The sequence below is a fragment of the Peromyscus eremicus genome, chromosome 3 (assembly GCF_949786415.1).
Source record: "Peromyscus eremicus chromosome 3, PerEre_H2_v1, whole genome shotgun sequence".
NCBI classification, from domain to species: Eukaryota; Metazoa; Chordata; class Mammalia; order Rodentia; family Cricetidae; genus Peromyscus; species Peromyscus eremicus.
Genome location: NC_081418.1, coordinates 18,298,214 through 18,370,302, shown reverse-complemented (window position 1 = coordinate 18,370,302; position 72,089 = coordinate 18,298,214). Strand labels below are relative to the sequence as shown.

The 72,089-nt window shown below is 38.3% G+C and overlaps 1 protein-coding gene across 1 annotated transcript; it reads left to right on the top strand.

The window, feature by feature from the left end:
* The first annotated feature begins 45,605 nt into the window (after window positions 1-45,605).
* On the top strand, window positions 45,606-56,017 carry Bet1 (Bet1 golgi vesicular membrane trafficking protein). The gene is made up of 4 exons (XM_059257342.1): window positions 45,606-45,812; window positions 50,215-50,339; window positions 54,150-54,206; window positions 55,857-56,017. The coding sequence occupies exons 1-4, from the start codon at window positions 45,794-45,796 to the stop codon at window positions 56,010-56,012; spliced, it is 357 nt and encodes a 118-aa protein (XP_059113325.1). The 5' UTR covers window positions 45,606-45,793; the 3' UTR covers window positions 56,013-56,017.
* The last annotated feature ends 16,072 nt before the right edge of the window (window positions 56,018-72,089 follow it).

Here is a 72,089-nt window from a genome sequence, read left to right as displayed (position 1 = left end):
CAGGCCCCAGACCAGCTTGACGGACCTATCATGAGTGGGAACTACTAAAACCATTCTTCTTTTTATGTTAATGTGCTCAGTTACGTTTATGTGCTTCTTAACGCTGCTACCCTTTAATATAGTTCCTCATGTTGTGGTCACCCCCAACAATAAAATTGTTTTTGTTGCTATTTCATAACTATAATTTTGCTATCATAATGTAAATATCTGATATGCAGGATATCTGATATGTGACCCCTGTGGGGTCAAGACCCACAATTGAGAACCAATGTTGTAACATAAAGCTACTACCTTCTATTTTACCCTCTGCAATAATAAGCTTGATGTCGCCTTTCTACTGAATTACTGTGAAGACAAAATGAGCTGACATATGTCAAAAGTTCAGTTGGGGACCTGGCGTCAAACAGGCCCTCAATACATGCTATCTTTTATTACTTCTTCCCTTTTACGAATGGGAAGACTGTGACACCAAAGACATAGCTCAAGATGGCCTGGTGGTTGAGAGTCAGATTTGCTTCCATGATTCTCGGGGAGTGATGCTGGCAGGCACAGCCATGTCCAGCCTCTTGTGCTTTCTTCTAGAACTGAGGGGCTAAGGCTCCTGTACCTTTAATCTCCCTACCCTACTCAGCAAAAGCGCCCTTGCTCCTTTAGACCTCTTGCTTTTACCTACACAAAAATTAAGAATGAACATTATGAGGAGAAGGTAGAAAGTTTCTCCTCAAGAGTTGGATGGAATGGAGATAAACTCTTGTCTGAAAGCCATTGACACTTTCATTAAGTGCTGACCTGCCCACTGAAAAGTTCTGCTTTGATATATGTCTTCCTGCGTTCCTACAGAAGTCACCCAACTGCCTGCACTATAATGTAATCAGGTAACCTTTGTCTGTGACAAGCCCCAGGCTGGTGAATGTTAAAACACAAACAAAAGGAAATGACTTTTTGATTGACATGACTGTTCTGTGGATTGGCCCCACAGATAAAATCAGTCAAAACAAATCAGTTTATGCACCAACACATACTTAGAAAGATTGTATTTGGAAATTTCACAGCAGATGTGATCTTTTCCTGTTTTTGCTTTTAAAGTCCTTGGTGTCATCTATCTTACGATAAGGGAGAATAAAAAAGAGGCAGTCAGCTATAGTTCGCATCTTTTAATTACATAAGATCACACTGGGAGTCTTCTAAAACAGTGTTTTTCTAAGCCTCTAGAGAACAATAATCTGAGTCTATGAGTTTAGAATGAAGACAAAGAATATATATATACAAAATAAATTTTTACTTTATAGAAATAGAGCCAAAGGTGTCCTTGGGCTTTTGGGAAATCAGGAGAATGAAAAATGAAAATGACATATGCTTATACTTTGATAAAATGAATACTGAAACTGTAACTTTCATATATAGTCTTTCTAAGTGAGTGAACATCACTGAAAGTCTTAAGGAGATTATTCCTGGGCATAGGCGCTCAGCTTTTCAATCTATCGTCCTGGTGCTTGGTATACATTGAGGAATGTTGAATGAATGAGAAGGAGATAAATGATTATCTTAAGATCTTGCCTTGTTTTGATGTCTTGGGTTTTCTTTGCCCTCAATCTATAATAGAATTTCATATTGTCACAAATAGTGTTCATTCAGGTAGCACTCAACAAATTGTTCCTTAAGTCCTCATCAAATTACAACCTTCAACCTTGCAAAAAGCCATTGTGTATGAAACACGTGGGTGGAAAAATGATCCTAGATCACCTCTCGTGGCTCCTGTGTTAAATTTCTCTTTCTTCTACCACCACCCTCAGATACCAAGCAACTCCAAACATCAAAATAGCAGTGAAGCTTGTGACCTTAACTCTCTCCCTCCATCCCAGAGCCTCTCTTTCAGCCTTCCCACTTGTCCTCTAAAGTTTTAGTGCACCAGAACTCATGGCAGTTCCTGAATGGGCCCTTGTTGCCTTCCGTTTTGGCTATAGTTAGCTAATTAAACCTTGCATTTACTTAGTTCCACATAATTGAGAAACTAGAAGCAACCTGAGACTCTTTTTGGAGTTAAAATGCCTAACAGGGATCATGTGGACAAACTGATCTCAGGACAGACTTCCCCATACCTTTGTGACAGTATTGGCATGGTCACAGTAGCAGAACACTTTATTTCTGACCAGGAAGGTCGAGCACACTTCGTGGCGAGCACCAGAGCCTCTTTCTTTGAAGCCTAAGTGATTGACCAAATGTGAGGAGAAGGCAGAATCGGTAATAGACGTAGCCAAGTTTTCACCATCACACTTTCTGCCCTTGGTGCCATAAATTGGGGGAAACATCAGTGCCCATCTTTTAAATGTGAGTAAGTCTAAGAAAGCCCAGGCAGCTTTCTGAAAGCTGCACTGGTAATAAGGGGCTGAGGAGAGTATGAACATGGCCTGGTGGGACATTGCAGATTCCTCGGAGTAGTGGTGTAGAAAAAACAGCGTTCCCCTGGAGAGGTTACTAGTGAGGCTCTCTTTCCAAAGTCTCCTTTCTCATCCTTAAATTCTTCCTATTTTGCATTTTCACAGTATATTGTGTGAGGTTCAAGGTAAAAGGCAGGATTACTTTCTCAAATGGTCAATCAAGATAACACTTTAGAAGATGAACCATGTACCCCTTGGTTTTGAAAACCTCCAGCAGATTAGGTGTGTGAGAAAGTCTCCACCTTTTGATGCTTAGTTGGCTCTGCTACCCCTACCTAGAAGTAATCTCAAGTTTGAACTTAAATTTGGGGCTAATAAATAAGGAGACTGCCCCCCTCAATTCTGTGGCAATAGTAGTGGCAGACATGCTTCCATTTGGTAGACACACTTAGCATTCAGTTCTTCCCCTGTCTTCTGCTGTGCTGTCTCTTCATCACAGTCAACTGTTATTGCTTCAGCAGCCTTTGATTCAAATGCAATAAATTGTTTCCAGGGACTGGAACAAAGGGAAAGTTTTGAATTTACTAGATAATAGAAGATATGCATTAGGACGGTTATCCCCGACAGTTAGTTCTAGAATGATTAACATCATAGGTAAAACAGAGAAAACAATTTAGTTTATGAAATGTTTCGCAAGGTAGATCCACTGCTCCAGAGGATGCTAATGTTTTGGTTTGCTCGTACATTTCTAATTAACAATATTTTAATGAAGAGCCTATCTCTTTGTAAAGTATGTGTTAGTTTTATACTGCTACAATGAAGTATCTGACATAATTAACAAATAAAGAGAAAGGCTTTATTTGGCTCCCAATTGGGAGAGTCTAGCCCATGACTGATTGACTCCAATGCTTAGGGCCCATGGTGAGTTAATACATCATGGCAGAGGCATTTGCTGAAGTAAAGCTACTCGCTCCATCAACCAGTGAATAAGAGGAAAGAAGAAAGAGACTGTTATGCCCTAAGGGCATTCTCCTACAATTTAGGGGCCTCTTACTAGACCCTACCTCCTAAGAATCCCATACTGTGGACTGAGGTCTAGCACATGAACCCTTAAGGATACTTATCCGAATTATAGAATCTTGTTTTAAAACTGTGAAAATTACTTATTAGTAATTTTGTACACCATTCTGCCTTGAGCTCCAGTTCCCAACACCACAGGACAATAACAGTCACCAGGAAAAAAACCACTTAGTGAATATTGAGTTTCCCTTGTGTCCCTCTCCCAGGAACTGTAGCTCCATTTTGGCTCTGTTTTCATTGCCACAGACAGCTAGTTTGTGTTTTTAAATAATTTATAATTATTAAAGATGAGAGCTATAATTATCGAAGGTGAGAGTTAAGTCCAATGCCAGGTATTTTTCATGGCTGACAACACAAATTTGTTCCTGTGGTCTTTGAATAACGTTAAGTACAATTTTAAAAGTTATTTTTAACAAGCCATTTGTTGCCAGACTTTTGAGAAAGAAAACTTACCTTCTGAACATTTTATAGGAATTTTTCCTGAGGATTTATCAATTTAATTAAAATTTTATTGGAGAAGAGCTGACTGGCTTCAGTTGTCACAGTGAATAATTATTGTAAAATAAAAACTAACAGACCAAAATAAGCCAAGGTGATCACTGTTATTAAAAGCTCCCATGTAACTGAGTTCATTTTTCAGTCTATAATCCAGTTATATCAAGAATGTTGACTTTGCTAAGCTTATTTTATCAAAAGTTAATGCAGATTTAATAGATCATTTTAGCATATGTCAACACAGTTTCTTTGGGACAATGATATTCAATGCACCAACTAGAAATTAAGACTTTTCATCAACGTTTCTGATCATTATTCCCCAACCCAATTAAAACCCCTTGAGATATTCCTCACATCTGATGCCTGTCTTATGCACCCTCCACCCATTTAAACCAGAGGAATTATTCCTTTCACTTTAGTGACTCATAGAGAGATACTTCTATATCTAGAGATTCCATATCTAGAGATTCTAATATCTAGAATACTTCCCAAAGCAATATCATTCAACTCAGAGTAAAGGTTTAGGTGCAGGACTTTTAGACATCCTTTAGGAAAGAATACAAGATGAAGATCTGTTTAGGAACATCACTGGTAGACTGCATTTGTAAAAGAAGGCAAAGCTCATCTTTGAAACAGACTCTGGCTCATACCATTGAAGAGAAATATGATAACAAGGGATATGTAGATAATGTAATGTATATATGTATATTTCAATACATACATAATTTAGTTCTTATTAACTTTCAAGCTTCCCTGGTTTTGCATGTATGTTTGCATGAGAATTGGTCTAAAAGAATCCTACTTTCCCATTGCTTACAGGAAATACTTTGCGCCGGATTCTATGTAAATATTACAAATGATGGGCAGACTGTCACCTGGAATGTGGGGAAGATTCTCATGTGCATTTCCCTTTTGAAGCTTTGGCCTAGACTAAGTAGCCTGGGGGTAGAAGCAAGTGCAGCCACCTGTTACTTCAGCGTGTCTAGAGCATAACTGACAATTAGGTTTCTGATCTTACTGAGAACTAGTCTAAAAAATTGTTTTAATCTAAATTCAAAACAGCCATTCTGAATATTGTGCCAAAATGCCCTTTAGGCTATTTAAATCATAGAGGCAGAACGATCTTGGTTTTTGAACTGTTTTTTCCCTGGTATGCCTCTCATAGCATGCATTTTTTTTTTAAAGAAAGCATCAATTAAGTCCATGTAAGTCAATGGTTCTCAACCTGTAGGTCATGACCCCTTTGGCAGTCCTCTATCTCCAAAAATATTTATGTTGGAGTTCATAACAGTAGCAAAATTACAGTTATGAAATAGCAATGAAAATAATTTTATGGTTGGGGTCCTCACACATGAGGAACTGTATTAAAAGGTCATAGCACTAGGAAGGTTGAGAACCCCTGATATAAGTGGTAAGAGTGATGACTTGCTGGGTGACAGGGTGCTTTTGAGACACATTCTTATTACAGAATATGATTTCTTCTTCAGCAATGGTGCCAAAATGGTAAAATTCACTCTCCTGTAGAAAGATCATTTTTAGTAGGACATTTGGATTGCATGAATTGTGAAGAGTAACTATGTGAGGAGAGGGAGGGCCTTGGGTGGCCTTCAGAATATTGTGTTGCCATGGGCTACTCGTTCAAACACAGGAGCTGGTCTGCAGGTGTGAAATGAACTCTCTTGGGTAGCTTGCTGCTGTAACTTTTCACATCCCAAACCAGAATCTGTATACTCAACACACAAATCACAAAGGAAATCCATCCATCAGCTATTATAGCAAAAACTGAGAACAAAGACCCAGTATTTGGGGTTTTTACTTGACATAAATATCTGAACTTATTTCAAACACTTACATTTTATATGTCAAACTATGTTGATAAACTGAGGGGTGTGGCTACTGGAGGTATGACCAAAGCTGAAAAGATTTACATAAAATCCCTATTATATGTCATATTGCAAAACCCTTGCCATATTTTTCACCAGTAAATTCTCTTTATAAATTATAAAACATATATGTGAAATAGCATAGTTTTAGTTTCTTTGTTTTAACAATTTTTCTTTATTCCTGAGAAATGTGTGCATATAAACAATAAAACCTCATCATCCCCAGTCCCCTTCATCTCCTTTTCCTACTCTCCCCAATCCATCCCAATTCCCCTTCCAAATTTAATTTTTTTAAAAAAATATAATTGCTTAATTTTCTCCATTTCCCTTCCTCTTTCCAATCATACTTTACTTAATCTCTCTTGAATTCATGCTCTCTCTCCTCTCTCCTCTCTCTCTCTCTCTCTCTCTCTCTCTCTCTCTCTCTCTCTCTTTCTCTCTCTCTCTCACTCTCTTCCTATATGTATAGAGAGATATAAGAGAACAATCTGCTCAGTCCCTTTAGTGCTACTTGTATGTACATGATTTCAAGGCTGACCACTTGATCTTAGCTAACTAATTTGATAAAAAACTAAGTCAAATTAGTGGTACACACACACACACACACACACACACACACACACACATCCACTGGGGTATGGAAAATGGCTGTATGTTCTGACTAAAACTAATATTTGAAAGCACTTTGGGATAAGTCCTTGGCAAATCAGTCTTTCATTTTGGGGAATCTTCCTGTCTTTTAAAGGAGGCCAAGAGAGAGAAAAACCTATATATAATGTTCTAGGCACTGCATCTGACCTCTGAAGGACATTCTACCAGGCATAATGAACCCCTATGAAATTGGAGGCTCTCACCAGAAAGTGAAGATATGCACCCCTAATTCTGAGCAAGTCTGTAAGGCTATAAAAATTATGTTCTCATAATTATGTTCTATTTTAAAAAGAGAACCTGAGATGCATTCAGTATAGGTCAAGTATCTTTAGTACTCAGGCTCCTTTGGCAACTGAGGTCTTGACTAATTTGATATATGAAGTTATCTCCCTGGTTTCCAGTGGTAGCATTTTGCTCAGGTGTATAAAGGAACACTTCTTTCCATCCTCATATCTGTAGAGCAATAGTGCTTTGGATTGTGGTGTGAATGCAGGAAACTATCACAAGATAATTCATCAACAAAACTAGACAGAGTGATTATCAGCAGCAATTTATCATATCTCATGTTTCACCTGGGCAACAAGACAGAGGGACAGCATGCTCCATGTCCTGATATTGGGTGACCGCCAGCCTAGATCAGAAGCTTCTGCTCAGCTGGTATAATCGCTGAAGAGATGTTCTTTAAGATCTGTGCCATTTTAGGGGTGTGTGTGTGTGTGTGTGTGTGTGTGTGTGTGTGTGTGTGTGTGGTGTATACACGAAGTACAGCACTAATAGCTTAGGTTTTTGTAATTAGAGTGAATTTTCATAATGTGGAAACTAGACTTTTATTATGCTTCCCTGAACATGAAGAGGCGTAGGTATTTATTATCATGCACAATAAACAAATGAGAAACCTGGGGATAACAGGAATTAAGTGACTCATCCAAATGTCAAAAAACAAACAAGAAATGAGCAAAAGGAAGTAATTGAGGGGAAGATGAATTTGGATGGAACTAAGGTCCACACATGGTAGAGAAACTTTAATGCATGGTAAAAACATTAACAGTTTATTTTTAAAGCCATGAGAATCCAGATGCAATTTGACAAAGGAAGAAACACAGAGCAGCTTAGTGGAGGCTGGCCTGAGAGCAGAGAGAAAACACGGAAGAAAGAGATGGCATTCAACATGGGCAGACGCTACACAAAAAACTGACAGGTATCAGGTTAGGAGACTTCTATGGACTTTACATACACTTTCTCATGTAACTCAGAAAGTATTATATACTCTACCATAAGAATTTAAAAAAAATGTGGTATAGAGAGACATTGCAAAGCAACCTATAACTAGGTTACAGGTTTCAGCAATGGACTTGACTGAAAGACATATCTGTGGATTTGGAGTGATCAAATGTGATCTAATGCCCACAGGAAGAAGAAGTGAGGTCAAGCTGTCATTTTCTACTTGGACTAATGTCAGACCCTCTCTTCCAACAGCAGAAATGTATTGCTGTATACTCCAACATCTACCCTTTAAATAACAGATTCTTATGAGTTAATTGTTTATAAGACTCAGGAGGCCAGGGGTCACTAAGCTGGCTGGTTCTGACTTGCATTTGAGGGACTATTGGCTGAACTATGGATGGAGGACTAGTCCCCCATTGGTTTCCTTGACAGGCTGTTGGCAGGGCTTCCTAGTTTTTTGGCAAAAAGTCTTAGTTTGTCATGGCCGAGTAGCTGCCTTCCTTCAGCTGCTTAAAGAGCTAGTGGGAGAGGCTTCTTTGTTACGATACAGTTTCTGAAGGTACACACTGTCGCTTGATCCACACACTATTTATTGGGAACAAGTTACTGAGTATAGCCCACACTAGGAAGAACTGTGCTACATCCGTGGGAGCAAACTTGAATATCACTCTCCTTTTACTATATTTCTCCCTTTACTATAGTCACATTCATCTTTTGTAAAAGTCTTCCAAATTTTTCCAAACCATTGGTTTGAAGATTAAAAATAAAATAAAATAAACCAAAAAAAAAACAAAACATAACTTTGTTCTTATCAGATGTGGCCACTGCCAGCCATCCCTGCCAATGTCACTTCTCTTTCTTCTTGGGCTCTCTTGCTTACAATTCCTCCAGTCTGAAAAATTCCTTTTGTTTCAGGGCCTTTGCACAGGACCATCCCCCTGCTTTTCACTTATCTACCACTGGGGTCTTGGGCCTCCTCGGGATACTCTTCTGACTCCTTGGCTTTTACCAGCTCCCAGCCACAAGTTCTCACTGGAGCCTGTCTTTCTCATTTCTGATGCTCAATAGAGATCACAGTGACTCATTCCTCTGACTTTCTTGTTATGGTGGTGAGGGTCTGTATCCGGCCTGCTCACCACAGAGTATAGCTGGTGGGGTTCACGCTCAGAAAGCATGTCTGAACTAAATAGACTATTAGCTAGGGAAGATGGGATGATGGGACAGATAGCTCTGTTTCCAGAACCATGTTGAAAGAGGTCAGCAAGTACATTTGTTATCTCTATTTTTTTTTTTGTAAAAGAGAAACAAACCAAATGGATCTGCCCATAATAGGGACACCAGCAGGGAGAGAATAATGAAAGGCAAGAAAGGGATCCTGTAGTCAGAACACTACTGCTGTGTTGAATCTGGCTGGACCAGGGAAGGCAGAGACTCCAATCTTGCTTAATGCAGTAAATGGGAACTGCTGGGGTTCTGAAACTTGAGAGTACATTCGCTCATCAGGGCGGCTCTGCAGGCAGGACACTCATTATATGGAGAAGTTTTATTCTGATGTTTTGCTCCATCAGCTGCTTGCAAATCCGTCATCCACAAACTGACCTTAAAAGTGCACACAGCTCCTAGGCAAAGGCAGTATCTGAAAAGTGTGACTTTCTGAGTCTTCTCTATGTTAAAACTTCAAGGGGAAGAGGATGCTAGACCAGGTAGGGCGTGAAGCATCTTTCCCAACAGCAGTAGGCATTTGGGTGAAGGTTAAGAATTGTCCAGTGTTGCTCAGACCCCTGTACTCACAGGACCAAGGATTCTCGCATTTAAACTCACATTCCAAGCACACTGCAAATGAGGAACATAAATAGTTTGTTAGGAAATAAGTATAACCCTGGCCCTAGAGAGAACACAGATAAAGCTGCTGCTGGAAAGAAAGCAACTTCACTGTTACGGTTCCTCCTTCCTGAGCCCCTTAAAAATCTCTTCTATTATATCGAGGCCTGAAAACTTCCAGTGATCTCATTGAGCCCCTTTAATTGAGGGCTTGTGGTTCATCTTAATTTGCATCAAGAAATCAACTCATCAGTGCCACAGCCTCAGGGGTCTGCATGGAGTGTGTTTACAGACAAGAAGTTTTTATATCTTAACGGCATCATACACATCCCATGACACAAGAGTCTCAGCAACTGCCCATGCTGCTGTAAACTATGGTTCAAATGTGAGCATGTGCTGTCACGAGCTGTAAAGCACAGCTAATGAGAGGCCCATGGGGATCTAAGAAAGCTGTGCCTTCACTCGGACAAGTTATGGTAGGTAAGAGCCCTTAAAAGAGGCTAGAGTTATAGCTGTAGTTCAGTGGGTAGAGTGGTTTGCCTACTATGTGTAAGGCCCTGGGTTTGATCCTGGTGCAAGTCCCTGGTTGATGGACATACAGGGAGACAGACAGACAGACACATGCACACATGCATGCACACATGAGAGAGAGAGAAATAGAGACAGAAAGAGAGAACATATCCTTTCAAAGATTAAATTTATGAAATGTGTACTAACTACATGTAACACACTAGAGGTGATTTATATATATATATATATATATGTTTGTATGTGTATGTATGTATATATATACATATGCATGTATCTTATCTGTGTGAACACAGTCTTTCTATGCACACAGATAATTCTATGTAAAAATAATCAATATTTTGCAGTGACTGTTTCTTGTTTTGCAGGTGAAGTCAGTGAGGTAAAGATGAAGTGACTTGTCCCAGTGCTGTGGAGGTTTTAGAAGAGTTAAAGCCTTGTCTCTGTCCCTCTTAGCAAGGTAGTCTGGGCCATTTGTCCCCAGTATACCAATGAAAGGGATCAGTAAGAGTGGAAAGCAGAGAAAGATTTATTTTCCCCAATGTGGCCACATTGTTGGGAAGAAGAACAAAAAAAAAAGATGTCCAGTGATTCCAAGTCCATCTTCAAGACACTGCCATGAGGTTTAAGCTTAAAGAGAGGATGGTATAATTGTTAAGCAGTGCTGTGAAGATGTGGTCCTGTGCACATCATCCATCCCTCGTTGCCTCTGCTTCACTGTGTCCTGCAAGGTTTGATAAGTTATCAGAACCATGTGAAGTATCCTCTCCAGAGCCAAGTTCATCTTCCAGTTCATACCTGGTTTACAGCCTTTCCTCCTCCCAGCGTAAGATTCCCAGGGAAAATTTTAATTTTTTAAAATCTGTTATATCCATACTCTGATCGTCAAAGGATGGGCACTGTCTTTAGTCTCTCTCTCTCTCTCTCTCTCTCTCTCTCTCTCTCTCTCTCTCTCTCTCTCTCTCTCTCTCTCTTTTAACTGGAGCTGAGGACCGAAGCCAGGGCTTTGCACTTGCTAGTCAAGCGCTCTACCACTGAGCTAAATCCCCAACCCTTGGACTATCTCTTCTATCGGAGCAGCCACACCAGGTCACGCAGCCACACCAGATCACACAAGTAAAAGGCACAATCAGAATGGAAGCTGGATCTCTGAATTCCCACCTCTCCTTTCACACAACTTCTTACTATAAGATGCAGTTTGCATAGGAGCTTCTCAAAACAGAAGAGTGGGAAGAGGATGAAGGCATAACCTACCTGCTTCAGCTTTTTGGCTTATGTCCTTTTGTTGGGAGTTAGCTTTACTGCCCAGATAGACAACTCCAGACATGTTAGGCATCATTTGTCGAGAACTAAGAAAGACTAATATTCCACAAGAGTAAGTGATCCGGAAAAATTAATATCTGTTGCTGCTAGAGGGAAAATAAAAAACTTTCCAGTAGTTGATACCAAATGCCTGCTATCGAGAGACAATGCAAAATAGTGACTTCACATTCAAGCTGACTGGGCTGGTGAATGGAAGCTGTCCAGTAATCACCCACTCAGAGAAGCTTCTTGAAAAGCATTGGAACATGTGTAAGGGAACATCACTTCTGCCCAGCACAAGTATTTCGCAGCACCCAAGGGCAGGCTCTGTGACCATATTCAATGTTTGGTTACCATACTTAAAGGCAGCTCACTGACACACTCTCCTTGGTCTCTTTTCTGTTCTTTCTCACACGATGTTGAAGTGACAGAGGTGTGAGAAGACACAACGGGTGCCCTTGGCTGTGCTTCTGGGGACAGCTAAGACTCATGCCACCTAGCAGAGGCTTTCAACAGTAAAAAGTGTTGGATAAACAGCATATCCACCTCAAATTTTGTAAGGTGGAAACTATTCCTCAAATATGTATAGCTAAATTGAAGTCTGACCTTTCATCTTGTTTCTGTTTGAACCTGATATAATGATTGTCCAAGTTAATCATGACCATCAATCATTTGTCTGTAATTGTGATCATTACAGAGTTGCTTATGCTTATACTCTTAGCCAAAACAATGCCTTTCATACCTAGTATTACGGTTGCATAGGAAGAAGCCAACTATGGATATCCAACTAGCCCCTCATTCTAAGACACCGATCTTGGATATGGATCTTAGATAGAGTTAACACAGAGAAACTTTGTGAGGTCTAATGAGATGGATGTAATTTTTAAGAGTTCAAATCTGCATCAGCAGGTTCTAAATGTGTATTTGTCTTAGGAAGACACAGACAAATGTATCATTTAAAGTTGATTCCTTGTGGGTGCAAAGACCAAATAGAACTCCTCCTGACTTTGGTCACTTGTCTGACGGGAGCACAGAGAGACTGGGTTGTTACGTTGTGTCAAGATCTGTTTACAAGTTACAAAGCAGAACCTAGTAGTTCTGACAGAGACTCAGAAGGCAGTATTCACTCCCAAGCCCTTTGCAAAGAAAGCCTCTTTACTCTTGTTCTAAATTATGCCCCACATCCTGTTCCATAAGCACAGTGAAATCAATAATGTTTATTAAAGTGTGGTTGTGGTGAGCTTGCTATCCTGCCTCTTTCTAAATAATCCCAATCAAAACTCCCTGGGAGAGACACCAGCAGTCAGCCGATAGTGGCACTGGCTGTGCTCACAGCCGAAACTGTGGAATCAAGGTCAACTCTTCAATCTTTTAAGGAACAGATATACATTCTCCACTCCTGCCCCATGGTTCTTTCTCAGTGTTTTGTCAAATGTAGAACATACAAACCTGTTCCAGTCCATTTTTTTAAGCCACTGCCGCAGAATACCTGAGACTGGATGATTTATAAAAAGGAGGCTATTCTATCATAGGTTTGGGTGTTGTTTTTAATTGTTTATAAATGTGTGTTTTCTATAAATATACTTTTAAATGTTAATTTTAAAATATTTTAACTGTACATGTATAATTAAAGTATGATAATTTGATACATATATAATACAGAATGTATAATGATCATATCAGAGTAATTAATTAGTAGTTACAACTTCTTGAACACTTACAGTTTCTTTGTGTTGAAACATTTAAAATCCACTTTTCTGGTTCTTTGTAAAATATAATAAATAATTGTAAGCTACTGTCATATGCTATTACAGAACACCAAAATTCCTTCGTCCTAGTTGTATTTGGTATCGGCTTTTCGGCATCCCTCTGTCCCTCCCCCTCCACTCTTTCCTGCCCCCAGTGGCCATTAATGTACCTTTTACGTCTATGAAATTAACTTTTCTATGTTGTAAATCTAAGGGAGAACATGCAGTCTTTGTCTGTATCTGCCTTACTTCACTTACTTCCTGCAGTACTGTCTACATTGCCGCTGATGACAGGATTTCATTCTTTTTATGGCAGATTTTTTTTTTCTTGCTGCATATACTTTTGCTACTGGGTGTTTAAATTTTTCTTCTGTATGATATGTTTTAATCTCTCATCAGATGGATAGCTTGAGAATATTGCCTAGTACTCTACGTTGTCTCTTCTGTCTGTGCAGAGCCTCTTCATTGGATATGATCCCATTTATCTGCATTTGCTTTTGTTTCCTGTACTTTGTGAGTCTTATGAAAAATAACTATTTTTTATTGTCTATACTGGTGTCTCAAAGTGGTTTTCCCACCTTAGATTCAGCTTGAAGTCTTACTTTTAAGTCATTGATCCAGTTTAGTCTGCGAGTAAGAGAGCTTAGGTGATTACCCATCCATGCCCCAGCCACAAACCATGACAAATAAAGTATTCCAGGTCAATAGGAAGCATCCATATGCAGAAGAGTGAAGCCAGCAAGTGCTTATATATGCCATTAGTCCACACATGACGGTGTAGTTTTCCTCAGTAAAGGACAGCTTACTTCTCAATATGGAATCTGTGTTTTTCTTTTTCTTTCTCTCTTTTTTTTTCAGTATCTAAGCGCTGTGATTTTTTTCTGTCTCAATAGTGTTTTTTAAACAAAATAAAATATAAGATAAAAGACAAAAAGCATCACATTGAAGTTAGATAAGACAAACCAACAGAAGAAAAAGAGCCCCGAGAAAAGGCACAAAAATCAGAGACCTACTTGTTTACACATTCAGGAATCCCATAAAAGTACTAAACTGAAAGCCATAATACATACACAGAGGACCTGGTGCAGGCCCAAGTAGGCCCTGTACTTGCTGCTTCAGGCTCCATGAGTTCATATGAGCTTTGCTCAGTTGATTTAGAGGGCTTTTTTCTTCTGGTAGCCTCCATATGCTCTGGCTCCCACACTCCTTACTCCTCCTTTTCCAAGGGGTTCCCTGAGCTCTTAGGGAAGGGATTTTATGGAGACATCTTGTTGTAAAATATTACTTAAAGGTGTGTTACATTTGTTTATGCTGCAGAACATGTGTTTAATGATGCAAAGATGTGTTACATTCTTTTATGTTGCATTTGTTTAACTCTGTGAAGCTGTGTTACTTTGCCTGTCTGAAACACCTGATGGTCTAACAAAGAGCCGAACAGCCAATAGCAAGGCAGGAGAAAAGTATAGGCAGGGCTGGCAGGCACAGAGGATAAATAGAAGGAGAAATCTGGGAGGAAAGAAGGAAGACCAAGAGAACAAGGAGAGAAGGATATTGGGACAGCCACCCAGCTACACAGCCAGCCATGGAGTAAGAGTGAAAGTAAGATATGCACAAGTAAGAAAAGGAAAACGCCAAAGACAAAAGATAGTTATAATTTTCCTTAGTTATGATAAAAGATAAGTTAGATATGAAACCTTAGGCTCACAAATATAGGATAAATAGAATAGTTTCTTTGAATTTGCCAAATATAAAGACTAGATATTGTAACTGTAATTCTTGCTTGATAACTGTGTTGTTATAAATAATTTTATTATGTTAAATTTAAACCTTTCCTTTTTAATTAAACAGAAAAGAGCAAATGCTGTGGAAAAAATGCTTTTGTACACTGGTTTAATAAAACACTGATTGGCCAGTAGGCAGGCAGGAAGTTTAGGCAGGATAAGCAGACAAGGAGAATTCTGGGAAGAGGAAGGATAAGTCAGGAGACACAGTACAGGAAGCAGCATGTAAGGGCACACAGGTTAAGCCACAGAACACGTGGCAACACATAGATTAACAGAAAGTGTAAGAGCTCGTCAGTAGAATTTGAGCTAATGGCCAAGCAGTTTTTAATTGATGTAAGCCTCTGTGTGTTTACTTGTGTATGAGCAACTGCAGACCAGGCGAGACACAAAAAACTTTCAGCTACAGTAGATCAAAGAGTTTGTGGCTAGGTTGGTGTTTATGTTTCTCTTTTGATAGCCTGAAGAGTAACTTCCCTAACCAAAGTCACTAGAACATGGAGGCAAAGGTACTATATAGGCACCAACTCAACCTCTCCATGTTCAATGAGTTGTGTGGGTATTGTATTCAGCAATGGGGTTTTACTGTCAGTTTGTGAAAAGCAACCTATTGCCTCTGCAACAGTCAGGGTTGTTTAGGGATTTCCATGGGACTCCTCTGGTAAACAATTCAACTAGATGTAATCCAGTCCCAGCACTGGAAGTTTCATTTGGTGTCAGTGGGGGAATTGGTTTCCCTCATTATTTGAAGACTTCATTATGATCACCTTCATATATTTTAGGAAGCCTCCACTGCCCTAGGTTTCCATACCACTGCTCAATTCTAGCTGTCTCTCCCCACATTCCCTCCCTCAACCCCATCTCCCCTCCACCTCCCTACCTGAGCCATCTGTCCCCATCCCCCACCTCATCCCTAGCCCACCCATAAAAATCTATTTCCAGCTCTCAGGTAGATCTATATATCCCCGCTAGTCTCTTCCTCTATGCCTAACCTCTCTGGGTTAGATTGTACATTGGCTATTATTTATTTAATAGCTAATAAGCACATATAAGTGAATACATACCATATTTAGTTTCTGGGTCTGGGTTACCTCACTCAGGATGTTTTTTTTTTTCTAGTTCCATCCATTTGCTACAAAGTCAATGATGTCATTAAAAAAAAGAGCTGTGTAAATATTCCATTGTATAAATACCACATTTTCTCTATCCATTCTTCAGTTGAGGAACATATAGGTTATTTCCAGTTTCTGGCTATTATGAATAGAGCAGCAAGAACATAGTTAAGCAAGTGTCCTTATGGTAGGATGAAGCATAGGTATACCAAGAGTGGTATACCTAGATCTTGAGGTGATTGATTTCTGTCTTTCTGGAGAACTGCCATATTGATTTCCATAGTGGCTGTGCAAGTTTGCACTCCCATCAGCATTGGAGTATTGCCCTTGATGAAGGTGGAGCTCTTAAGATCTAAACATTCCCCCACCCCACCCCCAAAAAAACTGCCCCCTCACTTGTGGGGTGAGAATTAAGTTTTTAGTACATGAAACTGGGAGAGATGTGTTTAGAGCACACCAGAAGTCTAGATCACACCAGAGAAGCTGAAATTCTATCTGGGTAAAATAGAATTATGAAAAACACACACCCACAGATTTTGTTAGAATTAGCCTTTAAAATTCTTGAGTAACTTAGGCTTAAAAATGAAAGAGAATAAAACATTAATAAAATAAACAATGCATAAACAATGACAGCTATCCCTTGATATCCATTGGAGACAGACTTCAGGGCCCCCTATTCTTCAGATATTGAAATCTGCTCATGCCTCATATAAAATAATGCAATGTTAGCATATGGCCTACACATATCCTCTTATGTACTTTAAATCATCTCAATAGACAATATAAATGCCATATAAATAGTTGTACTGTCTGGTTTAGGGAATAATAAAAAGAGAAAACATCTGTATGTGTTCAGCCCAGATGCTACTTTGCTTGAATATTTTCAGTCTTTCCTTGGTTTAATTGATGACCGAAGATCTTGTGGATACTGCGTATAATGTTAAGAGGGTATAGTGAAGTGTGTTTGGACTTATCTATCAGTGAGGATCCCAGAACCCAGGCAGAAAAACGATGAACTCGGGATTTGGAGAGTGAAATTTGACCTTTAAAAATGATTTCTTTTCCTTTAGTTTGTGTGTGTGTGTGTGTGTGTGTGTGTGTGTGTGTGTGTGTGTGCATGTGAGTTCAGGTCCACAGAGTTCAGATAAAGGCCCCTGGAGCTGGAGTCACATGTGGTTGTGAACCATCCAATGTGTGTTCTGGGAACCAGACTCATGCCCTCTGAAAAGGCACTACACATTCATAACCACTGAGCAATCTCTCCAACCCCTAAAATATTACTTTTGACATGATACTAGCAACTGATAAAAACAGTAGGATGATCACTAGATACAGTTCTGCCATAGCCTGCTTCATATGTCAGTATTCAGAGCCCTGGAACAATTTTTGTCTGAATGATACCTAAGTACTAGGAAATTGATTATACCCAGCCAGCACATTCAGTACACCTTTGATGGCTGTCATTGGACTGTGGATGCATTTCTCTAATGACGACTGTACATTAATAAGAAGCGAAAGGTTTTGTAAGTTCTTACAGAAAACAGCATTAGATACTTAAAACCTGGCAAGTTTTCTGGTGATGTTCTTTACAGGTTCATGACATTTCCATGAAGCTGTCTATATTCCACATCACTTATCAACCTCTTTGACACTACCTACACAGAAGCATCCCAAAGGTAGTCAGAGGGGAAAACTCTGGAGTCTAATTAACCCGAAAGTGTCAAGTTTTCAAACTCACTCTAGCCTGAAGATTCTATGTAATTTCGTATGTTCATTAATTTTACAAATATTTATCAAGTCTTAGGCAATGTGCAGGAAAAAGGAAAACTAAGAGCAAGTTCTTGCCTCCAAGCATCTCAGAATTTATCTACTTTAAGAGAGTGCTAGTTTAACTATAAGTGGGTTGGAAATTCCTAACAGAAACTGTTCAATGCTTTGCTGTAATAAATCAAATATAGTGCATCACAAAATCATTTCCTAGGTGGAAGGATTTTGCTTGAAGGAAAGAAATTACATGTTGCCCTGAATTGGCTGTGGTGTTCCTGTTATGCTCAAGTTTGAATTTTCTTATTTACTTCAGGAGCCAGGAAATTTAATATAAGAGTGTAACACTATTTTAAAAGTATGTAGTTATTACTAGCCTCTGATAATCATGAAGGATGAAAACTCTTCAATATAGTACTATTTTATTCATTGCATTATTTGATGTTAAAGAGTGAAAGGAAAAAAATGTAACCCCTACATCCAACTAGATTCTAAACCTAAGAAGGCTATCCATGACGTGACTTGGGGGATTTGAATTAAGTCTGAGTTTAACAAATTCAATTGTAGCCATGTTAATTTCTTATTTTGATGAACATACCATGGTTATATAAAATGCTAGCATTAGGGGAAAATAAATGAAGAGTGTGTGAGAAATCTAACTCTATTTTGAAGATTCTTGTGAAAATCTAAAGCAAATATACTGCAGAGTGATACATGCCCCATATTATAAAGCTATTTAGATTTCCTATGTCTTTGTATTGGAAGGGCTCTTGGCATATCTGCTTTCAGGACTCATTCTGCTAAGTGAGCACTGCAAATGCAGCTTCCCAGGGCTTCCTTCAAGCTTGAGGAGGTTCAGTTCTGGGAAGTTTAAAAACCAATATTTATTTCTCTGGAAAATCAGACTTTGAGAGATCCCTAAGTGTTTTCCCCAGTGCTTACCAATTTATCCATTCATATATTCATTATGGTGCAATCAAGACTTCTGTCAGTTTATTGAGGTTTCCAAAGATTGATACTTTTAGTTATTCTTTGAAAAAAATATTAAATGATTTCACTCTGTTGACATGGGTACTGTTTATTCTTTCAGATAGCACTGTGAGATTGGGAGAAAGGAAAAGAGAGGCAGACAGTTTTGAGAAGGACTAGATGGATACAAACATCTCAGCGTCTCTGTCAACTGAATACAGGCCAGTCAATGGTACAGGGCTTACACAATGCCATTTTCACTCTCTCAACCTCTGGATCCTTTGGTCAAAGAAGTTCTTCCAGGCAATCCTGAAGGAACTTTCCCTGTTCTGTTTTTGTTTTAATTTAACTTGCCTCCATGTGCGATTAGATAGAATATTTTACAATACACCAAATTCAGTCTGCTTAGCAGTCCAAGGGGCCGGCACACATTTCAAATTGGCTTTTCTTTCAGCTGTCATGAAGTGTGTTCACAGAAAAGGTTGTTATCATGGAGTTGGAAATGTGGGCTGAGAATGTCTCTCCTCCAGAGGCCTCACTGTACCAAGTTTGGGAAGCATGGCAGGGGTGGGGGTGGGGGTGGGGGGTGAGCTCCGTCATGAGGTTAGATAAGCTCCACCGTGAGATACTCCATCCTCAGAAAGATTTAGAAAAGTCCCCAGTTGGGGGATTTCCTCGCTTAATCTCCTGACTTGGCATTTATTACTCATATATTATTTTCATTATAATTCAGGAAGTTTAATATTTATCTGGTTTTTTTTTACTTAATTCTAATTTATGACCAAAGTTTTCATGATAAAAAAAATAAAAACCCAGTATTCTATGCAGTAGTCTGTCAACTAAATAGAACTGCAAATAGCATATCCTAACACATATTAAATTAGTCTTTGAAACTAAAATTCACAAATATTTCATTGCACATTCCAGTCTTAAATTGGAGAAAAAAATCTAACACCCTTACACTCAGGGTAGAGGGTTCGTTTCATTACAAGAGCTCCAAAATGTGTACTTCTGTGATGACAACGAGGATAGTCACCAATCCGATTACTAGAGTAGGCCAGGTGGCACCTTGCTCAGCCTTGATGCAGGGGAGCGGCTGGGTCCTGCTTCAACTGAATGTACCAGGCTTAGCTGGCCCCCCATGGAGGAGAGGATGTGGGGTGGGTCGGCGGGAAGGTGGGGGGAGTGGGAGGAAGGATGGGGAGGGATCTGTAGTTGGTATGTAAAATGAATTTAATTTTTTTTTTAATTTTTACTTCTTCCCCCAAAAGGAAAGAAATTTAAAAAAAGAAAATGAAGTCAGCCTCTCTGAAAAATGAAACAAAACTTTCAGAGACACATCTGGTTTCCCCCAGACCCTAAGCATCCAGGAATCTTCACACAATGCATCCTGTAGAACCTTAACAAACGCCCCAAAGAGACTTTCTGATGTGGTGCTGTGACAGGACAATTGTCATTTATCTCATATTTTGTCACTGGTATGAGTGTCCCTCTGCTTTAATAGTGATGTCTTTTGAATTCATTTATAAACATGTTTTTTTTTTCTAAATTGGAAAATGGAGTTCACCAAGTTTATAATCTATTAGTTTTCATGGGTTGTAAATATAAGTCAGGATTGTCTTTCTTATTCTATTCCTAGCATATAGTTCAAAGGAAATTGCTAGATTTACCTACCTATCCCCAGTACTCATGAAATATTAATGCATTGGATTTTCTCCTGAGTTCTTCAGGAAGAAATGTGAATTTTAATCAGATCACATCATATAGGAGTGTGGACAATTTTTCAACATTTTATCTTATTTGATGGAGTTTAATCTTTTTTCCTAGTATAATATCTCAAATTGTATTTATAAGGTACAAACCCACAATCCCAAAATCTCTTACTTTGATTTTTTAATAGTGAACTCACAAAGGTGGAAAAAGAAATACCAACAGAAAATTGAAGCTAAAACATAAGGCATCAACCTATGTTTTATGGTCTATAAATCTTTTCCTCCTCTGCTACAGAAATATCCCTACCTAGTCAGGATAGGATGTTGGTTATCAAGTAACTTATAAAAGATCTAAGTTTTTGCTTTGGCCACATTAGTGCTGCCGTAATAAAATGCCTCAGACTAATTAGTTCATAGATAACAGAACTTTATTTCTCACAGTTTGGAAGCTGGAAAGCCCAGCACTAATGTGTCAACAGATTTCCTTACCACTATAACATCACATGGCAAAAGGGTCTCATTTATAATAATAATTAAAAAAAAAGCTAATCGCATCCATACAGGTTCTTTCCAAAGGCCTTGCCTCCTAGCACCCTCATATTGGCAATTAGGATCCAATATGTGGATTTCAGGGTGCTACAGATGTTTGGATTCATGTATTAGCTTTCTGTCACTGTGACAAAATACCCAAGAAAAACAACTTAAAAGAGTATTAAACCTCATAGAGGTCTCCTCTACTTCATGGTTTCAGGTGTCTCGTTGCTTGGCTTCATTGTTTTGGAACTATGGCCAGAAGAACATCATGGTAAAGAATGAACAGTAGGGCAAAACTGCTTACCACACTTTTGAAAAGAAAAAAGAGAACTAGAAGGAAGGTCCAGGGTCCCAATATCCTCTCAAGATCATCCCTGATGACCTAACTTCTTCCCACTAAGTCCTACTCGCTAAGGGTTCTACCACTGCCCAGCCATCAGCCAGGAATAGAGTTTTCAGTCATGACCTTTGTGCAGAAATTAAGGCTCCAATCATAACTGACTATAGCAGTAGTCAATCTCAGAAGACCTAGTGATCCAATACATTGTCTGTGTGAAACTCTATCAACTGTAATTTCTTTGTGTGCTGTATTTTCTCTCCTATCCTGTGATATTTTAGAAAATATTTCCTGCATTCTCTAGGCTTTTGTTCAGGTTGCTATAACAGTGCTGAGAGATTGCCTTAGCCCTGGCCAATCACAATACTCCATTCTCACAAACACTCTGAGTAGGACAGAGATACACACAGGAAACAAACAGAAAGAAGAAGTCTTGCTTGGATTTAATATACAGCTATAGAGATGCATGCTGCTTTATTTCTTCTGGTTATCAGGCCAAGATGGTAGGAAACTGCATTTGTATGTGGTTATCTTATTTGACCACATGCAGGAAGCTGCTGGATATAAAAAGCAAAGACAGTATCATGTTGAATGAACAGAAGTAAAACACACACACACACACACACACACACACACACACACACACACACAGAATTGTAACCAAAAAATTCCAGCTATCATAGATTTCATGTCTGTATTAATAAGTATTGTTTTATATTGCTGTTCTTGCTTATGTACCAAAGGCCATTGTTCTCTGGATGGCTTGTTCTTGTTGACCAAGTGGTACAGCTTTAGGAAAGAAAACACAGAGCCCCAGAAGAAGATCCATTAGCTGACTTTCACTTGAACCTGACAGTAGTGTGGTGATGTTCTGCTGAGATGACTGTTGTGAGAAAAATGCAAAGTCTACAACAGCATGAACCAGAGCCTCTAAAAATCCATAGATAGATCAAAAATAGTGGTGCACTCTTGTAATCCCAGCACGAAGGGCCAAGCAGTAGGATTACAAACTAGAGGCTAGCCTGGGCTACTGAGAGATTTCTAGGCCAACATGGGCAATACAGTGAGACCCCATCTCAATACACAAACAAACGTAAGTCATAAGTCAATGGATACTACATACAAACCACAATAGAAATGATACAGAATCATTCCATGTAAGTAGCAGGTCTAAGATACAAAATACTACCTAGATTTTCCAGTAAGACCCATGTAAGAAGTCTATAAGACCACCACAGAACCTCTGTAAAGGACAGTAAAGGGTAAGTCTTTAAGACCATTGCAGAACCTCTGTACAGGACAGTAAAGGGTAAGTCTATAAGACCACTACAGAACCTCTGTAAAGGACAGTAAAAGGTAAGTCTTTAAGACCACTGCAGAACCTCTGTAAAGGACAGTAAAGGGTAAGTCTATAAGACCACTACAGAACCTCTGTAAAGCATACTAAGGGGCAAGATGTAAAATAAGTAAAGAACCTCTAGGGCTCCATGAAGAAAGATCCAGTGAATTTAGATCCAAAGAAAAGGAACCTTGAAGGTTGCTAATACTCCAAGAGGCGTGGGTGACATCTGAGTCCCGGGAATGGATCCTCCCTCTTGACTTCTGCTCTGCTCTGCTCAGTCTACATCTCAGAAAGGCTTTCATCATGACAAAACGTATCCAGTGCCTTCTTATTACATTAAATACCACAATGTCCTACAGAAGGGGGGGTGGGTTCTATTTGTCTGAATAGAGATCAATGAAAATGTGAAGACAGTAACAGATGCATCGTCTGGGGGAAAACTTATTCCATTGTGTCATAAAAAACTGAAAATATTATCAAGGTAGAAAAGTGAAACAGAAAATGAGGTACCTCCTGGGGTGATAAAATCACAATAACTTCTCCTTTTCAAGGTCCTCTGTCTCCACTTGGAAGATCAGAGAGGAAGTCAAGGATTATTTTAATAGAATACACTGGCTTGAAATAAGCATCAAAGGAAGATTTTGGTGAACAAAGTTTGTTTCTGTTATGTACATATAGCTTTGGTTGTTTGGATCCACAGAACAATTAATTAGAATACTTACTTACGTTTCAAGTGTTTACAACCAATAATGAAGAAGATTCCTCTTCTGTGTGCTAATGGGAGTCAAATCCCTGTGCACAGACAGGATGCTGAACACCCACCTTTTTCTAGTGCTTTTCATCCATAGTGCAGAATTATGGCACTAGTCATTCTGATGCAGTCCCTCAGTAAATCACAGGCCCTATCAACCCGTGTAACCTTCTGGACTGTGACTTGCAGTGAAGAGTTCTTAGAAGGGAAGGTTTTCAGTCTAAAAGCTCCATCTCCACTAATAGGAAGGCTTAACCACGCAAGACAGTCTTGTGCTTTCTAACCTTTCTCAGAATGTTTATGTGGAAATGATGTGAAAACAGTCCAGGTAGATTTTTAATGATCCTAGCATTTACTCATGTTTATGGAATTTCTTTAAATTTCCCCTGCCCCTGCCACGTTTCCCACATCCTGTCTCTTGGAAAGTAAAATATTCTAGATCTGCTCAGAGTGCTTTCTGATGGAATAGATGTTTCCTATGAGCTCTGCTTTCATGTAGATCCCCTAGACTATGACCTTCCACAGTGTGGCTTACCCAGATTCTGAGAGTTCCTTGCCTTCCGCCCACACAGCAAGTGTCAGTACCCCAAGTCTCCTCATGCAGAGCAGCTCTTTCTTCGTGTGAATCTGTCCTTACACTGTGTGTTCTGACAACTTGCCAGACCACCAATGCTTCATGGGCTTCTACTCCTTCCCAGAGTGAAACTAATGAACCAGTCCTTTCATCCAAGAAGACAAAGTATTTGGCCTTGACATTAAATAAATTAAATTGAGTTATTCCATCTATCTGAAGTAATGTAAAGAAAGCCACACAAAAACAGGGAACGAAACCTAAGGCACACATATTAAGGAGGACATGAGATGGGTAGTTGGAGCTACAAGTATGGGAGTCAGAGCAGGGTCTGTGCTAGGATGTAAAGTGAGAGCTGTCAGCCTATGACTTTTAACATGGAAAAAATGTGACTGTCCAGGAGGCTGTGGAATAAAAGGCCCGAGGAAACTGCTTTTAGGAAAAGAAAATACCCCCAAAAGGACTGGAGAGACATGGTTACAGAGCCAGTAACTGTCCCTGATGTTACTGTGATAAAGCACACATTCAAAGCGGAGATGTCACTAAGAAGATGTGTGAATGTATGTATGTTTGTATATCTGTATGTACATATGTATGTATGTATGTATGTATGGGACTTGGGGTTACTTTGGTTTTGGTGACACAGATGTCAGAATACTAGAAAGGACAGAAGGGTCAGTGAAGAGGCTACAGAAGTCATGTGCCAGGCAACCCCAGAATGTCATATGCACAGTCTTCCTTCATCTCCTCTGACTCTCACAGAGAGGAAACCAAAGTTCATATAAAAAGAGCCATCTTCCCAGCTGCCCCTGAGCAGGGACCGAACACCCATTGCCAAGGACATCTGGTTGGATTTTGCTGTTCGCAATAATCTTTTAAAATTATGCCTAAAATTGTTCTTCAAAATGAAGATGGAATAAATCTGAAATCACCTTTGAATATTTTTTTTAAAGAAAGCACAGTCTTCTTTAGTTGTCCCAGCTCACTTTATTGATTATGCATGGACATGTTTAAAGGGTTGTTTCAGGGAGTTACTGAACGCTGCTTCATCCTCACCTTATTTGTTTGCCAAAGAGACACTTTTTCTAACTCCCCGATTGCTCTTATATAGGTTGTTGCATATATTTTCATATTTCTCAACATATGTTGCTCTTTTTGAACTTTTAAATTTTGAATATTTGTTCCTTTCCTTTGTGGGAGAAAGAGACCAATATTTCACACCCACATCCTCTTTTCTCACCCAACCTCATTATAGCATGATTTCAGATACAGAAAATCATTTTATATACTAATTCAACTTAGTAAATATTGTTTATTACAGACAGATATCATGTTTTGCTTGTGTGTTCTCAAATTAAAAACTGCCTGATTTGAACCTTCGTGTGGTTTTGTAAACCCATTCTTACTTTCCCCATCCCAACGACCCCATTAGTGTCACAATAACCACTCAGTACATTTTAAGAGCTCAGATTTGTAATTTAAGTCCTCCCATATTCCAGGCCAGTGATGTCTCTATTCTCCCCCTCTGCTGCCTTCTGGCTTCTTCTGGAAGCCCTCCTCCCAGCTTTCATTCTCCTGTTCTCTTGGGAAACAGAGTGCACCATCATAGATAGAAAGCAGCAGGGTGCTTGTACCAAGTCATTGACACATCCAATGCTACCTCCCTTAACTGTGAAATGTAAGGGCTGGTTCCCTTAGGAACAGGTAGATAAAAACAAAGAGAGCCTATTTGCACCTGGAAATCTGCTTAGAGGGCCACTGAGAGTGCTGAAGAATTGCCTCGCCATTCTCACAGCTGCTGGGATGCTGATTTAAGATGCTAACTTTCCATGAGGACCCTCCCTCCACAACACTGGAGCCATAACCATTCTTAATTACAGAAACACTCAAGCAGAGAATAATTTAAAAAAAGAACTATATATTATTGGTCTTGTACAAACCACAGAATTTCTCAGGATGTAAGTTTTAACATGTTTGTTTATTATTCTTAGTTTTTAAAACCCATCATGAAATTGTTAAACAGCAATTATTGTCACTCTGTCAGAAATATAGATCATCAGGGAATTTGTTGTTCATTCTTAGGGGAAAAAATCAAACAGTACATTGTAGAGCAAACTAGATTGCTTTACAGTCACTATTATTGTATTTTTCAAGGATTATTGCTGTTGTAGAGAATCATACAACTTTAAATATGTATGATTAAAACTTAGATTAAAAAAAAATTAATTAGATTCTTTCCCTTAGTTTACTGTGTTCTAAACCAGCACTCTATCTTGCTCTGGAGACAAGCAGGTTTCTAGTTAAGGACAGCACTTTGAACCTCTTATCAATGTATGATACAAGTTCTTGTGTGTTGGTAAGTATTCTGTTACTGTGAAATAAATAACCAAGATAATCATAAAGGAAAGGTTTATTTTTGCCTCGCAATTTCAAAGGTTGATTTTCGTGGTGCCCTAGCCCTGTTACTTAGTGGATGCGGTGATACAGTACCTCATGATGCATGAGGCAGGAGAAGACTGTTTATTAAGTCATAGTGATTGAGATACATAAAAACAATCCTTAGCAAGGCATCCCTTCAGTTACCTAACATCTTTTCCGAGTTCCAGGCAGGCACCAGGCTCTGTGAGTTTACATACCAATGTGGAAAAAGGTGTAAAAAGTAAGTCAAGCTATGGTTATGGTTGTTTTCTATGACTTATGATACTAAAATGAGTAAGTACTGTGATAACAAAAAAGTCTAACAGAGGAACTTGAGAAAGGGTTAAGGTGAAATGTGGAGTATGATCCATCTCTTCTTTCATTGTTGAAACAAACTGCACAAACTAGGTGGCCTATGCAGGCTAGAATTCTGAGACAGAATTCCAGGAGCTAAAATTCTTGCAAGATCTAGGATAGAATTTGTTTGCCTTGTCCTTTCCAGCTTCTAAACGCCTACTTTTTTACTTCACCCATAGTCCTATTCTTTGTTTTCAATGCTACCAACATTGTGTCTTCTCCAGCCTTATCTTTTTTCCCTATAGCCATATGATCTTCTGATTATCTTCTACCCAGCTTTTCTACTGCTCATGACCCTTCTGTGAATGTTAAGATCACATAGACATCCAGGCTATGTTCCCTAGATTGAGGTTAGCTAATGAACAACTTAATACTATCTGCCACCTTGATTACCCTTTGCCATGTACATATTTGTAGGTTTATGACGTTAGAATGTGAATATTTTATTGGAATAGTACTCTGTCAGTTGTAGATGAAGTTAATTTAACACAGTAGAAAGAAGAAAGAGAAGCACTTGTGTCACAACTTCAGTATGGGATCCTAGGGGATCACAAGACATTTATCAAGAGGACAAAGACAAGAACAAGGTGGTGACCAGGAGGAGGCTTCTGGAACAAACAAGATGATGTTTAAAATTATAGTCAGATTTCTTAAATATTTACCAAAAATATCAATAAAAGAAAGCTTGCTGTTTTCAGTTTTGTTTTGTTTAGTTTTGTTTGAAGCAGAGTCTCACTACGTGTCCTAGCTGACCTAGAACTCTCAATGTAGATCAGGTTGACCACAACCAGAGAGATATGTATGCCTCTATCTCCTGAGTGCTAGGATTAAGTGTAAGTTCCATCTTGCATGGCACTCACTCTTTTTGAAGGGTGCATAATATATGGGAGGAGTTCATTTAGAGAAATGAAGATTCCCATAGTATCTGCCAGGTCCAACTAGCTTTCTCTTTTGGAGCCAGTAATTTTTAAGGGACAATCTATTATTATCACCCAATTCTATAAGGAAATGCAATACTGAACTATTTCTGACATCTAAATATCCAGAGAGATATCCAATAGGGTCATTAAGACACATGACAACTCACCTGTTTGCCAGAGGGAGTCTCTATAAGGGGATGCTTAAGTCTAGATGCAATCTTGTGCAGTAAGATAGGCGATCTTGTTTATTCTAAGACCCTTTATGTTACCACCATATTGCCCAGATATGTCCATTTCCCACAACCATTTTTAGGGAAAAGTGATCACTGCTTTAATTAAAGAACTTGTGTGATCTTTTACAGCACAAATTATAACCACCTTAGGAAAACAACTCCTCTTTGTCTCTCAGCTCTTCCTACAGGGATGGCTAAAACAAATTCATCTTGAATCTAGTTCTGAAAATAATCTAAAGTCTTTAGAGTAACTACTAGATTATTAGAGATGAATGTGTCATCAAATATTCATACAGAGATATTAATATAGAGACTATTCATATATATATATATATTCAGTTTTCACATACAGGTGTTCTGATATTCATATAGAGAATAAAGTAATTCATCAAAATTAGCAATTAGCCTCTACAAATTTTGATACCAAACATCACATCTACCCACTATCCAGATAATAGAAATAAGTTTAGCAGCACTTTTAAAATTCCATGGCCCTTGCTACCTTCTTCAAAGCATCCTTCACATGTTCAAGAAATAGCCCCTGGCCCAACCCAAACCAGTGAAACCTAAAGTCAGACTCACAACTCACCCCCAAGGACACTGTCTCTGGAACATAGTGGGTCCCCAAAGTCAGACTCACAACTCACCCCCGAGGACACTGTCTCTGGAACATAGTGGGTCCCCAAAGTCAGACTCAACTCACCCCCGAGGACACTGTCTCTGGAACATAGTGGGTCCCCAAACACACATTTTGATCAGTGCCTGAGAGAGAATACAAAGCAGGTGAAACAAGGCGAGTCTCTGCCATTGCATCCATTCAGGGAGTTAGTTACTCTTGCAACACGTTTTCAAACCACCTTTCACTTGTGCACTTTGAAGAATCAACCACTTTTTTTTTCTGTATTCACCCATAAAAATGTTAATACATAACTACTGCAAAACAAAAGGGAGAGAGAATATAAAAGAGCAATTTTGTTCAAAGAAATGTTCCATGAACACAGGACTGTCATCATTGTTCATATTTGCAAAAACATTATTTCACATTCTCCTTTCTCTCTGAGTCTCTCTCTGCCTTTCGATTTCTCTATCATAAACGTGCATGCATGCGCTCTATGCATTTGCCAAGTATAAATGTGTATATTTAGAGGTTGATAAATAATTTCAAAAGAGGAATAATACTCAAAATATATTAATTATAATCTTCCAGTGCTAGCACATTTTATATGATGGATAATTTCATTTAAGCTCTGCTTGTATTAAAAAATGATGATAGGAATGTTCGGTGCTCACATCCCTTTGCATTCATGTTTTCATCTTGGGAAAAATGTCAGTGTGCTGTTTCTGCCTCAGACTAGGCCATTATTTAAACCTTTGGCACATATTGCCAAACTATTTTTTACACAGGTTTCATTGATTTACAGCTCTGACAACAGTGGATTTCTGTCAGTCAGGCACAGAGTCTCATTAAAGACTAATTTTTAATCTCACATGTTGTATATGGTATCTTATTAATTGATGATCTTAACATCAGTAGTTAGTTTAGAAATAATATTTATGTTACAAATGTATGAAAATTCTATCTGCATGTATTTCTGTGTACCATGTACATGCCCTGTGCCCACAGGGGCCAAAAGAGGGTGTTGGATTATTGGAACTGGAACCATGTGGATGCGTGGAATTGAATCCAAGTTCTCTGAAAGAGCAAGCAAGTGTTCCTAACCACTGAACCATCACTCCAGCCCAAAGTGTTTTAGTAGATGTTTAATAAACAAAATTTGAAACTCTTAATTCAGACTATAACCAGTTGTTTTTGACAATACTTATTTCTAGCATATAATCTTAGGCCTTGTGTATTAGAATAGGTAAAATTATGACAAAATCCAGAATCCAAGATTCATAATTGCTTGATTCAATGAGGTTGCCTTGGGCCCCACATGTCTTTGTGACTTTTCTCTGTCCCCACCCCTTTATTAATATCTTCTCCTGGCAGAGGCAGGAGAGTACATGGAACAGGTGAACTTGCCTGTTTAATAAGCTTTGGCCCAGTGGTTAGTATGAATTACATTCACTCATATTTCATCAGAACAAGTCAAGTGGGCACACCTAGTGACAAGCAGAGTGGAGGTTTCAGTCTCCAAACTGCAACCTCCCAACTCCAAGCACACACTCCAATAGATGAAACAAAACTTCAAGAACAAGCGATACAACGTGGTTTTGAAGTTCTTTAGCGGGCAAAGTAGTTGAAGTTTCATGAAGTTAAACCAGTTACTCTTTTTATTTGCATAGCTATGCATACATGTACATGTTTACGTGTATATAGGTGTTGCATGCATGTGCCTGCATTCCTGTGTGTATATGAGTATGTGTGTGCACATGAAGGCTAGAGGTTGACACTGGATGTCTTCCTTTACTAGCTCTCCAATCCACTGTAGGGATCTCCCACTGAGTCTGGAGCTCATCAATGCAGCTAGTCCAACTGGCCAGCAAGCGACAAAACTTCCTCTCGCAGCACCTGACCCTAGAGTCATAGGTAAGTGGCCCTGTGCTCAGTGTTTAGGTTTGTTGCTGGGTATCCAAACTCAGGTCCTCATGCTTTTGTGGCAGCCACTTAAGCAGGTGAGCAGTGTCCACCGCCCAGCCATCCTTCTTTCTTTGAAACTTTCTCAATTCCTTGCCAGATGGATGTACAAGGACTCTGGAGGAGGAATGTGGCAGCCTTGAACTTGCAACAGTCCTCTCACAGGCCCTGTGTGACAGAAGTTAGAGTCCAAAACTCAGGACGACAGGATGAGGACGAGATGGCAGAAAAGTGGGACCTGTCGATGCACAATGAGTTCGGACTTCTGCAGATGTCTGAAATCTGTTCTCTCACTGCGTTTGCTGGTGTCTAATTCCGCAGCTAGGAGCAACAGTTCTGAGAAAGCACGCAGAGACTCCCAACTCCTTTTATTGAATACAGACTTTTTCCTCACACAGTATATCCCGATTACAGTTTCCCTTCTCTCCACCTCTCTAATTTCTTTCCTACCTCCCCTCCCATCCTGACCCATCCACTTTCTGATTCTTATTAGAAAACAAACAGGCTTCTAACAGATAAAAATAATATAAGATAAGATAAAAACAAAAGTAACACATTAGACAAGGAGAAAATGAACAGAAGGGAAAAGCCCAAGGAAAGTCAGAAGAAATGGTAGAGGTGAGGAGACCCATCCTTTTGTGCATGCGTGCACACACAAAACAAAGCAGAAACCTTGAAGCATAGAACACAATAATGAGGTGGTACCATGAAAATAAGAATGAGCCCTGATTTCTGTTCACAGCCTGAAGGTGCTGTACTCTACAAGTAAAGGCAATTGACGAATGGAAGGAGTTCAACTCATGTAGCCTTGAAATTGTATCTGGCAAGTGAACTTTCAAGTCTATATTGATGGCTCCTGATCAGTGAGTGAGTTACAGGGCACTGCAGTAGTTCCATGGCCCTCCTTCCTCCTCATTGTCCTTGGTTCTGCTTTGACCATTGTAAAGAATGCTAGTGAATTCCTCTGGAGTTGCAGATTGGCTGAGATTTTTTTGATTTTGTTTTTTTTTTCTCCCCCATAGAAAATAATTTGTTTGTCTTACCACGAGGTAAGCAGACAAAGTGCTTTTTCCTTTCCTTTTATCTTTAGTGAGCCATGGAGATTCTGAGATGGTGATTTATGTTTTATTTTTCTTTGGTTGCAAATCATAAGTTTTTCAGATATTAACTATCATTGAAAAACAAACTGTAGAAGTAGCCATTTATTTACATGCTAATAAAAATGTAGTCTCATTCCACTGTTTAATCAAATTTCTGCCTTTGCTGAGTAACTGGGATAGAAAGAAAGGGATATGTTCTCTTTGCCAGCTCTTGTCATTAATGCAATGTGCTCATTTCCTTGTTTTTAAATCACATTTCAAATTAAAAAAAAGTAGTTTTAGTATTTCTGCAAATACTTCCCATTTTGATTTTTAGGAAAATTTTAAAAAAGGAACATGTGGAAACTAATCTTAGCATAAAAAAAGTTTGTAGATGGTGCTTTCCAGAAACTAATTTTCACCATTTCTGTAAATATTCTATATTGCTAGAATATAATGGAGTTTTAGGAAATATAATGTGAGAGTCTAGAAATGGAGTCTTCACCAGAAAAAGAACACACTCCTTCTACCATAGTGTGTGTGCATGTAAGTGTGTATGTATATGCCTGTGTGTGTGTTAAGTTTTTGTGTGTATGCTTGTGTGTGTTTGTGTGTGTGCATGTGTTTGTGTGTATCTGTAGTGTGTGTGTGTATGTGTTTGTGTGTGTATCTGGTGTGGGTGTGTGTATTTGTGTGTATATGTTTGAGTGTGTATATGTGCATGTTTGTGTGTGTATGTTTGTGTGTATGCATATGTTTGTGTGTTTGTAGTGTGTATGTGTCTTTGTGTGTGTGTGTGTGTGTGTGTGTGTGTGTGTGTGTGTAGGTGTGTGTGTAGAGAATGTAAAGGTCCAATTGAAAGTCTCATCTCACTAGTGATATCAAACCAATATTTCTTATCCAACATGAAATCTTAACTTGCTTTCTACAAGTACTAGAAAAATGTTAAATATAGTTTATAATTTTTGACATATTTCTAAGCATAAAAATATTTCTGGCTGGGTGGTGGTGATGCACACCTTTAATCCCAGCACTCGGGAGGCAGAGGCAGGTGGATTTCTATGAGTTCAAGGCCAGCCTGGTCTCCAAAGCGAGTTCCAGGAAAGGCGCAAAGCTACACAGAGAAACCCTGTCTTGAAAAACCAAAAAAAAAAAAAAAAAAAAAAAAAAAATCTGTTAAAGTAGGCTAAATTCTATGGGATAATTGGAAAACTTTGGTTCCTAATTTGACTTGAAGATACTAATGAGAGGTGTTTCTTTTTCTGTAATTATTTGAAACATTTCACAACCAGCCCCTAAAATAACTTTAAAAAAAATAGGTAAACACATTCTTGAGTTTTAGATATCAGTCATTTTTCAGTTTTAAAGTTTGTGCTTTCCTAATTCTGCCCAGCTCTTTTTTAAAAAACACTTTTTTCCTTTATTTTACATACTGACCATAGTTTCTCCTCCCTCCTCTTTTCTAGTCCCCTCCCCCCAACTCTCATGTACCCACCTCCCCAGCCATCCACTCCTCCTTGTCTCCATTCAGAAAGGGGCGGGCCTCCTATGGGCTTGAATAAAGCATGGCACATCAAGTTGAGGTAGGACTGAGCTCTTTCCCCTGTATAAAGGCTGGGCAAGGTAATCCAGTTTGGGGAACAAGTTTCCAAAAGCCAGCTAAGAGGCAGACACAGGTCCTAATCTCACTGCTAGGAGGCTTACAAACAGACCAAGCTACACAATTGTCACACACATGCAGAGGGCCTAGGTCGGTCCCATGGTCCCATGCAGGTTCCCTAACTGTTAGTCCAAAGTCTGTGTGCTCCTACAAGCTCAAGTCAGGAGTTGCTCTATCTCTGTGGGTTGCTACATCATGACCTTGACCTGCATGGCTCCTATAATCCCTCCTCCCTTTCTTCAGGAGGCTCCCAGAGCTCAGTCCAGTGTTTGGCCATGGATCTCTGCATCTGCTTCCATCAGCTACTGGATAAAGGCTCTGTGATGACAATTAGGGTAGTCACCAATCTGATTACAGGAGATGGCCAAGTGTTCACGCACCCTCTCCACTATTGCTAGGGGTTTTAGCTGGGGTCATCCTTGTGGATTTTTGAAAGTTTCCCTGGCTCCAGATTTCTCTCTAGCCCTCCATCCTGCTCTCAAACTGCTTCCTGCAGCCAGCCTGCCCAATTCCCTCCCTCAAGTTCCCATCTTTTCATTCCCCCACCTCTGCCCCCAGTTTACTCAGGAGATTTCTTCTATCTCCCTTCCCAGGGAAATCCATGCATCCTTCCTTGGGTCCTCTTTGTTATCTACTGGGGCTGTGCGGATTGTAGGTTGGTTATCCCGCATTTTACTCAAAATATCCGTGTCTGCGTACATACCTATGATGCTTGTCTTTCTAGGTCTGGGTTATCTCACTCAGAATGATTTTTTTCTAGTTCCATCCATTTGCTTGCAATTTTTTTTTTTACAGCTGAGTAATACTCCATTATGTAAATGTGCATTTTCCTTATCCATTCTTTCGTTGAATGGCATCTGGATTGTTTCCAGGTTCTGGTTATTATGAATAATGCTGCTATGAACATAGTTAAACAAGTGTTCTTGTGGTATGATGATTGAGCATCCTTTGTGTATATGCCCAAGACTGGTATAGCTGAGTCTTGAGGTAGATTGATTCCCATTTGTCTGAGAAACCACTATATTGATTTCCAAAGTGGCTGTACAAGTTTGCACTTCCATCAACAGCAGAGGATTGTTCCCTTTACTCCACATCCTGCCCGTTACTCAGCTCTTTTTTAACAGTCCTGGTTCAGAGATTTTGGGTGGCTTAGAGTCAGAGATGTCCCAGTGACTGGGGAAGACTTCAACTTATAGGCACTTTGCTTTTAATGTATGTGAATATATGCTTTGCCTTTGTACTAATTTGCATGTGGGTTTGTGCACATGTGTGCAGGTGCCCAGAGCAACTAGAAGGGCCAGATCACCAGGAGCTTCAATTACAGATGGCTGTGAGCTGCCTGAGGTGGGCGCTGGAACTGAGTTTGCATTCTTGAAAGAGCAGCAGGTGCTCTTAGTCTTAAACATCTCTCTAGCCCCTCCATTTAAACTTTTACTGAAACTTCTGCCCATTTGCCTAAATCTTTAGTGTTTTAGGCCATGTACATTTCAAAGTAGAACCCATTTAAGCTTTAAAACAATTCAATTAACCAGAAAATGCAACACACTATATCTAGTAACAGAATTGTTCTGTTCAGCTTGTTCTGTTACTAGATATAGTGAGCTGAATATGTCTTATTTTATCAAAAATGGAAATGTTTCAAAATTTTTAGCAGCATTACAAATACTTTATAATGTAACTGAGTTAGCAACAAGTATGCCAGCAAGACAAGATGGAACAAAACAAAAAAGAACCACTGAGTAAACACAAAGGATAAAAGCCAATAGGAACAGATCAGTAAGTGTTAAGCTACAGTCTAGTTGTTAAAACAAATAATATTGCCAAGAAAATATATGAAAACTCCCAGAATCTGGTGACATTGCTAGTGAATTCTTCCAAGTATGTAAGTAATTAACCTGACACCCTCTTAATTCTAAGCTCTTAAGAGTCATAGCTAGAAAGGAACGTTGCAGGCAAAAGTCTCTAATGAATAAGGACATGTAAGTCTTCAACAAATATCTTAAAAAGAACAATATACATAAAGTAGATTTAACACTTGAAAAATCAGTGTAATTCAGAGTATTGAAAGAAAAATGAAAGCTAATCTCATCAATAAGTGCAGAAAGTAAATAAAATATAACAATAATGTTTTCTAAAACCCTCTTGGCACACTAGAATGTTTGTGATATGACAAAATCTTTGCCAAAATATCTAAGAAAAGGATACTTGATACTTAATGAGGTCAATGTATGATATTGAAGGTTTTCTTTTGAATTTGAAAATGAAAAATTATCACTATTCAACGTTCTGTTGGAGGTTCTTGACAGTGCAATAAAGACAAAAATAGGAAAAGAAATAAAATTTAGTGACCATAAATGAACAAGTAAAGTCCTGTTCTCTTTGACCTGCTGTGTTTACAGTCAGAGCCAACCAGTGTTAGCATAGTGCTCTGTCTCCTTTCCCTATCAGTGCCTTCATCTCCATCTCTATATTATCTCCATATAATTTCATTGATGTAGGTCACAATTTCTCTTGGTTGTTCTTATCCTATGTTAGTATGGAGTTTCTCCTTGAGTTAGAAAAGGCATCTGCTGTGATCTTCACCATTCATCTTTACAGCTTATGAGTTAAAAGGAGTAGGCACATTCTCTCCCACTCCGTGGAACAAATCCTTATAGAAAGGATTTCTGAATGGCCTTGCCTGGGTTATTTGTTCACACAATAGGACAAATAGTCTCAATGGCGTGACTCATCTCCATAGAGAGGAGACAGGAGGGCTTTGTTGGCTGAAGATCCAGCCAAAGGCATGTGCAATGGGGGAGATAACTCTGAAATTAGAGTCAGTGCTAGAGACTCAAAGTGGACTGTCCAGTTCCTTAGCAATGTGACAAGTGACAACCATATTCATTTCTCCAAAATCTAAGGGAACAGCCTATTGATCATTTTGGCCCAGTTAGAGAAAACTGGCATTAGACTCCCACTACCAACAGGCTGTCTTTGTATGGCTAGACCACATTTTATTTATTAATTTATCCATCAGTAGAAACTTCAGTTGCTAGGGCTAAAGGTTTAACACAGAGAAAGGCAGAATGACGTTTTGGAAATCAGAAAATGACTAAAGGCTTTCACGTTACGGCTGTAGAAAAATAGCTTAGAGGATGAGCTCTCTAGACCCCTTTAGAATACAGCGCTGTAGACCAACTTGAGTGAATACAAGTAACAAGAATGACTGTTTAGGTTGGGCAGTTATGATTAGAGAATAGTGTTATCAAATTAGAAGTTGGCTAGCAAAACCAAAACAGGGCTCATCTCAATGATGACATTCACTTCACTACCTCGGGCTTTCTTTTTATGCAAACTTGACCTCATGCATGCTCTCAAGCATGGACAGAAACAAAGGATATCAAATTCCCACCTTGTCTCATCCACCAGTCAGACAGCTAAGCACAAGGATCTGGTGACAGGAAGTGAAACATCTGGGGTGATTTTACACATTTTCAGTTACTAACCACTCTTTTCCCCTGTGCTCCCTTCTAAATCTTCCTACTGTGTCTACAGTTGGAAAAATAGAACAAACTTGTTATTAAATAAAAATATAAATCATGATATAGGTTAGGTGAAACTTACAGCCAGGAAGGGAGAAACCATTCACTCTTAACTGTCATGTAGTTATCGTGGACAGCATCTCTGGTAAAATCTGAGGATATTGACATCCCCAGGGATGCCTTGGCTCACGGGAATTGGAATGATTTCATTTTGTCCTGCATACCTACTGATGTCTTGTCTGAAAAACAATCGAGAAATAATGAGTGGAGTGCTTTGGCTAGAGAAGGAGGGGGGTCCTAAGGAGCTGAAATTGGGTATTGTTTTGAAAGAAAGAAGTGCTTTGAGTTCAGATGAAGAACAGAAATGTCAGCCAGCAGGTCTTGACCCTAAAGAAAGTAAGAGTGAGTTTGAGGTTGACTTTTGACACCTTGCATGTCTGCTTTGGCCTTTTATAGATTTTACCAGGGAAATTACAGGATCCAGGCCCTTGTGAGCTTCAGAATTAAAATGTTATGAACTCTTCACTCTTTTGCTGGATATGTCCTAGAGAATCCACTGAACTCCTTTTAATAGTGGTTACAAAAATTATAGTCTAAGAAATTCTAGTGTGGTAGGAATCAGAACCTGGAGGAAGTAGAAGTGAGAACAAGTCTGAAGAGTACAATCAAGTAGAGTCACTTGAACTCCATATTAATACTGTTAGCTTGGGAATGGAAAGAAAGGGGAGGAATAAAAAGAAATGCCAAGAGGGGTGTAAATAGGGCTTGTCAGGAAGTTTGTATAGTAGACAAGACTGGAAACGTCAACATAGCCCTGAGATTTTAGCCTTAAAACAACATTAAGGAGAATTGAGAAAACCCAGAAGGCAAGATGACTGGAAGAGACTGTTGAGTTGAGAATATGGTGACACATTCAAGCAGAAATGTCCAAAAGAATAGTGGGATTAAGTTACCAGGAAAACAAACCAGCCAGAGTTAGAGTGACAAACAGGATGTTGGTATCATCTATAGAGAAGTGGCACATGACTACTCACTATCTGTCTGCCCTCATACAGAGATCCCTTCCGTTTCAAATGCTGTGTCATCTACACAGGCAGATCACTACACTCATTTTGAAGTGGAGGGGGAAGGACAAGTGTTGATATTAACAGGCCTTGAACACTCCTGCTGAGGACTGCCTATGAGTAACTCTTAAGTCACAGAATATTGAGTAAAACTGACCAACTTTTTCTTAAGGCCTTCTGAAAAAAGAGATGTTTCAATGTGTTGCAGCCATCTACTTCATTATTTCACTAGCATGGCACCCTGTTGGCATTCCCTGATGCAGTTAAGACATTCTGTCCTCTTCAGATGGGTATGGGGAAATGGGGACAACCTCCCTCTGGCAGGAGGGGAGTCTTTCTAACATTTTGTTATCCTGATTTCTTAAGATCAGCAATGTGATACTAGTTAGTTATCCATGGGCATGTGTGATGTCTGTCATTAGTCACCATCTGCACGTAAACAGACGAATCAATTATATTTTAATGGAAAGAGGTTGGAAACAAACAGCTTCAGAGGGTTCCTAAACAGAGGGTTATACATTTTCATTTAAACTCTTTATCGAGAGAGAGAGAGAGAGAGAGAGAGAGAGAGAGAGAGAGAGAGAGAGAGATTTCTTGCCAACCTAGAATGCAACATCAGTATTGTAATGTATCCAGAAGTATAATGTTAATAGTACTTTAGCACAATTTGAGGGCTGGGATAGTAATGCTTAATTCTTTGGTTCCTAGCCCCGTGAAAACTGTGTTAGAATTATTTCCATAGCAATGTTAAATTCTACAAGACTCTTTGATAATCTTTAGCAATCAGTCTAGCCTTTTGATCTTGATGCTGTAATATCAGACTTTTGAGGAAAACTACCAAGGTAAGGAAAGAAAGAAAACAATCCTTGTTTCCTATCTAGCAACAGACAACTTTTATAGGTGAGCAGACAATAAAACAAAGATGACATTTGTTTCAAAAATTATATATTGACTCCAATTTTGCATCAGAAATGGTCTTCTGATGAAAAAAAGAAAAAATACAAACTTTGCTAGAGAAAACTTTTATGTTCATGAAATGCTACCTTTTATTAAAATTGTAATGCTCATACTTTATTTCAAAATCAGTGTCAATGGAAAATCCTGCAGCCTATATTTGTGAAGATCGTCTCTGTGGAGACCAGAATCTGAAACTCTGCCTCCACTACATAGAGTGATGCCTCAAAGCTTGGTGTGCTTTAAAGGAGACTGTGTCAACTTTCTTGCTTCCAGAGAAAAGATAGTCTTCTCATTCCAGTAAAGAAACTTCAACAAAACAAAGAGAAGGTACATGGGCAGACTCAGCAAGTCAAGATTATAAATTGTTTCCCTTACAGACAAACCATCCCCTTCCTGGCCAGAGAGAGTGGTGAGGCCTCTGGAGTGAAGTGAGCACAAAACCTTCACTCTCCAAGACTAGCCAGTAGAATCTTTATCATTCTTCAGTTAGCAGAGGCTTGTAGGCAAACTCTTCACATTCCAAAAGCTGCTAAATAATGGTCTGTTCCCTATATACAGCACTCTTTTAGAGAATCTGTTCTGCTCAATTATGCCCCACCCCCAATCTGTGCCAGTCAATCTGATATACCAATCTGATTTTCTCTCCCAGAGACGGAGACACTGTCTAGCAAAGATTCCAATATGGATCATACTGAAGAGTTAGAGAGACATGGATCTGAAGTTTTCCTTTTGGGGAAGCTTTAGAGAGAATGATGTGGGTGATGCAGAAAGGAGACACTACGTTAGAGCCCAAAGGGCAAAAACAGGTGAAAAGAATTGACTGTAGCAGGGCTTCCTGTAGAGCTTAGCTCTATTCTATGTAACTGATGTCCAGGATATTCACTTTGAAATTCTATCTATGTGGCTGGCTGCCTTGCTATATCTACTTATCTACCTATCTGCCTATCATCTGTCTGCCTGTCTGTCTGTCTACCTATCATTTATCTGTATCTACCTGACCAATGTGTAATCTAGCCTTTCCTTTCTTCTCATCTACCTATTGCTGCAGAATGTAAAAAAAAATCATGAAAAAATATAACATTATGTCAAGATTATTCACTAACTGTTGGTCCCAATGTCCATTTAAAATTATCATAGAAATAATTTTGTGTATTTTGTCAATTACAGAGGTTACTCTTGAGTAATTAATTGCAAAAATCTTTTAAATTTTTGTAAATATAAAACTGCTTAAAATATGAGTGGGTTATAATATTTCTGAATTGATATCCACCAAAAATAGACATCTCAGACATATGATAATCCCTAAACTTTCCTGTTTCAAGTACTTATCAGTGCTCACATAGTACATGAAAAGTCCTGTGCATGGGAGGACAACTGGATTGATTGTGGACTGCAATTCAACCACACATTGGCCAAAGTTTCAGGTACTCATTTGTACTTTGTCGTGTGTTCCTTAATCTTTAGTACCAGAAAATTGGGTAAGCTGATATGGAAAGTTCCAGATCCCCAAATATTAGATTCAATGTGTTTTCAATATTTTTTTTTCACAATTTGGAGAAACTATGATAATTTTGGAATCATTCACCCCAAAGTGATGAACTTGAGTCTCCACTCACAGCTTGGCAACTATCTCTGAGATGAATTTACTTTAATATGAACCCATTTTGCTGAAGACGAGAAAGTAGTAAATTTGACAACTACCAAAAATCTATGCACACAAACTCTCCAGACCATTTATGCCATTTATACCTTCATCTCACATTTAAAAAATGAATGTGGTAGGAGTATAGATCAGCCCCAGATCCTTGCTTATCATAAGTAAGGGCTTGAATTCCATCTGAAGAACTACAGTGTGTGCACGTGTGTGTGTAGAGCAGATTAGGACTAGCTTACAAATAAAATAAGACTGATTACAGTCTGAGTCCACCATATTTTGACTGCTATTTCACAGTGAACCAGCTCCACATGTACTTTATAAAGTACATACTGACAGAACAAGAAACTTAATTCTGCCTTTCTTTTATTGGATTACACGAAATATGTCGCTTAATATTAAAATGTGGGCTTAAAATTTTATATAACTTAAAAATGTTAGTGTATTATCACCATCTCCAAAGCCTTCTTTACCTTCTCTCACCTACTGGGAAGGGAACCCAGGTTTTCCAGAGTTCTAACATCAGGAGTTGATTTGGGACCCATGAAATTCATGTCAATAACATCATACATTCTAAATGCATACTTACATCATTTCATTCACTGAAAATTATGTTTGTAAGATTCTTTTGTACTGCCGCATGACCTGCAGGTTTTTACTCTCATTGTGTATGTTTCTAATGCATATATTTACCCAAATTCCTTTCCTTTTTTTTTCTTTCTGCCGAGGGACTGTTCCATTGTTTCCAAATAGAAAACTATGATTGTTCTTTCAGTTTGTATGTGTAACTTTCTGTGATATAGACCTAAGAAATAAAGTGGAGACCCACAAGAGTAGGTATATCCACATTTGAATTTAGTAGATATTGTCCAACATATATCCAAATGGGTTGTGCCAATCAACACCATCACCAGCTGCATTTGAGCATTCCATTCACTCCACATCTCTATTAACATTTGGCGTTGTTATACAAATTTACAACACTTGTATTTTGTGGGAGATGTTCTTTCCTATTGTGATTTCATTTTCATTTTGTTATGTCTGGCGATACTAAACAGTATTTAATTAACATTTTGACCATTTAGTTATTCTCTTTTCTGAGGAAACTTTCAGAATAATTCTTTTATTTGTGTTGTTTGATTATGTTTCTACTGACTGGACAACTTTGCATGTCCCCTTACAGCTCTTTGTATAATCTTCACACAATCCTTTATCTAATGAATATATTACAAAGACATCGATTTAGCAGCTTTTCACTCATTTGTGGTGATGCATCATTATAAAAATACCTTGTCCACTCAAAAAGATTGAAAAACTTGTTGGACCACACAGACAAGTTAATAATATACCTTGAGGTCACTTAAGCCATAAGTCTAATGTCCTACTGTGTACTCAGTCTGTTTATTTAACCTGCTTTTAAGAGAACAATGTAACAAATAACCTTATTGCTTTGGATTTCCCATGTAAACAGTTTTACTACCTAAATTGATGCAGAATGGCTATATTGTTATGTACTCTTCTATGTCCCTTAGCCAAAGAGCAATGGATATGTGCTTGCATGTGTATGCTAATAAATGCTGGAAAAAATACAGGCTAGTATTGTGGAATAATCTTTTTGTACACCGTGAAGATGTGTTGCTCCCATTGGTTTAATAAAGAGATAAATGGCCAATAGCAAGACAGGAAGAGGTTAGGTAAGACTTGCAGACAGGGAGAGAGCTCTGGGATGAAGAAGGGCAGAGTCACCAGGAAACACAGGGAGAAGCAAGATGAGCATGCTGTGCTAAGGAAAGGTACCAAGCTACTTAGTAGAATGTAGATATGGGTTAATTTAAATTGTAAGTGCTAGTTAGTAACAAGCCTAAGCTTTTGGCCAAACATTTATAATTAATAGTAATTCTCCATGTTGTTTATTGGGCAGCCAGTGGTCCTGATTAAAAATCCTGCCTACACATGGCACCCAACATGGGGAATATATATCCACATAAGGCCTGAGAAAGCTTTTTTAAAAAAAGACTTCGGAACACAGAGTTAAATGCAACTTCCTGGTGACCAAGGTCTTGTGAGTAGGCTCAATATAAAGAGACTGCCTGCACACTTGAGACAGACACCATCCTGCACTAAACTGAGCCACACTGGGTGGCTGATATAACATTTTAAGATTTGTCCCATGTGATCAGAAAACACTACAGATGCTCAGTAAAGACAGATTGAGTTGAAAAAAAAAAAAAACCAAACAAATCCTGTAAACAGATTACAATGTGTTTAAAACTGTACACAGGATTAACAAAGAAAAAAGAAAGGAGCCGGGCGGTGGTGGCGCACGCCTTTAATCCCAGCACTCGGGAGGCAGAGCCAGGCGGATCTCTGTGAGTTCGAGGCCAGCCTGGGCTACAGAGTGAGTTCCAGGAAAGGTGCAAAGCTGCACAGAGAAACCCTGTCTCGAAAAACCAAAAAAAAAAAAAAAAAAAAAAAAAGAAAGGATATGGATAGTCATAGGAAAAATAGTTTAAAGTAATAAAGTCTTTAAAGAAAAAAGTAAAATAATAAAAAATAAACCACATAGAAATGAAAAATACACAAGGCAATCTGGATCCTGTATGGTGTGGTTGGATTTTCAATTTTTTTGTTACTGATAAACAATAGCTGTTGAGAGACACTGGATTATGAAAACTGCTAATTTAAACCAAACCATATATTTTAAAAATGTCTTAACTTCAAAATAAAAGTAAAAAAAAAATGGCTATGCTTTTACTTCCACAAAAACCAAAAAGCTATCAAATCTTTCAAGGTTAAATAAGATCAGATTTAATTGAGGAAGATCCCCCGAAAATCCTGGCTACAGACATAAAAAAACAAAACAAACAAACAAAAAACTGAAAAAACTACAAGACACATGATGCATATTTTATCTGCTCAAACATAAAACAAGCCGGGTGGTGGTGGCGCACACCTTTAATCCCAGCACTTGGGAGGCAAGAGGCAGGCGGATCTCTGTGAGTTCGAGGCCAGCCTGGTCTACAGAGCGAGATCCAGGAAAGGCGCAAAGCTACACAGAGAAACCCTGTCTCAACCCCCCCCGCAAAAAAAAAAAAACATAAAACAAAAAAAAATCATCTTTGAATGAGTTTTGTACAATGCACAGTCTATACTTGTATTAATGCAGATATATATGTTACCTTTCAAAGTTTATGTGTTTTCAGAGCAAGAGAACCAGACACCAATGAAATCAAATGGCCCAGGTGATCCAACATCTCAGAGCACCGCTGTTTCAGTTTCCTCAGAGTTCAGCATCCAGAACAGCTTCAAGGCTGTTAGCTAAGATGGTCCAGTCTCACAGATTTTCCCAGCCAGGACATTACCCTGATTTTCTCAGGATCTAAAAAGTTTTAAGAGCTTTGTACAATGTTATCGCTTTGTTTGGACTTGTAATGGAGATAAAAAGAGACATAAGACAACAGAACAGGAAAAATAAAAATTCTAATTTTGTGGAAAAGTTCAGGGATTTTTCTGCCCATTTTCTTCTTCCTTTTGTAATTATTACAAGAATACTTAATGTTATCTTGTCATCTTTAGTTAACAATCTCCTGAAGACAGTCAAGAATTACATGTTTTCTACAAGATTATCTCCGAGAATAGAGGCAAAATTACTGATGCTATTCATCTCCAAGTCAATAAAAAGAGCTAGAAATTTTAACTTAAAATGAAAACGGTACAAAAAATTGAAAAAAAATTCTTTCTACTTTCTGTCAATTGTGACCATGATCAGTAATTATTATTCTGTATATTAAACCTACTTTCTGCCTCACCTTTTGAATGGCAAAAGGGGATGGGGTAGGGAGAAGGACCGTCAGTTTGTCCATGAAAAGGAGAGCCTGTCATTTCAATTAATCTCCTGCTTATTTCATCATTTAATGGTGTTTAAAGTAGCATTAAAACAGTTTCATAAAACTAAAGTAAACTACTATTCTCTGAAAGCAACACCATTAAATGATGACTGAAATCAGGTGTTTAAAACTTACACACAGATACCTAATTCTTGTTTTCATGGAGCAAGGAGTCAATTTAAGGGTTTAAAAGCTTGTTGGGAGGAGTGGAAATGCAGTGGTTCATTTTACATCAAAGGATCATTATGAGATTACAAAGAAATAATGGTTTTGAAAACTGATAAATAGGAGAGCCCTGATTTCAGTCATCATTTAATGGTGTTGCTTTCAGAGAATAGTAGTTTACTTTAGTTTTATGAAACTGTTTTAATGCTATTGAGTTATTTTCCCCAATTAATACATCACATTGAAAACTGTTTGAGGTGTATTTTACAGACAGCCTTAAGGCAGACTTAAGCGATGATTATAGTCAACATTTGTGCTTGAGAATTGATTTATATTGTCAGTGTTTATAATGGGAAACACCACTTTTCAAAGATCACACTTTCAGAAAGCTCCCATTATAAATACTGTATCACTGTCATCCAGTAGCAATACAAATGTAAAACATCTCAACACAGATTGTGAACAACTATTTATCAGTTTTCAAAACCATTATTTCTTTGTAATCTCATAATGATCCTTTGATATAAAATGAACCACTGCATTCCCACTCCTCCCAACAAGCTTTTAAACCCTTAAATTGACTCCTTGCTCCATGAAAACAAGAATTAGGTATCTGTGTGTAAGTTTTAAAGATCTAAGACCGAGTGTTTAAGAGCTAAATGTCACAGTTTTTTCCAGACTTGGAATAAAGGCATTAACGAGGAATGACAGACTTCACTACCAAGAGTCCTACTGCAAGGAGATGGGTTTACTGAACTATCAGGAACGAATCGATTAATCTTTCTTCCTTGATGAGAGACTCAGGCAGTAAGACGAGACTCTTCAACAAAGTTTTCCCTGACTTTTCTTCAGTTGATTTTGGGTGAATCAGGAAAGATGAATCAACTATCCTTCTGGCCGAGAAGGAGTAAATATCCTGGGTTAACTTTTGCCATAACTTAAGAAAGTACCATACTGGAGGATCAGGAAGAAGTAAACACCCAGACACCTCAGCCTGCAGCCCCAGCCGCCAGAGCAGCCACTTCCGGAAGCTCCGCCCCTCTCTAGACCAGGTTCCCACCACGCCCCCTCGCCAAGAGTCCAGACCTGACAGAGAACTACATTTCCCAGAATGCAATTAAACCTCATTGCAGGGCGCCTATAAGTGTCCGGGTGACGACATAAACCGGCGCGGTGTTTAGACTCCACTGATGTCGTGGCGCTCAGAGGCAAAAAGTTGGTGCTCTGAGGGGCCCTGGGACTGAAGTCGAGGTCCGGTGACCCTGGCCCTTTCCTACCCACTCCTCCTCGCCCGCCCTTCCCTCTCCTGGCAGGATGAGGCGTGCAGGCCTGGGTAAGAACAGGACTGAGGTTCGAAGTTTGGGGACCTTGGGACCTGTCGAGCAGGGAGGAGGGGCGTGGGAGGAAACTCTACCGGCCTTCTGTCAGTGACTGGGGTTGGAAAGCGAACTGTTGGGGTTCTTTGAAGGAGGTACCAAGTGGAAGCGCATCATTTGTCCCAGATCCGAGCAGTTTCCTTAAGTTTAATTTAGAGGAAAGTTTATATGATAGGTTGCACAGAGTGGTGAAGTATTTATTGGTAGTCTAGATTTTTCTTTAGGTGCTAGTTTGGGAAGTAGCCTTGTTTCCCAAGCCTTGCTCTAGTTCCCTTTCTTTACTCCTTCTGGATCTTACTTTTCTTAGAAGTGACATTTGGAGAGTGGCTGGTAAACTCTAAACCCTCTAGTAATGATATATTAGTTTCATTACAGCGAGTTACAAAGGTAAATGTATGCGTCATTATTGTTAAAGTGGCCGCTGTGAAAGGTCTGGGTCAAAGGAGATTTTCCTGGGACATTTCTGACTTAGACCTTGTCTCCCTGTTGAGGCAATAGATGGTGATAAGCTTTTGATGACTTAACACTTGTTCTTGCCTTTATGGACCAGGAGAAGTACTAACAAGATAATTAGAATAGCACTTTCTGTTTCTGAAGTTCTCTATTAATATGTTTTGTTTTTAAGAAGGAAGGGCAGAGTGCTTGAAAAAATGAATGGAACGTTGAAAAGGATGTTACCATTCTGTCATAAGTTGGAAAAATACAAAAAAAATTAAAAAAAGTTTTAGGTGTTTAAAGCCAGTGAATGAACAAACACTTTAAATCAGACACAGAAAAACAAATAAAGCCTCATTTGTAATCTAGAACTCCCTGCTAGGTATGAATTTTGATTGTATGAAAAAGAATGCAATAGTCATGACATTGCAGAGAGATGGTGGTATTTTTAATAAGGTTTGTTATAGGAATAGAAAGTGGGTAATTTAAAACCATAGAAAAATAATGGCAGTGAAAGGTGCCAGTAATACAGACTTACAGTTATCAGTAAGTTGCATGTGAAGCAATTTATAAATTTAGTTTTTTGAATGTTTGCAATCATTGGAAGAAAGTAGTCCATGTCAAATAACCTAAAGAACTAATTTCAAACAAGATTAGTCTTATATGCCTAAATTCTTTTCATCATTAATGACAACAAACTTTATTACAACATAAATTTTATGTGCGGGATCATTTGTGACCCAGCATGTGCTTCCCAAAGCTTCCAGTGTAACTGAGGAGCAGAAGACAGATTGTTTCTGACGCAGAAGACAAATTATGGTGCAAGATGCTAACTTTTCATCCCAACACCAGTTAGGTTCAATAAATAGTGAATGCCAAGGAGATTTAATACTAAATGAGTCATTGTGTACATTCTGGAGCCAGAGGAACTTGAAGGATGCTGTTGACATGAGGGGTTGGGAGAAGTGGGTTCTAGATGGGAAGATGACAAAGATTCAGGAAGAGGTACATAAATGATGTGTACAAGAGATCATGGTGACCAAGTCATCTTGAAGCTAAGACCCTGAGGCATTCTGAAGATCTTGTCTGTCCAAGGATTTTACATTTCCTCAGTAGGCCGCTGGCCCTTTGGGACGTTGTTTGTGCTGTATTGTTTGTATTACATTCAGAGCAGGGACTTGACAATAGGTTCTCAGCTCTGACTGTGTGTTGGAATTACTCAGAAGAATATTAAATTAGATTTTCAATTACATAAGAATCACTAGACTAGAGTCCCCTCCTAATTCCTCTTAAAGTGCCTGTGCAGTTAAGAAGAGGGTAACTATTAAGTACGCTTGTCACTTACATTGGTGTAAAGTTATGGCAACTTTTTTAAAGTACCAATGTGTGTTTACCTGAAATTTTAAATTCGAAATAATAGTGAATATGATAGCCATTCGTAGGTGAAGTCCGCCACACCACAAATGAGTTGTTAAATGAATTGGCCTGATTATTGGTAGAACATGCTTCAAGGAAGTAGTGTTTTTCAGAAATGACATAGACTGAAGATGACCTTCAGCACTTGTTTTTCTACAACTCTTCATAGTAGTAATTCTCACAGAAAAAAAAAATGGGGCTAAGCTTGGAATAGGAACTCTTGTGTTTTATATTAGTTTTGTTTGTTGTGTTTTTCTGCATCAGGGTAGAGGATGGTTTGAAGAAAGATTAATTTGGAACTACATTAACAATTTCTGAATGAAAAGTGAGAATTTTACTTAAAAGAACAAAGTTGAAGAACTCTAAAATTAAACTTATGATTGCCCAGAGAGTCAAAACAAAATAAATAAAATAACCATCAATTTTGAATGAAATTCTTGATGAAGTTATCCAGTGATTAACCTTAGACATTCCAAAATTACCTATTTGACGATATGTCATCCCCAGATCCTTAGTCACATAAAACAAGTTAAAGATCTTGGATCTTGTTAAAGTTTGCACAGAATATTGTAAGTGATGATTTTAGTTGGTGAGTAGGGAGAAATAATTATGCCCAGTTCAACACCTTTTAATCTGTTTGAAACCATGTATTGAGAACTTCAGAAATAGCATGCCTTGGAATATTCAACATTTTGTTGTTGTGGTTGTGGTGGCGGTGGCGGTGGTGGCTTTTGTGGTACAAGGAGAAATGTAGGTGTCTGATGCATAGAAAGTGCTCATTAGGCACAGGAGGATATAGGAGCACAAGACACTCTGCTTTTGACAAAGTTGCTTAACAGTAAATTAAAATGATATTCTTTAATCAGTTAATTTCTAAGTATTCACTTAAAGTACTGTGTCGGTGATGGTGGTGGTGGTGGTGGTTGTGGTGGTGGTGGTGTGTGTGTGTGTTTATGGAAATATAGAATGATTAATGAATACATTTGTTTTATACTCTTATAGTTCAATCTAGAGGTCAGTGTTGGTGTTATACAGTCAAAGCTGTAAGGATTCAAGAGTTTTGCTACTTCAATAAAATTAGATGTGTGCTGCGCTTTGAAAGAGTTTCTTATTTACACACTAACCGTCCTTCAGCTGGCAGACTTACGCTACCTGCTCTCAGCTGTTACTCTTACTGTTCTTACTACCGTTGCTACTCCATTTGTTGTCTGAGCCTGTGGTAGTCTATAGCTTTAAGGCTGTCCTTTTCTTCCTCCTTGGGTCCCTAAAGAAGCTGCTTCCAACCATGGACAAGACAACCTAGTCCCTTTAATACGTTCTGCACTCTTGTCAAAGCATGCGAAAGTTTGGAGGCTTTGTTCTTCTGCAGTCCCAATATCAAAACTTCCAGTGCTAGGTCCACCCAACAGTATAACTTCTCAGCGGCTGACTGAGACCAAGGAGCCCTTCTGTTGAGAGGTCTCCTATCTGGGAAGTCAGGCTAATCCAGTATACTGCCACCACCATGGTCAGTTTATTCTCCTAGAAATACTGAATTATTTTGGCCACTGTTCTTCATGATTTTCTTTAATTCTAAACATTCCTCTTCTTTACTGTGTATCCCACTTTCTTCCTTTACTAAGAAAATTATGATATCAGTTTATGAAAACTTGGTGAACTAATACCCTCAGTCCCAGCACATTTATGTATGTACTTGCTGCCTAATGCTCACTCTACCTCTTGTTTTCCTGGTGGGTGACTGTCTAGTAGACAGAGTAATGGGTACTGTACTTCCCAAACTATCTCCTAGAGTGCAAGGTCTGTAAAAATAGCAGAAAAATGGTAGCTTCTCAATTATTTGTTGAAAAATGAGTGAAATTCTTCAGAAATCTCCACTAATGGCCTCGACCCGCCATTGCATCCATCCCTTTGCTCAGCTTTCACTCATGGCCTCCACTTCCCTTCATTCCTTGGCTTTTCACCACTTGCTTCTTAGAAGAGAAGGTTGCTAGTGAAAAAACATCCTTCTGCCGTGAGAACCCCTTCCTGCACGTTATCTCCCTCCTTTCCTCTTCCAGTCAAGCTTCTCTGACGGGGAGATAGATGGTTCTATGTTTATGTCCTTTATTAAAACATGTATTTCTAGTGTGCAAGAAATGTCTTCCAAATATCCTTGTATAGCAGTGCCTGTTTTAGTGTCTGTTAAGCAATCAATAAGTGATCAATAAATGTGTATTGAAGAAAATGCATACTTTGCTTAAAAGAGGGTATAAAAAGAATTGTTGTACTCTCTGGTTCCGATTTTTAAAAATTGATTTGCATTGTGACTATTATATATATATATGGTCTGCAACACCCTCCAGGGATCTTTTTCAGTTGGTTTTAACTACTAAGCTTTGGGAAGTGGCTTCTGGTTTTGTAGCTCTACACATGTGCCTCTGATCCTTGTAGGTGAGGGAGCACCTCCTGGCAGCTATGGGAGCTATGGCTATGCCAATAGTGGATATAATGTGCCTCTGATCCTTGTAGGTGAGGGAGCACCTCCTGGCAGCTATGGGAGCTATGGCTATGCCAATAGTGGATATAATGCCTGTGAAGAAGAGAACGACAGGCTCACTGAAAGTCTGAGAAGCAAAGTGACTGCTATAAAATCTGTAAGTGCAAAACGAACACTGTCCACATTTTAACGTGTAGATTTGAACTTGCTGTCATCTTAGTGAGGAACTCATTTCAGAACTGTTGTGCAGTGAGGACAAAGTGCACCAGAAGTTCAGGCTATCCATTAAGTGAGTTAGTAGAAGTGGCAAGTGAAAAAATAGGGTATTTTTTCTTTTCTCAAACCTTAACTGTATTTGGGTTTGTGTACCTAGCAAAATCTAAAATGTACTGTACATTAACGCAGTAGTTCAAACAGAGCCAGTCATGCTTTGTATATAATTTTGGGTTATAGATAATGCTAACTTGTAATTTCTTCCAGTTTGTTATTATAGTAAAGAAAAAAATATTTAAAATAATCAGTCTAGACTTATAATCAAAGAAATGCCATATTTTGTTAGTAAACTATTAAATGTTTATGTGTGTATTTGACTTCTTCATATGAATACTTGTACATTGTAAAATCTAAGGAATACACAGAAGAAAACATTTAATTTCTATGAATAAAAGAGAAAACCAAGTATGCCAGAATAACAGAACTAGAGAATGTTAACAAGTAGGTTGAATATTATAAGGAAGAGAAGAGGAGAATGTCACTGTTGGAAGGTGGAGCTCCAGGAGTTCAATTGACGAGAGAGAGGAGGGATTATATGAGCAAGAGATATCGAGACCATGAATGGAAAAAGTACAGAGACAACTAGCCAAACTAATGGAAGCACATGAACTTTATAAACCAATAGCCGAGGAGCCCCCATGGTACTGGACCTCTGGATAAGTGAGACAGTTGTTTAGCTTGAACTGTTTAGGGGGGCCCCAGGCAGTGAGAACAGGACCTGTCCTTAGTGCATGAGCCGGCTTTTTGGAACCTAGGGCCTATGCTGAGACACTTTGCTCAGCCTTGGTGCAGGGAGGAGGGGACTGGACCTGCCTCAACTGAATGTACCAGGCTCTGCTGACTCCCCAGGGGAGACCTTGCCTTGGAGGAGGTGGGAATGGCAGGTGAGATTGGGGGGAAGGTTGGGGGGTGGGAGGAGGGAGGACAGGGGAATCCATGGTTGATATGTAAAATGAATAGAAAATCTCTTAATAAAAAAATAAAAATACCCCCCAAAAGAAATAAACAAAAATTTATTGTCCAATATTTCACTGGACAGAGTATCAGGAGAGCCACTGAAATAGCTCTTCCAGTCTTTGCTGCTAGTGGCTTAAATATAATACGCAAATCTTTCTCACTTCCATCTTTGAGCCTTATTTGAGTTGTGGGCTTTCTCGTGTTTCTCTCACATGGCCCTGATTTTTATGCATAGACCCCTGGGAGAATCTCTTAACTTATCTCAGCTACCCCTGGTCTACATGATGTTGTCACAGCCATTGGTGGAATTTTGTTAAAGCACATCCTGCCCTCTCAGAAGTCTTTGGATTCCCCTGTTACTTAATAGGTTAAGTTCATAGTCTGTAGACTGATGGTGCTATATGTTCTTCAGAGAATGGCCCAGCCTTTCAGAGCTTCTCTTCAACACATCCGAATGCATATGGATTTGCTGCCAGACCAATGAGAGTTCTCTTGTTCTTTGCATACTGCTGTTGCCCTATTGAATGTTTTAAAAATCAAACTGGGCCTTTAGCAATGTCATCATCTTCCTTCATACTTTGAAGTTGTCTTCTTCATGAAAAGGTCCCATTGCTGCATCTGCCTCTGCCCATGTTTTATCTCAGTACTACACCCAGTATTAACTCATTCCCTGTAAGCCTAAGATCATTTGTGACATGCATGCAGTATAATTCCTTCTTAGCAATACTGAGTAAGTTTTTGTTAAAGGAATTATATAAAGTTATTTTAAAAGTATGTGTCATTGATTTTCTATTGCAATAAACATACTGTACATTTGTGAAGCATTCAGTAGAAGCTCACGTTGTCAACATGTAATTGGTGTTTAATTTCAGTCATTGGAAAATTAAATTGTATTCAGCTTGTACTCAAAATAGAGTTTCGATATATGTATATTGTTTCCAAAGTCATATTAACTAACATGATTTAATCTATGGACCTAATAATGTATAATGTTAAGAAAGATAACGTTGGGAAGGACATAGAGTTGAATGTCTTAAACAAACAACCTTCTGGTGTTGATTATTGAGCTCCATGTTTGAAGATGGGAGATTTCCTTCTTTGGCGTGAATGTCATACTAAAGTAGTTGGTTGAGTCAGGCTACATGCTTTGTTATCTCTAACTGGATGAATTTGGAGAAAAAGATCATATCTGATCTCCATAATTTTAGTATAATCCCATATCTGTATTATCTATGGTTTTCTATGGTTTTCACACAGATTAAATTGAGAACATTTACAATTGTTCACAAAGACCTTCAGTAATTAATTGTATTTAAGTTCCTTAGAAGGAGTAGGCCAGTTCAGGCACCCTCTCCACTATTGCTAGTAGTCTAAGCTGGGGTCATCCTTGGGGATTCCTGCGAACTTCCCTAGCACCTGGTTTCTCCCTATCCCCATCATATATCCTTCTATCATGGTATTTCTTTCATTGCTCTCCCACTCTATCCCTGTTCCATCTGGACCATCCCGTTCCCTTATGTTCTCACCCTCCATCCCCTACCCTCTATTGCCCCACCCTACCCCCAGTTTACTCAGGAGGTCTCATCTGTTTCCCCTTCCTAGGGCATTCCATGCGTCCCTCTTTGGGTCCTCCTTGTTTCCTAGCTTCTGTGGAGCTGTGGGTTGTAGTCTGATTATCCTTTGCTTTACATCTAGTATCCTCTTATGAGTGAGTGCATACCATGTTTGTCTTTTTGAGTCTGGGTTACCTCACTCAGGATGATATTTTCTAGATCCATCTATTTGTTTGCAAACCTCATGATGTCATTGTTTTTCACTGCTGAGTAGTCTTCCATTGTGTATATGTACCATATTTTCTTAATCCATTCTTTGGTTGAGGGGCATCTAGGTTGTTTCCAGGTTCTGGCTATTACAAATAGGGAAACCTCTGGTGAATTTGTTGTGTAAGGTATGAGGTATAATTTTGCGTAGTAGCTGTAATTACCTTTATTGTTGTTCTACACACTCAAATTCTTTTTATATAATTTTAGGTTATAGATAACACTAACTTTATGGGTTTTTCCAATTTATTATTATATTAAATCCAAAGTCTTTAAAATAATGAATCTAGACTTATATTCAAATAAATGCCATATTTTGTTAGGAGAATACTAAATGTGTATGTCTGTATTTGAACTGGTCATGTGAGTACTTGTATTTGCTAAAATATAAGAAAGGAATATTCAGGTGGATATTTTTATATGACTGAAAAAACAAAAACATGGAATAAAGAATGCTAGAATAAGGGAGCCAGCAGGAGAATGTTAACACAGAGATTGAATAATAGGAAGAGAAGGGAGAATATGGTCATTGCTAGAAGGGGAAACTTGTTTTTGTTTGTTTGGGGTTTTTTGGTGGTGGTGGTTTTTTTTGTATTTTTGAGACTAGGTTTCTCTGTGTAGTTTTTGTGCCTATCCTGGATCTCACTCTGTAGACCAGGCTGGCCTCGAACTCACAGAGATCCGCCTACCTCTGCCTCCCAAGTGCTGGGATTAAAGGCATGCACCACCGCTGGAAGGGGAAATTTTTAAGTTTATTTTCCAATAATTTCACTGGACAAAGTGTCAGGAGAAAGTATATATTTCTAGAATATAGTTTCATCTGAGAAATTAAATATGCATAGTATTGCATTGTTGCTTTTACTTTATCAATCTAGAATACCTTCGTGTAAGTAGTAATGTATATGCTTTCTTCATAGCTTTCCATTGAAATAGGCCATGAAGTTAAAAATCAAAACAAACTGTTAGCTGAAATGGTAAGTCATTATGATTTTTACTAAGAAATTTTATCTAATGTTTTCAAATTTAGTCTATTGACCATTTATAAGGAATTACATTTTTTAAAACATTTTTATTAACAACTTTATAAAGATAAAATTTATCTATTCTCTAATACTTTTAAAAATAATGTTTTAATGCATTGTTCAAGAATTTCCTATGATATGTTTTGAGTCTATTCAGCTCTCCTGGCTCCTCCTCTTACTGCTCTCTGCACACCCCCCATCCTTTCTTTCTTTTTATCCAGTTAAAACAGACCCTGACATTGTAAGTCCTGATGGATTCCACTCCATTTTTAGCTAATTAGTTTATAATTTCTAGCGAATGTATTTTTACATTGTTCTAGTCAAGATGTAAATAAAAAGTGAAGATGGAAGCCAATGTATTTTAATCCTGGGAATAAAGCACTGTTAAAGACTGAAGGCTAATGGCTATTTTGAGTGGTCTTAGAAATCATAATGGGTAGACCACTAGTAAAAAAAATCAAAAAGCACTTTATCTCCAACCAACTAAATGCTTTTCACTTAACAGACGCCTACTCCTTCAGCTTTATTTCTTAAGGATTACTGCTGAACAAATCCCTCAGATTTGAGTAGACAAGGTCCCTTTGTTTCTAGTCTAAACAAGCTCGAGAGCACGTACCTTTTCTTCTCAGAGCAGCCTTCCAATCACTAATGCTACCTTTGGATACACAGCTTCTCTAGACCCTCCTTTGTTTCTCCACATGCATTCAAAACAACTGTCTAAAAGCAAATATGGCATTGAAAGCAGTGGTCTTTGAAAATGGATATTCCTGTTTCTTTCTTTTAATAAGCTCATTCAGAATCACATGGAGAGGAGCCCAGGCATGTATATTTTGTGAAAAGCATCCCAAGTGGTTCTGATGCAGTGACTCCTGTGAGGAAGCAAGGGTTTCAAGTGCATGAGCTATGTGGAGACTAAGCTATGCAGAGCCTCATTATGCTGGTGCCTTCTCATCTCAGGATATTGAGATTTGAATGCAAGTGCATTGTTTGTAACCTGGGCCTAGGCTGCTTATCTCTAAGGCTTCCCTGGCTCTATTTTAATTTGGCATTTTTCTTATATGGATTTAAATCCTCTCTACTTATTGCTCCATCAACATTTATATTCTCTTAACTTTTAGTAAATTTCTCTGTATTTCAGAGTCATCTGTCTAAACAAAAGGCTCTACCATTTTCTGTGCTAACCATATGAAATTTTAGCTGAAGTCCTCATATCTGAACACTGCCACATTTGACCTTGGGAAAATAGTGCCTCAACAGGAAGTGGACAAAGACATGCTGGATAGCACACAAATGACTTGCCTTTATTGTTAATGGCTTTTTATCCATATAATTGAAATAAGAAAGACCTAAATCGTTTGAGCTTTTTTAATTACGCTCAGGAACCGAAAGAAATGCTTATTGGATAATGAAAGAGCCACTAAGAAAACTGCTTTATTTTGCATGGAGTAATCAGGCTGATTTCCCAAGCTAATAAATAGATACTTGAATTGATTAAACATACAAATTATCTTTTAAAATACGTACTAATAACCATATGTAAATTGCTTGAATGAACATGTGTAGAATATTAGAATTTATTATGTTTTTCCTATTCTCTCATAGGATTCGCAATTTGATTCTACAACTGGATTTCTAGGTAAAACCATGGGAAGACTGAAGATTTTGTCCAGAGGAAGCCAAACAAAATTGCTATGCTATATGATGCTGTTTTCATTGTTTGTCTTTTTTGTCATTTATTGGATTATTAAACTGAGGTGATGCAAGTTAGTGTGGGCTTGGAATCTGTTTCAGTTAATGTCTTGGGGTACCACTTTGATAGCCCGCATCCCAACATTCCTGATGGCCTTTTTCATTGAGGATTACTGGCGCTTTCCTCTTTCAGAAATCATACTATACCATATAATGTTTTTTGACTACTGTTCCTTATTCACTCATTTGGACCCCTGTTTTCAGGGTATTGAGTTAGCCTGAAGTCAGTGTGGCTGTACCAATGTTTCTCCAGTCAGATTAAATCCCAATATCATACCCTGTTGTTATATAAGTGTAACTCTCTGAAGCAAGTGGGAGAGCAATCAAATGCGAGAGAACCTACATCAGCTTCTGTGGTGCTTTTTGGATGGTGGTAGAATGTTCCCTTTCTTTTGCTTGATGTCATCATTGGGATGATGCGCTTTCCCTCACTTGTTACCATCTAGGTACCAAGTTTCTTTTCCCTACAATTTTCTTAATACATTTGTTCATGTGAATTCTTTGTATAAGGACTTCCTTGAGTAAAGCTATTGACATATTTCTATGGGCGCCTACTACACGTGTGCATCAACATAGGTATTGTTTTATATTAATGATGAATTCCATTGATCTGCTTTAGAAAACTTTTCTGATGTCTAGCTGCTTTGGTGGGCCATTTGATGACCGTTTGTGTCAGAATAATGTGAAGCTCAGTGATTGCTAAACTCTGTGTAGAAATGAAGTGTTCAGGAAACTCAGTGGCCTTTGTTCTCCCATGTGCTCAACACAGGGACTGAGAATGCGCAGGTAGTGAGCCCCAAGTTCAGGTCATTGTTCTCCTCCAGTCTGTCTGCTTATAGAAATCACAATGCGAGGCGGATTAGTACAAGATAAGTACTATTCAAATATTGTAAAACATTCTGTATTGATCCTGCTGTAGAAATTTGCCTATTTCTAGGTTCACAAATAAACTTTTATGAAAATATATTTGTGGCTTCTCTAAATGTCTTATATTTGTGACACAGAATCTAAGAAATATCCCGAAAGTTCAGATTCTGAACAAAATGAGTCCAAATGAACATTTGTATTAAAGCAGAAGAGGTGAGACAAATTTTGACTGCAACTTCAACATCTTTTGATTCTTTCTCTTTTTATCATGAGTCTGTCCCTTTGGGCTGGAATGCATTTTCAATTCTTTTTGCTTATTTATAATTTCCTACAAGTTCAAGAACTTTTTCGTGGTGTGTCATTTGAGCCTATCTTTTATAGGTCACAAACACTAAATCTGAGTGCAGTTAAATGACCTGAAGAGACAGGGCTGAGCTGTAGGGAAAAAATGCTAATTAGTGGGATTTAGATGTCTGCCTTCCAGTCACCACACACACCTTCTTCACTTGTGTGACGCTTGTAGCCTCCATTTCTTCATTTTACATTTTTACAGGCCTGTGAGATATCCACAGTACAGTGTAGAGGAATGCTTCTGATTCACCAGACAATAAGTGTTATTAATGTCCACATTCAATAACTACTGTTCATTATTTTCAAAATCAGACAGTAGTTTGGTTTCAGGTCTTGAGATGATGATACAACCTCTAAGCAGGTATTTCTATTAGGCATTCAGAGGGTGACTAATGTTTCAAGACATTTTTAACTGTCCTCTGCCAATTGCATGACATTAGAGCTTAAGACTTAGAAGTCACCATCAGTAATTTAAGTTGTAGTTGAGACTTACCAGATGGAAACACCAAGAGTCCCATTGGATGAGGTAGAAGCGATTCTCCTCCAGCATCCATCAATCTCACATTTTTATTTCTGTGGAGAACTCAGCCTGATATTACTCATCACTCCTCTATCACGGTATGCTGAGATGTCTGCAGGCGAGGGACTCCTGGAAGTACTCACCCCCACTGCTCCACTCAGAATCTTTGGCCAATAGTCTCTTTCCTTTTGTTTGGAAACCTTTAGGAGGAAGCATTCTTGTGATCATTTTGCAGAAAATGTAAAATATGAAAAAGTCCTATTCCTTTATAGTAGTTTATAAACTCATTGCTAATTCTCTAAGTGATGTATGGCATTTTAGAGAAGTTGACTGTAATCATCAGCTTGATAAACTGTTCACATTATATTCTTTATTTGAATTGCCTGAGACTAACAGGTGTTTGGGTTATGTGTAGGACAGCAGATATCTCTATTTTACGTGGTAAAACAATTTAGAAAGCAACTTAAACATCCCAAATGTCCAAGTTTTTCCTAAAATTTAGTCACTTTTAATTCACTAGATGTTGTTCCTTAGAAGTATAACAAACATTTGCAAATAATAGAAACTACAACTTATTCTTATGGATATAATAGGCATCTATGAGTAGGAAGGAGTGAGCTACGTATGTTATTCACGCCATTTAAATTATTATACATATTCTTGAATATTGTTTGAGCTGAGAATTAGTTAAATCTGACCTGCGATATTTTGATGTAGAGCTAGAAGCTTGAAGTGGCACCCGCATCCATACCAAGCTTCTGGTTCTATAAAATTGGCTTTACTATATTGGATTTACTTAGTGAGAAAGTTGAAATAATGCTTGATAATTGGAGCTCAGTCATCAGGCTATATTGATGGATAAACTTGCACTGGTAGGCAGAACTGCTTCAGAACTAAATTGCCTGACATAAATCCTGGCTGCGCCTGCCTTCTGATTTCAAGCTGATAACCCATTTGACTCACTGTATTTGTGAGACAGGAATCAAAATCACATACAGAAGTAGGACACTCCTAAGCTTTCTGTGACAATTGAATGGAATCCCATTTGAAGGGTCAAGAGGAGGCACTTGGCCAGTGTTCTTTGTTGAGGTTCTTGGAATTCTGGTCTGTCACACCATCTCATAGGCTCCAATGAATTTTGGCTTTCTCCTCCCATTGTCCTGCCAGTACCAAAAGTTAACTGTCTTTTCTAGGAATTTTCTGGAATTTAGTTGATTTAGACTTGTTTGCATCATCAGCAATCCTGATGGAGTTGTGTTTCAATCTCTATCCTGGTTTGAGTTATTAGAGTGAGAACAGACCTTCCAACATTCTAGAAGCAAATGTTTGACATGAGGGGAATAGAAAGTTGCTGAATTGTGCGGCACCAAGTCCTACCAACCTTTGTTTAGTCTTCAAGGTGAATAGAAAGTTAGAAATACACACAAGATGCTTTTAACTGAACAAGTCACACATAGTAGATCTGACTTTAAAATTCATGTAAACTTAGTTAATTATAACCTTTGAAACTAAAGTGTAACTGAAATATAACCACATTTGTATTTTAAGTGTATGTATTCTACAGATTTTATGGCACGTAGTGCTTTTAATGAATTAAGTCAACTTTGCAGGCCTCAACAAGGGTCAGTACTATACAATTGTATATAGTTGGAATTTTACATATTTATATTCCTGCTGTGCTTTCTCAAGTATCTATTCCTGTGGTATGGCTCATAAGAATGCACAGCTGAATCTGTGTAGATTCTTTGATGCCTGTAATGAATTTAAAAATGAGCAGAAACACGAGACATCATTTTTTTCAAAATATATAAAACATTTTAATATATAAAAGCTTTAAGTCATTGATTTAAATTTTAAAATAATATAATTATTCTTTTCTCCTGAATCCTTTTCTCATTTGTCAGTAATGAATAAGTGTTCTAGAAACTGGTAACTTATTAGACTTTTGCATTATTTAGTAACCATTTGCTTTGGAACATTCAAGATAAACTCTTTCTTCCGGGGAAATTAGATGAATGTTATGTGCAATAGCGTGTTTCAGAAAAATTATTGAAATAAAGTGCATTGGACTCTTACAGATTTTATGCTTGGTTGTTTAAAAAGCCTCCTTTTAACATTTTAATTTCACACTTAAATTTAAATATTGAAGGGCATTAGAGGCAAGTTGCTTTTCTTTACATACACACAAAACAATTATAAGATGTATGACTGGTGAAGTCAGCTAAAGAGATTCATACAGTTAGATTAAAACCCTTTCAATAATTAGTGTATTATCTTTTAGATTATTGCTTTAAAGACAAGCCAATTTCAGAGTAGTATGTGCTAGTCAGCTCCATTAAACTGTTTACTTTGCATTTATTTCTCATGACTAAATAGTTTGAATTTAATTGTGTTATTTCTAGAATGGATTTTAATACTCAGAGAACTTTTATTATAAAGTGACCAATGGGATATAGAAACTCTGCTTTATTTGATGACAGTGGCTTGGCTGAGTGGAAACTGAGTATGAGGGACATAGACTAGTAATGATTCCAGCAGGAGACTAAAAAAGAACAAAAGTATGTTTATTTTTCCACAGCCAGCATCATAAGGCAACTGGTGACAGCATGCTCTGGTCTGTGAGGTCTGGAGAGGCACCACACATGACAGCTTAGTTGGCCAGCACACTGCTTCACAGTGTGTTTCTGCCTCTACCAAAGCGCTGTTTCTCAGAAGTCACCTTCTAAACTTTATATTCGTTAATTAACTTAGGCATGGAAGCAAAGCTAACTCATAGAAAGCATTCTAATAATCACATTCCTAGGGCCACAGCGAGTTTACTGTGTCTAAGTCCTTCGTGCCGTCATTTATTCTAGAGTAGATTGACAGGGAGGTCTCCTGTAGTCAGGTTTATAATGCGATGTGCGTGTGAGAAAGTGAAAAGGAGGGGTGAAAGGGGACAAACCAGCAGACTCTAGGTTTTCATCACTGCTCCACTTTTGTAGTCTGGCCTAAATTTTATTAACCTAGTTCAAAAGATGTAGGCACTTTATAAACAGGTAAGCACTGTAAAATATATATTAAGTGGTTTACTTAATAAAACATTGAAACATTGTTTTATTCAAAATAGAGTTTTTCTTTTGTAATTTTTTTTGTTTTTGTTTTTCTTAGTAATTGAATGCTATGTTTTCAGGAAATTTAATCAATTTCAGATTAAATAGCTTTTATGGGTATTAACTTATTCTAGATAAATTAAAGGGATTTTTTTCACATAATATGAATATTTCAATTTTTTAAATTACTTTCACTCTTATAAACATACATTCATATTAGAACTGTAGCATCAAGTATGTAAAAGTCATGTTTTCCTTATCAATGATCTTTTTATAAACTGTTAGAACTTGTCTATAATTTTCTAATTTTGGTATTAATCCCTAATAATAAAGTAGAATAAAGAAGAAATTTTGAGAATCAAAAATAAAAATATTGGGGCTGAAGAGATTTCTCAATGACTAAAAGTACATACTGCTGTTCCAGAGGACCCAAGTTCAGGTCCCAGCACCCATGCTAGCTCCATGTTAGATCTGATGCCTCTGGCCTCTGAGTGCACTTGTGTTCATATGCACATACCAATAACACAGAATTAAAAATAACAAAAGTCTTAAAAATGATTTTGCTGAATTAATTCTAGAATAAAGTCTTTGGTGTATAGCAGTGACGGGACCTTCTGTTCAATACCTGTGCTTCCTGTCAAGCATTCAGTGCAATATAGACAAAGACACCAACACATGTTTGAGGACTATATTAATGTTGGAGTAAGTATTCCTGCTAAAGAACACACCTTTAATTTTTCATCTCTTACTAAAATTCCAGTACTGAGCCTGTAATTAAATTGTGGGTTTGGTCAATAAAATAAATTTACTTGCTGGGTTTTAAATTTTGAATATTGGTAGAACAGCATATAGCCATTAGGTTAATTGGGGTATGAAATTTTTGTTAATTTAAAATTTTTCCTATAGTATTCTCATAAGGCTGAGAGTATGTGGGTTAAATTGAATGTCTTGTTTATAAGGTCAAGAATGGATGTAATTTAAGCCCAAGGGGAAGAATAATCGAAGAAAACTGTTCTAATATTTTTCCTGTTCAATCAGAATTCACATTTCATAATCAATGACTACTCTTACCCAAGTTGATCCTTTAATTAATAAACTCCATTCCAGAAAGCCTAAATTTTTCATTTTAAAATGATCAATTATTTGCTCTATTCCTAAATAATAAAACTTAACTGTTGACTGTAGCTAAGGTATTTGCATTTTACTCAAAACCCAACAGTATGGTGTGGGAAACATTGGCCATAGAATAAGCTGTGTCTTCTCATTTTTTAGGAGATTTCACTGGCACGCTGATTAAGGGTTTATTCAAGTGAGTTAGTGAGATTCATCCCTGCTGAAGTTAGGCACTTTTAGTCACCATGGCATCCATGGCTGGTTGGTGATGCAGTCGTTCGTTGGCTGCTCCCCATCTGTTATCTGTTGCAAAGAGAACCAGAGGAAGTAGAAGCTTCATTTTTTCAGCTTTCAGAGCAGGCAATCTATTAATGAATGAGTTCATGAAATGCAAGTGATGAATATCGACAACTTAAGAACTCGATTCCTTATGTCTCCCATGAATTCTCAGAGCCTAAAATTTCTATGAGATAGTGGAACTCTGAATTTCAAAGGATGCATTATTTAATTAGAATATATTTCATAAATTCAGAGTTCTGACGTGCACCTTTTCACAGGTAAAAATCAAAAGAGAATTGATAATTAAGTCAAGGGAGAACTCAGAGATTGAGTCAGAGAAACAACTATGTTTTCAGGCTGAGCTGTGATCATATTTCGTTGTCAACATTCTAACTGTTGGTTTTAGCTGGGTAAATAGCAGTATAACTTTGAAGAAAGAAAACTAGGATGCTGGCAGAAATAAGATGGACATGAACAGACATACTAACATGGATAGGAGGAGTATATAAGATCTCATCCCTACTCAAAGAATAACAGGAAACTAAGGAATTCTGAGGGCGAGAAAATAGTCTTCCTCAGGGAAGAGCACATAGTTATGCGAATCCAAATTTTATATATAATATATATATATGTAATATGTATATCATATATAAAATCTCAAAAAAAATTAAGAAGACTTAAGTCCCAATGTCACAGAACTGCTATTATGTACAGCAAACCCCAACCCACAAGCTCAAAGAAATTCTAGGTCTTTGGTTGGGTGTCCCATTTTGGTCTATTTTTTATCATCACAGAGGAAATTATTTGAAGGACTGTGTCTCACTGGGGGACAGCTTGAAGTTTAGTTGAAATATATCTATATTCATTGAATCCCTTTCCACTCAGTTCCTCAGCCACTCATAAAAGCTGGGTCACTACAAATTTCAAGTATGTTCACTATGGGAAACCATGTTTTCTTTCCAGAATTCTCCATAGTTTGCTTAATTCAGATGTATTTATTCTGCATTCATACCAGCATCACATTAGTTAATAATCATAACTATTTATGGGGCCAGGAGCCACATTTTCTATTGTGTCTTTTCTCAGATTTGTAATATTTTGGAGGTATTATTAATAGCCTTATTTTTCACATAAAATTCTTTCCTCAAACGAATAAGCAACCCAAAATTACACATAAAATTTGGAATTAAGGCAGTCTGGCCCTAAACCCTGCAATAATCAGAAAAAGAATGCCTTTGTTGCTCACCATACAACTTTATAGACATTTTCATAGCCAGATGGGAGGAGAGTGAGCTAGCAGGTGGATGTCTCATGCTCTCGGAGTTGGGGACTGGTTGGAAGAACTAGGGGACATACCATGTAGGAGAAGTCAGAGGTAAAGAAACAAGAGAATGGAACTGTAAGGCTGTCTTGCTGAGAACTGAGCCTGGTTTAAGAATTCTGAATTTTCAAAATACAAAGTAGAGGTATCCATTCCTTACATCTTTGAAAAAGCCAAACTATCTAAATCTGCTCATCTGTGAACTTAATTTTTAAAAGTCAGAAACTGACTTTGTGAGAAAATATGATAGGCATCACCCCATATAACCCCATAGTTGACATTTCTAGCCTATAGCAATATAGTGTGTAATACACATTTCTAAGGAATGTTTACTCCTTTAATCAAATGTATGTCTGAATTTTCCTGGCAGCTTTTTCCTTTTCGTAATTTATGTAAAACTCTACAGTGCTCTCATCTGAATTTGCATCAGACATTTGCAATCACAGTCTGGCCATTTGCTGTAGCAATTATGCTAATGAGGTATACAGTAGGAATGATCACAAATAAGAACTTGATCAGGACTGTTTTGTTATTCTAAATAACAATGTTTTTTGACTAAGAATTGTGTTTGCCTTGACTTCGGATCTAATAAGGAAAGAATCTTTCTCTAAGACAAGTCTTACCTCGAAGAAGGAATTTAATGGTTAAATCTCATATCTCTTGACAGAAGGCTATTTTAACACTACAAAAAGGTTGCTAATTACTAATGACTGCTAGCTGTTCTCTGATTTGCTAGATTAAGTGATATTTCCTAAAGACTCGTGTCTACTCAGACTCTCAAAACTTATTTGGAAATAAGGTCTTTGGAGATTAATGTAGTCAAGGATAGGTCAAATGGATTAGTTTGGGCACAGCCTATGCCTGATATCCAGAAGGATATTTGGTGGACACTGAAAGGAGAATGGTATGGGGAAACAGTCAGAGTATGGGTCTGTGCTTCTACAGAGAGGGTCACAATACATCACCAGCAGCCAACATGAACTGGAGGCAGTTGAGGAAAGATCCTCCCTGTGGGCCTTCAAAAAGAATATGGCTCTGCCAACACTTTGGGTGTGAAGTTCTGCCCACAAAATTGTGAAAGAACAAAATTCTGCTGTTTTGAGATACTAGTTTGTGGCAATTTTAACCCCATCTCTAAGAAACAAATATATCGACATACAGAACCCACAGGTTTCAAAACAGTGCCTGGATGATGTCTCAGGTGTTCAACATGGAGACCCATAGAGAGGGCTGTTGGAGTTCTGGCTGTCCTATGCTGTGTGTGTCAGTCTAAGTCTAAGCCCAAAGAGACAGCTCAATAGAAATTCTAGAGAGTTACCCAAGAGACTTCATCAGGATTTTTTTTCTTTTTTTCCGCCTTTTACAAACATATAATTGATATAACACTGAATTTGGTAAATAATGCAGACAGATTAATGGGATCAATATCTGAAATAAGGTTGCAGTTAATGAAAATATTCTAAAATTAGAACCCTATTGCTGCCTGGGGGGAGGGGCAGCCTCCAGACAGCTTGGGGCTCAAAGAGAAATCTACAGTGTAGGTGAGCACTAGACTTTTTATCTGAGGGGTTAAGGAAAAAAGACACGCACACACTCTCTTGACGGTTTCCTTCAGACCTTTCCTTTATTCTTTTTTTGCATCCTCTATTCTTTATTTTCTTTGTGATTTCTTTCTCTCATTCTTGATGTTTTCCTTCTAACTCTCATTCCTGCTGTTTCCCGTCTAACTTATTTTAATTCTCTCATTCTTGATGTCTTCCTTCTAACTCTCCCATTCCTAATGTGTTTCTTTTAGCTCATTTTAACTCTCTCATTCTTGATGTTTTTCTTCTAATTTATTCTAACTCTCACTCTTGATGTTTTCCTTTTAGCCCATTTTAACTCTCTCTAACTCTATATTTTTTCCCCTTACAGCTAATATACCCCAGCAAAATCTTTCAGGCAATATAAAATTACAATGCGGTTACATTCTGTTTTGCAAGTGAATGATTACAATGAATACAAAACAAATAGTAGAAAACAGTGTGCTTTCTCTATCCCTTACATGATTAAACATTTTACATATTACAGGTGAACAACAAATTATCCCAGGAACCCACATACATTCATACCCAAGCAACTCGTTATAGATTAACCATGTGGACAAGCAAACTATTCTCAGTCAGGTCTTTTTCTGGCAGGCTGCATTTTGCAGTTACAAAGAAAGGGCCAATTACTTTAGTACTTATCTTGAAAGGTAGTCTTATAAGGAACCTTAAAGGAATCACAAACCTAAACTTTCATATATGAAAAAGAATCAGTTCTTTGGTAATCAACCAGTCCTAGCAAGAAAAGTGCATCAGCTAGTAATTATTGGGTCGCTTTGTTCTTGTTCCCTGACCTTAAAAAGTTCTGCATTCAGCTATGTCTCTTTCTAAAACTTTAGATTATCTTCTTGGGTTTTTCACCTCAAAGCTATTTGATGAAAACATCTTAGTCTAACTTTAAGTTATTTTCAAAGCTTTGTTTCAGCTACGATGCACTCAGAAACCTCTGAACACACCTCCCAACATTAAGGTTAAAAGAATTTAAGCTAGCTGGGCTACTGGGATTCAATTGTTTTTCTTAGTCATTAACCTGAGCCACGGTCTATATGGCTCCTCAGTAGAAACTCATGTGTTCTAGCTGTTTAACACTTCTTTGTTTTTTTAAATACAACTCATCAAAACTCTAAACTAACATTACTATTATCAATTAGACACTACAGCTTAGGAAGAAATCATCTTCATAATAATCCACAGGTAAAAATGCCCAGGAGAATGTAATATTTCCACAAGATAAACACACTACATTATAGGCACACCCATTCACACCATGCCAGATACCAGAGGAAGATGGCAGGGACAAACATGTGAAGGCACAGCAGAAGCAAAAGACACTTGGGTCTGTGGTCTCAGGGCCTTTCCTAACTGAGATTCACCCATCAGGGATTTTCCTCTTGGTTGGGCTGACACGCTGAAGTCAATTGCCGCCTGCTGTTCCTTTGACAAGGCCACTGGCAGAACCCACAATGTATTATAGGAAACCGACCCATTCCAGTGAACACAGTACAACGCTGAAACATTTTTTTTTCCATTAGAGTTTTGTGAAAGCCATGTTCGTATTGATTTGAAAAACTTTAACCAAATGTATTGACAAAATTATTAAGGCCACTCCATGTAGTTAAAAGGAAATGTATTTAATGTCGTAACTTACAAATTAAGGGATAGATAGGTCGCGGGGTCTGGGGAAGGTGTATTGCAGTCCAGCGGTGTTCTCTGGAGCTCTGCTTGACCCACCTCCACCATCCAAGGTCCTGGAACAGAGAGAGCGCTGGTCCATCCCGATCTTGGGTCTCTCGGCACCTCCCGTGGCCCCGCCTTGTAGGCGTGACAGTTGCCGAAGCCTCAATGGGGATTGGAACTTCCAGATCAAAGCTGGAATGGCTACCCACTACACAAATGTGTGTCAAAATTGACCTTTAATACTTGAAATATATACTTTCAACATATATGAGTGCTTGTGAATTTTGGCCTCGTGAGTACAGCACAAGTTTCACAGATTTTGTTCATGAATGTCAGTTATGTCACCTCCAGCATTTCAATATGTGGAAATGAGCCACCATTGCTATAAATTTTTGAAGCACAAGTATCTACTTGGCATGGCTTGAAGGAATAATTAATCAATCTCCATGAAGTCACAAGGTGTTCACATGACAATTAGAAGTATAGAGAGTAGTGAGCTCAGATAGCATATTCTGTCACTGATGGGAAAGTAGACTGTGGCAGATGAGAAATAAGTACCACGCCATTGATCAACCTTGGTCATTGATAAAAATAGAATAGTGAGACTCCCACCACTCTCTCCCTCATATGCAAGCACAGGCCCACTCTGGTGCTCTGGTGGTGGGTTTTGGCATCAGAACACACTTTGTATCTGTAAGATGGTTGTTTGAAGAGTACAACATCTGATATATCTCATTTCCCTTCATATTTATGAAAAGTATATTTACTCTTTTTCTTAAGTATAGGTGGCACAGTCACCATTCCTATTGGTATGTAGACAGGTGTTTAAAGAATCAGCACAATGTAAACAAACAGGTAAACTGTCTTTGCTGATGTCCTCACTCCTGGGAATGAGGAATGGGATCTTTCATTGTATATAAATTTCTTTTTTGCCTTTCTGATTATATTTGGAGTCTCTTGAGGATAGGAAAAGGATATACGATACCAGTCTTTATTACTTGTATTAAACCCAATAACTAGCACAGGGCAGAAACTAGGTGAACTGAATGAATCAGTTTCTACTGTCCATTCACAAGGAGAAACTAGGATAGAGAGACTTCCCTTTCTATCACATGCTGAGAGTAAGGGCAATGGAAAAATGGGTCTTGACTATTCCTACTGGCTTCAGCATGATTAGTCTCATAAGTGTGTGGGGTATAGAAGGCTTTCAACTTGCTTATGAACTTCTTGCCAAAGGTTGTTCTATTTGTTGTTGTTGGATATTTATCCTAATGGAGAAAGGACAAGTTCAGGATCTCCTATTCTGTTAGCTTGCTGACATGACAGTTCCTGTACATATATTCGTAATGAAAACATAACAGTTATAAAAAATAAGATGTTTATTAAGTCTCCCTATGTATGACATATCACTTCACAATCTTCTTCTACCTCCAAGTAACAAGCATATACATATTCCAAAGTATTTATAATGTATCTATCAGTAGTTTTTATTTATTTATCATTGCATTGAAAAGTATCATAATAGATGTGTGGTGGACATTGGTTATTTTGTGCATCCAGAAAATCCTTTTATTATGGGGCATTCCTTAGAATATGAGAGTAGCTTTCCATTCTAGAAGAAAGGTGGCTATAGAAATTCTCTTCCTACCCTTGTGAAAGTCTGAATGCAGTTCAAGAATCTGAGCTTGACCAATTGAATGCATACAAATAAGATTTAAGAGATAAAGGAAGCTGAGAAAATAGTAATGGCAGAACTAATTGTACCAATTATTTCACAGAGATAGATGTGACCCTGTGTCAGAGATCTTAAGTATTGAGTGCTGAATAATTTTTCAGAGACATTAATACAGTAGCCAAGTCATTCTGTAGTGACTGTCCATGGCAGCCAACTGAGTGCTCATGAGTCATGAGTTTTGTTTTTTGCTTTCTAGCAAACCTTCATTTGTTCCTGTCCATCTTGTTGTACACCCAGCTTCCACAGTGTTAATATAGGCTATCTTCATTTTCAATAAAAGTGCATCTAAGCCATTTTTTTAAAAAAGACAAAACTCTGGTATTCCTTAACTTTATGATACATATTAATTATATTTCACTATAATGTTTAAATTCCTAAAAAAAATACAAAATGGGACTAAAGTCTCCTACTTGGAGTAGTTTACAGTGTGAACACCACAGTCACAATATTAAAAAAATTAAAGAAAGCATATGAAAAAATTCAAACCAGGCAACATAGTAGTAAAGATGTGTTGCTAGGGAGACTAGAGAAGTCTCTAGTTCTCATGGCGATGGTACCATGAGAAGGTCATCCTGGAAGTGGAAAGAAGAATATCTTAGAGGAAAAATGCAGAAGAGATGGATGGGCAGATGACAAGAAGCAGAGAGCACTTTCCAAGGGGAAACAGATGAGGGGAGTAAGGTCAACAGTGAGATTGAGATTTGAGACTCTGTATCATAAGACAACAAAATTCAGTATAAGATAGTGAGTTTGCATAAAAGAAACATTTTATTGTGGCCTTGCATATGACTGAGCACCTTGTATTTGAGCCTGCAATAAAGTGGTTGGGATGATCAGAGCGGCTGATGGAATGATCCTGTAAAAGGAGTCGATGGTAACAACACAACAGGTAATGAGAAATTAGTTGGGTAGAGCAGCCAAAGAAGGGCAGGGGAATGGTTTGAAATCAGGAAAAATCAACGATTTGACACATATAATCTGGTTTCTAGGATAACCTGTAGTGTTCAGATTTCTTCATATTTCCCCAAGCTGGAGACCCAACTTCAGAAAGAAGCTTCCATAGAAGGTGGCCTGGTCATGAGATGGATGGTCCCATGGCCAGGGCTGAGTTACAGAGAGAAGAGCAGAAATCTGAACCTAGTGCCGGACAGGAGAATATCCAGGATCTTTAAAAAATCATTTTCTAAGTCAACATACCCTTTACCTCTTGTTAAGAACATAAGCACACAGGCTTTAAAATTAAGACAGAGACTGGGAAATATTTGGCCTTACACAAGTTACTGAAGCATTTTGAATATGTAAGAAATGTATTTTGGATTCTGAAATAGTGCTCTTTAGTTTTAAAGCCATGTGAATGTAATATCAACCCCTGGCCAACCAACCCTTCTTTGCCCTTGACCTTTCCACAGAGACATCGTTAGAGAAATGTTTGGGAACAAATATTGCTTCTTTTACTTACAAACTCATAAACAAACAGAAAGTAGCACAGTTTTATGAAAAAAATAATTTAGGTTAAAAAACTTTTAAATCAACATTTTCTAACCAGTGTAAAAGTATAGAGCCTTATGAAAAGATTGAATAAATAGTGTACACTGATTGTGTAGCTCTTGGGAAAATTTGTGGCACTGTGCAGTAATGAGCTCTTCCCATACTCTTTATCCCAGCAGACATAGTAGTTCATCTAAAACCTTGAGCCTTCAACCGACTGATCAAGCAGGGCACATTTTAGGCATTGTTTTCCAAGTTCAGCTTACAAACATTCTATGTGGAGTGTGACCCTCATTAGATTTATTTTGAGGAACAATAGTTGTATTTTCTGAAAATGGGACTTCTGGTTAGTTTCCCACCATAGACACAGACTTAGTAACATAAAAATATTATTTCAGTGTTGGAGTACTGCTCATGATTGCAGAAAATTGATTAAATAGTTAATAAGTATGTATTACTCATGCATACTTGACAGTTTGAAGAGATAAAGTACAATGAATTGAAGGATGAACTAATTAATTTTTTTTTAATGAAATATTCTTATATTTTTGGTTGTGAGCCTAGCCTTTAAGGGCTGAGCCATCTCTCCAGCCTGGGCGGTGGTGGCGCACGCCTTTAATCCCAGCACTCAGGAGGCAGAGCCAGGCGGATCTCTGAGTTCGAGGCAAAAAAAAATATTCTTCACTAGTCTTGATGCCAAGTAAGTAATTTCTGTGGACACAGCACTGCAGATCCTAACAGCTACGGGTAGCTCTGACTATTCTACCTTGCACGGCCTTGCAGAAAAACAAACAAACAAACAAACACCACGGAGAGGCGTATATCAGATTTAACTCGGTAACTTATTTCCTGAGTGTGCTGCAGTGATAAGGCTTGTGGTCCTGGTCCATCCACTGATCTACCTTCCTTTGGAGGTCATTAGTGGCAGTTAATTAAGAACATGCTGAGACCAAGTCCCTTGCCTCTGTGTCAAGGCTGAGCAACGTATCCCACCCTAGGGAATATGTTCCAAAAAGCCATTTCAAGTACCTGGGATAAGTCCTGGTTCCACTGCCCGGGGTTCCCCAAATAGATCTAGCCACATAACTATCAGAGGGCCTGGTTCAGTCTCATGCATGTTCCCCAGCTGACAGGCCAGAGTCCATGAGCTCCCACCAGCTTGGGTGAGCTGTCTCTGTGGTTTTCCCCGTTGTGATCTTGACCTCACTTGCTCCTGCGATTCCTCCTCCCTCTCTTCAACTGAAGTCTAGGAGCTCAGCTCAGTGCTTGGTTGTGGATCACTGTATCTGCTTCCATCAGGTACTCCTTCAACATAGTATGCCAGACTTTGCTGACTCCCCAAGGGAGGCCTTACCCTTTCTGAGGAGTAGATGGAGGGTGGGATTGGGGGAAGTGAGGTGTGGGAGAAGGGGAACTGGGGTTGGTATGTAAAATTAAAAAAAAAACCTTTTTAATTAAAAAAATGCTGAAATTAATTAACTTGAAAATCCTACCCAAACACAGCATAGATGGTGTCAATGGTCTTCAGCCCCGCCCCTTACTAAGGAGCTGTTGGCAGTGGAGAGTTGCTGGTGGAGAGAGAATCATTCCTTATTGAGGAAATGTCCACTGGTAGGTTTCCTATGCTCTTGGATGGTCTCATAGGTGTGCACAGATTTCAGAAGAGTGCCCATAGCTTTTTATTTGGATGCTGGGATCCAAACTCAAGTCTCAAGCTTCCACAGTAGGTGCTTTACCAACCAAGTCATCCCCCAAGCTCTATAAATTTCTTTTTAAACTACTTGCAATACACATGAGGTAATAAAGACTTGTGACAAACCTCAAAATTGTGCAGTCTCTTTCTGGCTCATGTTTCATGCCCATCCCATGTTGGTTGGGCAGTTCTGCTTCATGTCACCTTGATCACTCATGTTGAAGAAGGTTTCCCTTCTCAGAGCTTTATGATTGCTGAGGGAGGAAAAGTGGAACATTGCAAACAGCACTTTGAGGTTTTTGTTCTAAAGTAACCCGAAACTCTCTGTTGACATTTCACTGACAAATCCTGGCTTGTGGACTGA

Excerpts from the sequence above, each read along its gene's own strand:
- Bet1 (XM_059257342.1), top strand. Across the intron at positions 50,340-54,149 it reads AAGTGACTGCTATAAAATCT|CTTTCCATTGAAATAGGCCA; the intron begins GTAAGTGCAAAA and ends CTTTCTTCATAG. Across the intron at positions 54,207-55,856 it reads ACAAACTGTTAGCTGAAATG|GATTCGCAATTTGATTCTAC; the intron begins GTAAGTCATTAT and ends ATTCTCTCATAG.